Source organism: Bombina bombina, chromosome 2, assembly GCF_027579735.1.
Source record: "Bombina bombina isolate aBomBom1 chromosome 2, aBomBom1.pri, whole genome shotgun sequence".
NCBI lineage: Eukaryota > Metazoa > Chordata > Amphibia > Anura > Bombinatoridae > Bombina > Bombina bombina.
Genome location: NC_069500.1, coordinates 1,091,411,515 through 1,091,483,603, shown reverse-complemented (window position 1 = coordinate 1,091,483,603; position 72,089 = coordinate 1,091,411,515).

Genomic DNA, 72,089 nt, shown 5'->3' with positions numbered 1-72,089 from the left:
GTATGTTTAACATTAGTTACAGTGCCAACCCAGCTAATTATTCATTTGGAATATATACTAGATTGTGAACATCGTATACAGTATAACACATGGCAATATTTGCACAATCTCTATATGAAAATGTTCTTTACAAATTAAACTAACCTTGACATTTACTATTAAATTCTAATTAATTTCAAGGAATTAACATTCTGATATCTGATTTTTTTTTCTAGTAAAGATGCTTAGATATATTATGTTGAAAAAAACTAATGCTTAAACCCAAATAAATACACCTTGTTTTATCACGATTAGTTAAGTATGAAGTATAATTGTCATTTCTCTGACTATTAGTTTTGTGAACATAATCGAAATTATCACATGAACATATTTGTCTATGAGGTTAGACTTAGAAGCTAGGAGAAGTAATAGGAATTAGGGGATTTACCAGATCTTATATTTTGACAAAAAAAAAGAAAGTAAAAAGAGGTGCACCTGTAAACATCGAATACGTTATCAATGGTGCAAGCAGTCCTAAAATAGATATTTAAACATGCGGAGGTAGAACAGTTACCATGCCAAGTAAAACTGTTAAAGAAGGACCAAGGGACCAAGGCTGCACTCAAGAATTACTGCGCTTTATTACCAAATTGAAAAATAGGGAGCAAGAGTGGGGGTCTGTCCTCCACCCTAGATCCTAAAATACAAACACACAAAAAGGATAAAACATGTAATAAAAGTCCAGCACTGTGCTGAAATGCTGTCGTAATACCTCAATTCAATATAACCAACATCTAAGTAATAACATTCCAAGAGCTAGCTAAGTATTAAGTCGGCCGGCTAAAGCTACAAAGAACACTACAATTACTGAGTATGTACAGGTTGTTAAATGGGGCCCCAAAGATAACTCTGTAAGGATTCCAGTCCTGCTTTTGTTTTTTGCCTCAGCTCACCTTCCTCACCTGTACTTAAGGCATCACCCCGCCCCAAACAAGTGCTTAGTTGTTGAGTATTGTTTGCTGAAACCAGTGCTCTGTTTCTTATAAGCTATATAATTATCAAAAGAAGATTTACTTCTACTACTTTAACATTTGGGATTACAAATACCAGCTGCAGTTTGGTCTCATAAAGGGACTAATAACAACTAGTCTCATTCATCCTGAAGATTGCTATTCCAAGATGTATTAATTTATTTCAACTCCACATCTCTACAGGAATTGCTATTTAATTTCCAACAGGAGGATTCTACCTACTACCGCTACGGTATTTGTATCAAATCTATTTTACCTTGGATGCCTTAAGTAACGGCTAATTACAAATTTCATGTTTTCTCTTGAACTTATCTAAATTGACTTTGTCTCTCAGATATTACTATGTTTGCAACGTATGTTTCATTTAATTCTATGAACTTCCTTTGATACATTCTCATACCGGACAGTAACGGACTTTTCGTGACGTCACACAGCTTCATTCATCACAGCGTGCCATACTGCTCCTTACAACTCTGTGTGCTGTGTCTCGCAGCAGGTCACGCCCCTGTCAGCAGCTGCAGTCTGTGTGTCTCACATCTCTCATGCTTCAGTGCTTATTACAATGAACACTATCTCTCTCATTTAGGTTTGAGCACAACTAATGTCAAAAGTTGTTATTAATACTAATACTTATTTTCAGCCTCTAAATATTTATATGGTATAACAATAATATATAACCATATAAAGACTTACTGCCCTTACTTATAAAAATCACTCTGAATAAAACAGTCTATGCTGATATAATAGCCTGTACTTCAGTTGTGAAACAAATATAATTTATTTAGACTCTGCAGTTGTGATTGAAATATCCAAGGAACCTGATATAACAACTAAGCCATAAATAATGGATCCAGCAGAGCTTCCTCAAATTGTTTATAATTTAACACAAAGAGTTGACCAACTTAGTCAAGCCTTTAGAGAGTTACAATTAGAAAATGAAACTTTAAGAAAAGTAATAAAAGACACTGTCTCAACTAAACAGAGCCTTCCTGACAATCTGTCAGAACCATTTATTGCACCTCCAGATTTTTTCAAAGGAGATAGGAATGTATACCGTCAATTTAAAAATGCTTGTCTGCTTAATTTCACCCTTAAACCTAGAACATACCCAAATGATAGGGTTAAAGTCCTTACAATGATAAGCTATTTAAGAGGTGAACCTCGCATTTGGGCAGACACTCTCTTTGAGACAAATAATGCTGTTCTTTCATCTTTTTCATCTTTTTTGGATATCATGGATGAATTATACTATGATTCTAACCTACAGTATACTGCTGAGAAAAAGATGAGGAACTTAAAACAAGGTACCAAACCTGTTGAATGTTACATAACAGAATTCAAGCAATATTCTATTGACTCTCAATGGAACACCATTGCTTTAAAAAACCAGTTCAGGCTTGGACTCTCTGACGCAGTAAAAGATGAATTAGCCCGAACTGAGTTACCTGAAACATTGGAAGGCCTTATGAAGCTCAGCAGGCATTACGTGAAAGAAGATTTGAACGTCAATACCCTGAAATAGTTTACAAGAAGGATAAGGTTCTAAACCATCCCACTTCTAACAGTCCTCATACTGGTTCAACTGGTGCTGAAGCAATGGATATAAGTTTTATTAGAGGACCTCTAACTCCTGAAGAACGCATCAGAAGGAAGACTAGAGGCCTCTGCATGTATTGCGCATCCTCATCTCATACTTTAAAGGATTGCCCCTCTTTGCCACAGAACAAGAAGAGTAAGTACCATACAAATCTTTCTCTCCAGTCAAAGCATAACAACCCTCTTCATTGTTCTTTACTTCTTTCTCTACAGTGGGCAAATAAGCAATTGACCATTCCAGCCATCTTGGATACAGGAGCACAAGGAAACTACATTGACAGTTCTCTGGTTTCAAAAAATAAAATACCATTGATAAAAAAGTTGTCTCCTATTTTCCTTCGTGTGGTTGATGGCTCTGAGATATCATCAGGGCCAATTACACATCACACCATCCCGCTCTCTGTCACCACATTAAAAACACATCATGAACATCTCACTTTTGATGTAATCACTTCTCCATTATTCCCAATAGTACTTGGGCTAGCTTGGTTACAGCTACACGAACCTGATATTAATTGGAAATCCTTAAATGTTCAATTAAATTCTGATTTCTGTCAACAGACTTGCCATAGAACCTTTTTTCACAGTTTATCCTCCACATCAGAAACTCTGATACCAGAAATGTACAAGCAGTTCTCTGAAGTCTTCAGTAAGAAGGAAGCAGATACCCTTCCCCCACACAGAATCTATGACTGCCCTATTGAACTGAATCCTGGAACCACACCACCTATTGGACATTTATACCCACTTTGTCAACCAGAACTGGATCATCTAAAGACTTACCTAGATGAAAATCTAAAGAAAGGGTTTATCCGTCCTTCGGTTTCTCCTGCTGGTGCAGGAATGTTTTTTGTGCGGAACAAAGACCAATCTCTTCGGCCTATCATTGACTTCAGACAATTGAACAAAATAACCATAAAAAAACGATACCCTCTCCCCCTCATTCCTGAACTCATAGAAAGACTCAGGCATGCTCAGATTTTTACTAAATTAGATTTGAGAGGGGCGTACAATTTAGTGCGTATCCAAGAGGGGGATGAGTGGCTTACCGCTTTTAGAACTAGGTATGGGTTGTTTGAATATCTAGTTATGCCCTTCGGCTTAACTAACGCACCCGCAACTTTCCAGTTCTTTATTAATGACATTTTCCATGATCTCCTTGACACATGTGTTGTTGTCTACCTAGATGACATTCTAATCTATTCCACAAATCTAGAAGAACATATCAAACATGTTAGCTGGGTTTTAGCAAGACTCCAAGTCCATCGGCTATACGCCAAATTGGAAAAATGTATTTTCCACACCAACAAAATAGAGTTCCTGGGTTACTCCATCAGCCCAAATGGGATTCAAATGCAAGATAACAAAGTGGAAGCAGTAAAATCATGGCCCACACCTTCAACATGGAAAGAACTACAAAAGTTTCTTGGCTTCAGTAACTATTACAGAAAGTTCATTCGCAATTTCTCAAAAATTGCAAAACCTCTGACTAAATTAACTAGTGCTAATTGCTCTTTCCAGTGGACTAAAGAACAGGATGATGCGTTCAGCTTTCTGAAGATTTCCTTTTCATCTGCTCCCATTCTGAAATATCCTGATCCAAACCTTCAATATACCCTAGAGGTGGATTCTTCAGATTATGCTCTTGGCGCTGTCCTCTCCCAAAGACAGTCTCCTACAGAACCACTACACCCAGTTGGGTTCTATTAAAAAATTATGACTCCAGCAGAGATCAATTATTCCATTGGGGACAAGGAACTTCTAGCCATTAAAAGAGCCTTTGAATTCTGGAGACATCTTCTTGAAGGTACCTCCCTACCAATAGTGATTTACACGGATCACCGGAATTTGGAATATCTACAAAATAACAAAACTTTATCTGGACGTCAAGTGAGATGGAGTCTCTACTTTAGTCGTTTCAATTTTCAAATCATGTACAGGCCTGGATCAAAAAATGGGAAGGCAGATGCACTCTCTCGACGAGATTCAAGACCTATACAAGAAGACTCTCCTACTAGCATTCTTCCCCCTACTCGATTCCTTGCTATCCTATCTCAACAGGATAAGGAATACCAATCTGATCTATCTTCAGAAGACCAAACCCTACTAGATAGCCTAAGCCTCCAGAATGGTTTTTACTTTCATGGTTCTAAACTATATATTCCAGAACGTTTCAGACAAAAAATAATCAAACATCATCATGACCCTCCACTAACTGGTCATCCAGGTATCAAACGTACACATGAGCTCATCTCCAGAAGTTACTGGTGGCCATCGATGAAAACCACTATAAAGGAATATATACAACATTGTACAACCTGTACAGTATCAAAACCAGAAAGGAGACCTCCCTATGGCTATTTAATTCCTCTGGAAGTACCGGAATCTCCTTGGTCTCATTTGGGAATGGATTTTATAGTTGATTTACCACCTAGTTCTGGACAAACTACCATTTTAGTTGTTACAGATCATTTTACTAAAATGGCACATTTTATTCCTTATCACAAGCTACCCACTTCCATTGAAACAGCATACTTATTTCTAAACCACATTGTACGATACCACGGGTTACCCTCCATTTTAACTACTGATAGAGGAACCCAATTCACCTCACGCTTCTGGAAAGCACTCACTAAAGCACTCCAAATCGATCAAAGGTTAAGCACAGCCTTCCACCCTCAGACTAACGGCCAAACTGAGAGACTCAATCAGTGGCTTGAGCAATATCTACGTTGCTATTGCTCATATCATCAAAATAAATGGACTTCTTTTCTCTCTATGGCTGAATTTGCCTATAATAATACCATTAACAGCACTACAAATTACTCTCCCTTTTTCGCCAATTATGGTTTTAATCCAAGATTCACTATCCAAACGACCTCTACACATGACTCACCATCTGTTGATGTGTTAACACAAAACATAGCTGAAAATTTCCTACACTTACGTGATAACATCAAACAAGCTCAGGCTTCTCAGAAGAAATTTTATGATTTACGTCGTAGAGCTTCTCCGAAATATTCCATAGGGGACTATGTTTGGTTATCTTCCAAAAACATTAAAATGCACTTACCAAGTAAAAAATTGGCTGGGTTGTTCCTTGGCCCATTCAGAATTCTACACATCATCAATGAAAATGCCGTCCGGCTTGACCTACCTGATTCTTTACCCATCCACCCAACTTTCCATGTATCATTATTGAAACCCTACTTGGGAGATAAGCCTGATGTACCTCTTCTACCCCCTTCTCCTATTCAATTGGGCACTGATGTCTATGAAGTTTATGATCTTTTGGACTCAAGACATTATAATGGAGAATTACAGTATCTGGTCCGATGGAAAGGGTTCGCCCCAGAGGATGACACTTGGGAACCTCACCACCTGTACTTAAGGCATCACCCCGCCCCAAACAAGTGCTTAGTTGTTGAGTATTGTTTGCTGAAACCAGTGTTCTGTTTCTTATAAGCTATATAATTATCAAAAGAAGATTTACTTCTACTACTTTAACATTTGGGATTACAAATACCAGCTGCAGTTTGGTCTCATAAAGGGACTAATAACAACTAGTCTCATTCATCCTGAAGATTGCTATTCCAAGATGTATTAATTTATTTCAACTCCACATCTCTACAGGAATTGCTATTTAATTTCCAACAGGAGGATTCTACCTACTACCGCTACGGTATTTGTATCAAATCTATTTTACCTTGGATGCCTTAAGTAACGGCTAATTACAAATTTCATGTTTTCTCTTGAACTTATCTAAATTGACTTTGTCTCTCAGATATTACTATGTTTGCAACGTATGTTTAATTTAATTCTATGAACTTCCTTTGATACATTCTCATACCGGACAGTAACGGACTTTTCGTGACGTCACACAGCTTCATTCATCACAGCGTGCCATACTGCTCCTTACAACTCTGTGTGCTGTGTCTCGCAGCAGGTCACGCCCCTGTCAGCAGCTGCAGTCTGTGTGTCTCACATCTCTCATGCTTCAGTGCTTATTACAATGAACACTATCTCTCTCATTTAGGTTTGAGCACAACTAATGTCAAAAGTTGTTATTAATACTAATACTTATTTTCAGCCTCTAAATATTTATATGGTATAACAATATAATATAACCATATAAAGACTTACTGCTCTTACTTATAAAAATCACTCTGAATAAAACAGTCTATGCTGATATAATAGCCTGTACTTCATTTGTGAAACAAATATAATTTATTTAGACTCTGCAGTTGTGATTCAAATATCCAAGGAACCTGATAAACAGAGTCCATAAAGAACTATTGATGTATCAGAAAACACGCTCCGGTGTGTGCTCAGTCTCCTAAGATACAGGAGTACAAGTGACAGTCTTATATATCCGGGTTACGGGCAAAGAGGCTCCAAAGTAAAGCACAATCTTTGCATGGTTAATCAGGAAAGGTATGTTCGAGTGTGCAAGAAAACTGAGGCATAAATGGGGTGCAAGACTAATGTAAGCCATACCTGACCTCACATAGACATCGTCCGCTGTTAGGATGGATAAGCTGAAATCCTCTTCCTTAGTACGGTATTCAGATGGTGGGTAGGTCGGCGTCTTCACTTGCCATTTAAATTCCCCGCCTCATAAATGCAACTTAGCAGCTCCCAGCTATGTTAAACTTAGCGACTACGTCATTGGGTTCCAAAACATGACGTGTTTCGCCCCTCCCACAGAGGGTTGGATGTTGGGCAACTTTTGCTTACTGTAATATAATTGGATTTTACTAAAAATGATTTCATAGTAAACTTCCTTAAACCCTTCATGGCGGCTGCCGTACCTTGTTTGTCGACTTTGCAAGGGCTACAGCCCTGGAAGAGCTTGTGACAGCTGATGTACTGTGGCCATGATAAAGGGGTTAAATTGAGGAGGGAAATATAGTGATTGTTACTGAACCATCCAGGAGCATACTTCCTTTGCCAGGACGGCTAGCAGCCTGATTGGAGGATTAACGTTCCTTTACAGTGTTATGTTGCTACTGAGGAAGTTTGGAGGTAAATTATTTTTACATAGAGAGGTTCAGATTTTATTTCCTAGTCAGCTTTTTACAATTATGCTGCATCACTTTCAAGTCATTCTACACTTGGACATTGTGTACTATAAAATAAAACTGCAATGCTGCAATTCTGAGATCAGCCTTCTGATTTCACTAGAGAGCATCAAACAGAAAGATAATGCTGGTCATATTACTCATGGATTTATCACTTCCTGCTCCCACACTTGGAGAGTGAGCTTTTCCTTGTGTGAAACCATCTGGATATACAGTTCTGTATTATCTGTATTATCTGTTAAGACAAGAAACTCATGCTCTTGTTAATAGTCTAATTGCCTGTATATAATCAAGCACACCAAATATATGAGTTGCACACAATAAAAGATGGGAACAATACAAGTTGAAAGGGAACATGATAATGCAACTCCTGTGCTAAAAATTATGTACCTGACTTATTCAGTAACTGGAAAATTACTGAAATTCAGTGAGCAAATAAGTAAAAGTTAATTTTATGTGATCCAGCTTAACAAAATGCAGTGCCGTTATACAGAAACACAAACAGAAAAATCACATTATACATTATTCATTCCCTCATAGATTTGAAAATTAACTGACTAAACTAGTTTAAAAATATGTAAAAGCAACATTTAAATCTGCCAGCTATAAAATAGTAACACCTGGGGAAGACTGGGGCAGGGTAGCAATTCACTATGTATCTTAGCTGTGGGTTGTTGACAGTGCTGAAGTCCTGGTTACTAGAGGTGTAGGATTCCCTATATGCATGTTGAAGAACTGCCCACATGATAACCTAGGATTCATATACCTGGGCCACTGGGTAATACTTAGCCCTCTGGGCCAAAAGCTGTCAGTCTTCCCTTGAGTAACATCTTTGGGGTCTATTTCAATCCTATAGAAAATCTTATTAAATTATGTATCTATAAATTCCCTTTTGGGGGTAGATTTATATAGGGTCCAGCGGACAGGATTCGCTGTAGCCAGACCAGTGATTCTCCGCCCGCAGCTCCTCTGTACTTACCTCAGCAATGACAAAACCAGCTTCCTCCAATCATGGCTTGGACCTGGAGCGTCCATCTTGTGAGGCCACGCAACGATTGGAGGAAGCCGGTTTGTCATCGATATGCTAAGTACAGAGAAGCTGCAGGCGGAGGATCAGCGGTCTGGGTTTCCTAAAGAAAATGGTAAGAATTAAAAAAAAAAACTGCAATGTAAAGTTTAATGAATGAAAAAGCCCCTGTTTTTAATAGTATTTTTAAAAACTGGGCACTCATGTATTCAACTTTACATTCACTTTAAGATGAAAGGACAGGAAACAATATAGAGAGATATTTAGTGAGTGTTTTCTAGTAACAAGCTCAGATATAGTTGTTTGTCAGGCTCCTTGGAAAGTTGAAAACTGAAAAGACTGGCAATAATTGGAGGTATAAGATCCCTATACTGGCATATTTTATTGGAGCACAAAAATATTAGCTTTATTAAAGAAACCCCAACATTTTATTTCATGATCTGGATAGAATATTTAATTTTAAACAACTTTCCAATTTACTACTATTATTAAATTTGCTTCATTATTTTTTTATCCTCTGCTGAAGGAACAGCATTGCACTACTGGCAGCTAGCTGAACATATCTAGTTAGCCAATAAAAAAAACAAATGTGTGCAGCACCAATCAGCAACTAGCTTCCACTAGTGTAGGATATGTGCGTATTCTTTTTGAACAACGGATACCAAGAGAACGAAGCACATTTGAAAATAGAAGTGAATTTAGAAGTGTTTTAAAATGACCTGCTCTATCTGAATCATGCAAGTTTTTCTTTTACATTTCTATCCATTTAAGTGCTAACACCATTCAAGTTAAAACAGTAGTGCTCCTTTTCTTGCGCTCATATTACATGTTGAAAGTAAAATCATTTGGAATTCAGATAGCATGTGTCTCCCCCCTTCTATGGGGTGTGCTACAAAGCTCTGTTCTGGATTTCGCTCACATGCTAACCTAAAGGTGCACTAAGCCAAGTGTACTAAAGCAAAAGTATGTTAAGAAATAATGTATAGGGTCATGAAACACATTTTTTTCTCCCATGATTAAGATAGAACATACAATTTTAAATAACTTTCCATTTTACTTATATTATCTAATATGCTTCATTCTATTGGTATCCTTTGTTCAAAATTATACCTAGGTAGGCTCAGAAGCTGGGAGCTAACTTCTGATTTTTGGCTGAACATATATGGGTTTTGTCATTGGCTTGCTATTGTGTTCATCTTGCTCCCAGTAAGTAAATTGCTACTCCTTTAATAAAGGATACAAAGAGAATGAAGCAAAATTATTTGGAAAGCTGTTCAAACATCAATGAATCATGAAAGAAAAATGTGGAGTTTCGTGTCCCTTTAAATAGCATTGTTCTTCACTTGAAGGAAAATGTTGTTTAAAAAATAAATATACAGTATATATATATATATATACTACCCAAAAACGTCACTTAATAAATCACTGTGTGTGTGTCAAATCCAGAGAGTGCTGCTTTCTAACGTGGATACAGCTTTATTTTCAAAACTCTGGACTATGGATATTCTGTCTCTAACATCCACCAGCTCCTTGATGTCGTCATGGAGGAATGGAAGAGGACTCCAGTGGCAACCTGGGAAGCTCTGGTGAACTCCATGCCCAAGAGAAGGCAGTGCTGGAAAATAATAGTGACCACACAAAATATTGACACTTTGAGCCCAATTTGGACATTTCCACTTAGGGTTGTACTCACTTTTGTTGCCAACGGTTTAGACATTAATGGCTGTGTGTTGAGTTATTTTGAGGGGACAGCACATTTACACTGTTATACAGGCTGTACACTCAATGCTTTACATTGTAGCAAAGTGTCATTTCTTCAGTGTTGTCACATGAAAAGATATAATAAAATATTTACAAAGATGTGAGAGGTGTACTCATTTTTGTGAGATACTGTATATATAATATACATATATACAATGCTATTTCAAGTATATTTATTTTATAAACACACAAAAATATAATATATATGTACACACCTCTGAGCCCCTCCATGTCAAAAACCTTGTCATATACCATATCTCTTTAAAAAAATTTTACAAATTAATTTCAATAATAAACCAAAATTTTACATTTAATGTGTAAATATATGTACATATATGATTGTAATATTTTATTTTAATGTATTCCATATGTTCTGTGATACTTTTATTCTAGCCCTAATACTTTGCTTCAGGTCTCAAGTCACCCTAACTTTTTTAATGCTTTTATGTTGTGCTTGAGTGTAATACATAACTAACTCCAAACTTGTCATTTGAGTGATGTTTAGTGCAGCCGCAATATTCATTGAAAGTTTAGGGCGTGCTAAAGGGTGTCAGCCACTCTAAACATTCACTGGTAATTCTGTTTTACTATGGACTTGTAATACTAGTTTGCATGCTAATCTTGATAACATGCATAAACAGGGGCAACACATGGCCAAGTACAGTTGGATAGGACTTATAGATGATAAAATATCAATAAATGCACTTACAAGTTATATTGCACCAAAAGCAAAACAGGCAATCTGGATTCTCACAGTGATCCATCAGACTGGTCCCCCTCAAAACGCCAGTAGCCCTGTCAGCAATCCTACAGAAAACTTGTATGTGTGAAAAGGGGAAAGATGAGTATAGCAAGTTTTAAACTCAAAATTGCATTTAATAAAAACAATTAAAGTGATGGTCAATTTTACACTATTACTCATTACAATTCCAATCCACATGTATTTTTAAGGTAAATCGCATATATAAACTGTACCTAATGTTATTTCTAAATATATAAATACTTATTTTATGTTCTTACTCGGTACTATCATTGCTCCTCCCCATGAATAACTTCCTTGAATTTGCTTCCTCCCGGCGACAGATCTACCCGCCCCTCCCCACCTCACTGCCCTGGCATTACAGACTTCATTAAGCTGTACACGCATGCGTTAGAAATCTGTATTCAATAGCTTGAAAATGTTCAAGCGCAAAAATCGCGGTGAGACAGAGATTAGGATGCGATTACGGAGCTAGGGCATGCGCAGAAATGAATAAGGGTGTTTTTACTTAGAGATGATTCCCCGAGTGGCCTGTACTGTAATTGGATAATAAAAACACGTGACGGAAGTAAAAACAATGGCGGACGATCGACGGGAGGAGGATGGATATTAGGAAGGTATCAAAATAATATAAGATAGCGCACAAAATAGAATTTAAATGGCGAAATGATGAATGAAAGTCACATTATTTTGGTAGTTACATTCTGATCGCAAGATGTAGTTAGTCATACTTGACCATCACTTGAAATAATTAAAAACAAGCGATGCGTTTCTCAGCTCTGTCGGCTGTTTCATCAAGTGTTTATCTGTCACTATCTGGGTCCTTTGTTTTGGAGCATACAGTTATTGCGCTATTTGAGTTTTTAATTGTCTTTGCTTTTTCCATATTTCCACCTCAGGGGTATCCAGGGAGTCTTCTCCTATACCACCTGTAGGGTTTCAGCAGCATATACTGTATAATAGATACTCACTTTTGGGCAAATAGATTCCCTAAGTGCCATATTCCTCTTTTTTGCCATATTTCTTTGCTTTGCTTTTGTAAGGCTGCTATAGGTTTCTCTAATGCCTATACTTACACTTCCATAAAGTATTTCTGTATATGAATACGTAGATTATTTTGACACCAGTAAAAAGCCAAGAAATCTTTAAGTTAATATGGGCTACACTGCTACATTAGATCATTTTAACCTCACTAATCCCAAATTACTATTTGAAAATTGAAAGAAGACTTTTGACAAAGAAGCAAAAAGGGACTTTGATTTTATTCATACTCTTTTTTGCACCTTATTGGTACACTTTTTATCAATTGTATTTATACAGTAACATCTCACTTGGTAATAAGGTGATTTTAGTTGCATACTTCATTCTGTTGCTTACTTGAAATTTTGTATGAGAAGGAATCAATTTGGGATTCCTAAAAGATTGCTACCTCATATGTCATTCAGGTTTTTACATGTGAGCAGAATAATAACAGCGTGCGCTTTTACTTTTATTAAATAACAGTATTACACTATTTGGTATTCTATGTCTTTTACTCTATATTCGCTGGAGCTTGATTGCCTTCTACGATACTGAAAAAAGCAACGGAGCAACACTTAAGACTAAAGATACACAAAATTAGACACATTGTGTTGGATACCATTTGTGTCTGAGGAAAGCTCTCTCATACAGCATGTCACTTACCTCAAGCGATTGAGGTACATCATTGGAAGTAGGACACCCAAAATGTTTTTTTTACTCTCCACTCTTTGCCATTATAAGACCAGTATTTATTTTGTATCATTATTTGGATCTTATTATATATTGAACTGTTCATTGGGACTGAAACATTTTTGAATTTTTGTGTTCCTGCGTTTTGTATTTTTCCATATGATAATCCATGCCATTTTTATTTATCTATGTTTTCCCCTCATTTTGCTCCTACTCACATTCAACTAGATTATGAGTTTTGCGCTGCGGCTGTAACGCAACGTCAATCCCGCACTCAAAAAAATGATGTTTTTTCATGGGATTTCCATAGCGCCGGTATTACAGGTTGTGCTGTGAGGATAAAATGCTTGCGTTACAGCCTATATCGACACGATCCATACCGCCATCTGAAAGTAGTTATTATGGATTTTGTGTAACAAAAATGTTTCACAAAACTCTTAACTAAAGTGATACAAAGTACACTAACACCCATAAACTACCTATTAACCCCTAAACCGCCATCCTCCTGCAAACACTATATTAAACTTATTAACCCCTAATCTGCTGCCCACCCACATCGCCACCACTATTTAAAAATATTAACCCCTAAACCGCCGATCCCCGACATCGCCGCCACTATTATATAGTTATTAACCCATATTCCGCCTCTCCCCGACATTGCCGCCACTAAATTACAGTATAACTCTATTTAAATAAATAAATCTTAACTGTGAAATAAAAATAAACCTAACATTAATCTATAAATTAACCTAACATAACTAATCTAATAAAATAAAAAATACTACCAATTAAAATATCTAAATTACAAATTTAAAAAAACCTAACACTAAGAAAAAAAATTAAAATCTAAATTACAACTAAAAAAAAATCCTACGAAAAAATTAAAAAATCTAAGTTTACCAAATATAATTAACATTAAAATCAGGAAAAATAAAAAACACCCCCTAGCCTACAATAAACTACCAATAGCCTTTAAAAGGGCCTTTTGTAGGGCATTGCCCTAAAGAAATCAGCTCTTTTACTTGTAAAAAAAAAATACAAAGTCCCCCCAACAAGTAAAAAAAAAACACCCACAAAAAAACTAACCCCAGAAGATCTACTCACAGTTTCTGAAGTCCAGACATCCATCTCCATTCAGGCGGCGAGGTCTTCATCCAGGCAGCAAGGTCTTAATTCATCCCAGGGGCGTCTTCTATCTTCATCCTGGCGATGTGGAGCGGAGCCATCCTGGAAGCTGATCCCATCCTGCACGGAGTGTCCTCTTCATACGGTCGCCGTCTTGCACTGAAGTTGAATGCAAGGTAGCCGTTTCAAAATGGCGTACCTTGCATTTCTATTGGCTGATTTGATTCTTCAAATTCAAATCAGCCAATAAGATGAGAGCTTGTAAATATTTATATAGATATGTACAGTAGGTATAGATATATATATATATATATATTACAAAATAATATGTATTTATATATATATACAGGGAGTGCAGAATTATTAGGCAAATGAGTATTTTGACCACATCATCCTCTTTATGCATGTTGTCTTACTCCAAGCTGTATAGGCTCGAAAGCCTACTACCAATTAAGCATATTAGGTGATGTGCATCTCTGTAATGAGAAGGGGTGTGGTCTAATGACATCAACACCCTATATCAGGTGTGCATAATTATTAGGCAACTTCCTTTCCTTTGGCAAAATGGCTCAAAAGAAGGACTTGACAGGCTCAGAAAAGTCAAAAATAGTGAGATATCTTGCAGAGGGATGCAGCACTCTAAAAATTGCAAAGCTTCTGAAGCGTGATCATCGAACAATCAAGCGTTTCATTCAAAATAGTCAACAGGGTCGCAAGAAGCGTGTGGAAAAACCAAGGCACAAAATAACTGCCCATGAACTGAGAAAAGTCAAGCGTGCAGCTGCCAAGATGCCACTTGCCACCAGTTTGGCCATATTTCAGAGCTGCAACATCACTGGAGTGCCCAAAAGCACAAGGTGTGCAATACTCAGAGACATGGCCAAGGTAAGAAAGGCTGAAAGACGACCACCACTGAACAAGACACACAAGCTGAAATGTCAAGACTGGGCCAAGAAATATCTCAAGACTGATTTTTCTAAGGTTTTATGGACTGATGAAATGAGAGTGAGTTTTGATGGGCCAGATGGATGGGCCCGTGGCTGGATTGGTAAAGGGCAGAGAGATCCAGTCCAACTCAGAAGCCAGCAAGTTGGAGGTGGAGTACTGGTTTGTGCTGGTATCATCAAAGATGAGCTTGTGGGGCCTTTTCGGGTTGAGGATGGAGTCAAGCTCAACTCCCAGTCCTACTGCCAGTTTCTGGAAGACACCTTCTTCAAGCAGTGGTACAGGAAGAAGTCTGAACCCTTCAAGAAAAACATGATTTTCATGCAGGACAATGCTCCATCACACGCGTCCAAGTACTCCACAGCGTGGCTGGCAAGAAAGGGTATAAAAGAAGAAAATCTAATGACATGGCCTCCTTGTTCACCTGATCTGAACCCCATTGAGAACCTGTGGTCCATCATCAAATGTGAGATTTACAAGGAGGGAAAACAGTACACCTCTCTGAACAGTGTCTGGGAGGCTGTGGTTGCTGCTGCACACAATGTTGATGGTGAACAGATCAAAACACTGACAGAATCCATGGATGGCAGGCTTTTGAGTGTCCTTGCAAAGAAAGGTGGCTATATTGGTCACTGATTTGTTTTTCTTTTGTTTTTGAATGTCAGAAATGTATATTTGTGAATGTTGAGATGTTATATTGGTTTCACTGGTAAAAATAAATAATTGAAATGGGTATATATTTGTTTTTTGTTAAGTTGCCTAATAATTATGCACAGTAATAGTCACCTGCACACACAGATATCCCCCTAAAATAGCTATAACTAAAAACAAACTAAAAATTACTTCCAAAACTATTCAGCTTTGATATTAATGAGTTTTTTGGGTTCATTGAGAACATGGTTGTTGTTCAATAATAAAATTAATCCTCAAAAATGCAACTTGCTTAATAATTCTGCACTCCCTGTATATATATATATATATATATATATATATATATATATATATATATATATATATATATATATATATATATATATATATATATATATATATATATAATATATAAATATATATTTACATGTAAAATAACTTTTTCTTCTAAGTGAAGTACATAGGAATTTAAAGTATTTGTAACACAACTTTAGTGCAGTGGAGCTAGCATAGGCTTTCTTTAGCATGCCCCATAAAAGACCATGGGGAGGGGGAATTAGGGAGGGAATTAGTGAAGTCACAAATCCTGAAGTTAGCTCTCCTGGGTCTTTTACTTTCCTATGATGACGGTTACATCTGCTTTTTATGCTGTATACCAATAAATTTTGAATTTTATATAGCTACAAGTGGGAAAGTTTTTCAGATATCACAGTGGAGCCTGAACCATTTGTGTATTGTTACTTGGATAATTAATTCAATATTGATCATAACTGCTTGATATGTTTGAGGTCAGTTTTTTCACATAGCTTCAAATTCTTATGAATTCATACCTTTTGTGAAACTAATAATTTCATATAATTTGTATTACTTTTATAATCAACCTGGTTTTCAACCTCAAACAACATTATTTCAAACATTAACAAATATTGGAATAATGAGTTTTATTTGTGCGCAAGTTTAATAGTGCAAAAGTGTGATTTAAATAATATTTTAACAATTTATAAAGAGAAAAAAATGCTTGTGCAAGGACTATCACTGGGAAAATGGGTTGTCAAAGGTCTAAAAGGAAACATTTTTAAAAGGCCCCAAACTTTTCAAAAAGTAGCTGGAAATGTTTTTTTCTGACTGGTTGTAATTTCTGCTTCAGATTATACATAATCAAGATATAGGGGCATATCTAAGTATTTGAAAATTGCAAGATAATTAAATTATCAGAACTTATAGTGGAATTTTCAAACAATTTGGAACAGGTCTGAATTTTAAAATGCTACCATGGTTTACTCTTCAGCAAAAGATACTGAAAGTAAATCTGAGATATAGGGGCCGATTTACTAATGTATGGATGGACATGATAATCTGTAGTGGATCATGTCTGCCGCACATCAATAAATACTCTGTCAGCATTTATCATTGCACAAGCATTTCTAGTGAAATGCTTGTTCAATACCGCCCCCTGAACATTCGCAGCCAATCAGCCGCTAGCAGGGAGTGTCAATCAACCCAATCGTATCCGTTCAGGCTGATTGCTGTCCGCGACCTCAGAGGTGGCGGACGAGTTAAGGAGCAGTGGTCTCCTGATTCTAGAATCAACCCCATAGAAGTATATTGGAATTTTTTTTTTAAATGGAATGTTGTATCTGAACCATGAAAGTTTATTTTTAAATTAATTGTACCTTTAAGCTTGCAGCAATTTCACATTTAAATACCGTTCTAAATTTTCTGTACAGTTATTTTAAACAAAGCTCTTTATTTCATATACAATGTTATGCATACAGTTCCTTGTTCCCTATGCACTTGCTTCATTTGCATATATTAATAGTTGGTGCTTTTACCAACTCACTCCAGAATCCTTAAATCCTTACTCAGATTTAACAAAATGAGGGGTGGGCTTGCATTATCGAATGGTTTGAGTCTCATGAAGTGAGAAGATACCTAAATATAATAGAACTCTCTTAAATCATAAAAAATAACATTGAATTAAACGCATATGAAACCCAAAAATCTTCTTTTATGATTCAGACAGAGCATACAATTTTTAAAAAAGTTTCCAATTTACTTCTATTATACAATTTACCTCATTATCACAATATTCTCTGTTAAAGAAATACCTAGGTAAGCATCTGGAGCTATATAGTGCTGCCATCTAGTGTTTTTGCAAATGGATAACATTCTTGCAAAACAGCTGCCATATAGTGCTCCTGAGGTGGGCCAGCTTTTGGGTTTCATATCCCTTTTTAAAACATACATATATATATATAAATATACATATAAATCAATGTTAATATTTGCATAGGAAATTAGTACATCTAGGCAAGTATCCCCGCTTGCTTTCCCCCAGAAATTCTTAATATACAATGTTTCTAATGCACAAGAGAATTGTGGGTAAGATATGCAAATTAGATATGCAAATTCTCAGTTTTTTTGCTTCAAAAATACTGTTTTGACACAGCGATCCTTTTAAACAGGAATATGACAGCAAACCAGAAATCGCTCACTAGACAAGCCTGTTTCGTTCTTTTTGGAACTCATCAGTAGGAGATAGATTTCTGGTTGCTGCATTGGAAAAGCTATTTCTCTTACATTGGTGTGTCCGGTCCACGGCTTCATCCTTACTTGTGGGATATTCTCATTCCCTACAGGAAGTGGCAAAGAGAACACACAGCAGAGCTGTCCATATAGCTCCCCTCAGGCTCCGCCCCCCCGTCATTCTCTTTGCCGCTCTAAACAAGTAGCATCTCCACGGGGGTAGTAAAGAGTTTGTGGTGTTAGTTTGTAGTTTTTATTTCTTCTATCAAAAGTTTGTTATTTTAAAATAGTGCCGGCTTGTACTATTTACTCTGAAGCAGAAAGTGACGAAGATTTCTGCTGAGAGGACTATGATTTTAGCATCAGTAACTAAAATCTATTGCTGTTGCCACGCAGGACTGTTGAATACAGGAGAACTTCAGTTGGGGGGGAACAGTTTGCAGGCTTAACTGCTTCAGGTATGATCAGTCATTTTTCTAACAAAACCCAGTAATGCTAGAAGACTGTCTGTAATCCCCATAGGGGAAGGTAAGCCATGTTTCTTAGACTATGTATAAAATAATGGCTTAAATAAAGGGCTTAGTTGCTGGTTGACACTATTTTGGGCTTAATCGATTGCTTCTTAGCATAATTATTTATAGTTTAGGTGTTTTTGTGACTTATAAAAACGCTTATGGGGTTTTTTATTCTCCTGGCATTTGATTAGACTCCTAATCTCCTCAGAAAGGCCCCAGCACTGTGTAATGCAGAGGAGGAGGCCTCATTTTCGCGCCTCAGTTGCGCAGTTGTTTTTGACAAGACAGTTCATGCAGCCTCATGTGTGGTGTCCAGAGACTTCAGAGGGACTTCAGACAGGCTTATTTCTACTCCATATAATCCCTAAGGACGGTAAAAGCCTCAGCAGAAGCTGTGGCATAGTACAAATTCATGTTTTAGCTCCGGTTTGGGCATTAAGGGGTTAATTGAGCTGAAAATTTGTGTGCAATCTTTTCAAAGCATTAGGATAATGTGGTGAAAATTTCATTAAAATCGGATGTTTCCTTGATGGTTATTTGATGTTTTGGTAATAAAGTGTGCTCTTTTATTATTTAAAGACACAGTAACGTTTTTGTCAAAAGTATTTTTTATTGCATTTTAGTGCTGTCTAAGTCTGTCAAACATGTCTGAGCCTTCAGTGCTTGTTCTATATGTTTAAAAGCCATGGCGGTACCCCCATTGAATTTATGTTTGAAGTGTGCTATAGCGTCCAAGCAGTTTAAGGACCATACAATGACACTTAAAAATGTAGCCCAAGATGTATCTTTAGCTGAAGGTAACGAGGAGAGTATTTTATCTTCCCCTTCTGTGTCAACATCAGTTATGCCCGCGCAGGCGATGCCCAGCACATCTAACGCATCGATCCCTGTTACTTTGCAGCAATTAGCAACAATCATGGATAATTCTCTCGCAGCTTTTTTATCCAAACTGCCAGCATTTCCAAGAAAGCGCGATAGCTCAGTTTTAAATACAGAAAATGAGCAATCAGACGCAGCGGATAATTTATCTGTAGTGCCCTCACATCATTCTGACTTGGCGGTGAGGGAGGGCCTGTCTGAGGGAGAAATTTCTGACTCAGGAAAAGTTGCTCAGCAGGCAGAGCCAGATACTATAGCATTTAAATTTAAGCTAGAGCACCTCCGCGCACTGCTTAAGGAGGTTTTAGCTACACTAGATGATTGTGACCCCTTGGTGGTCCCAGTAAAATTGTGTAAAATGGACAAATTCTTAGAGGTCCCGGTACACACTGATGCATTTCCGATACCTAAGAGGGTGGCGGATATTGTGACCAGGGAGTGGGAGAGACCAGGTGTACCTTTTGTTCCCCCCCTATATTTAAAAAAATGTTCCCCATTGTTGACCCCAGAAGGGACACGTGGCAGACGGTCCCTAAGGTGGAGGGGGAAGTTTCAACACTTGCTAAGCGCACCACTATACTAATAGAAGACAGTTGCGCTTTCAAAGATCCTATGGATAAAAAATTGGAAGGTTTGCTTAAGAAAATATTTGTTCAACAAGGTTTTCTTCTTCAACCAATTTCTTGCATTATTCCTGTAACCACTGCAGCGGCTTTTTGGTTTGAGGAATTAGAGAACTCCCTACAGAGGGAGACCCCTTATGATGAGGTTATGGACAGAATTCACGCCCTGAAGTTGGCTAATTCTTTCATTACAGATGCCGCTCTTCAGTTAGCTAAATTAGCGGCGCAAAATTCTGGTTTTGCAATCGTGGCACGCAGGGAGCTTTTGCTAAAATCTTGGTCGGCGGATGTGTCGTCCAAAACAAAATTGCTTAATATTCCTTTCAAGGGTAAGACCCTTTTCGGGCCAGAGTTGAAAGAGATTATTTCCGATATTACTGGAGGAAAGGGCCATGCCCTTCCACAAGATAGACCTTTTAAGGCTAAAAATAAGTCTAATTTTCGTTCCTTTCGCAATTTCAGGAACGGACCCGCTTCTACTTCTATAGCCACTAAGGAAGAGGTTAACGCTTCCCAGCCCAAACCTGCATGGAAACCCATGCAAGGCTGGAACAAGTGCAAACAGGCCAAGAAGCCTGCTGCTGCTACCAAGACAGCATGAAAGGGTAGCCCCCGATCCGGGACCAGATCTAGTAGGGGGCAGACTTTCTCTCTTTGCTCAGGCCTGGGCAAGAGATGTTCTGGATCCCTGGGCGTTAGAAATTGTCTCTCAGGGGTACCTTCTGGAATTCAAGGAACTTCTTCCAAGAGGAAGGTTCCACATGTCTTGCTTGTCTTTAGACCAGACAAAGAGACAGGCATTCTTACTTTGCATAGAAGATCTTTTAAAGATGGGAGTAATACACCCAGTCCCAACTGCAGAATGAGGACGGGGTTTTTACTCAAACCTGTTTGTAGTTCCCAAAAAGGAGGGAACTTTCAGGCCAATTCTGGACTTAAAAATCCTAAACAAATTTCTCAGAGTTCCATCATTCAAGATGGAAACTATACGGACAATCTTACCGATGATCCAGGAGGGTCAATATATGACTACCATGGATTTAAAGGATACGTACCTGCATATTCCTATCCACAAGGATCACCATCAGTTCCTAAGGTTCGCCTTCATGGACAAGCATTATCAGTTTGTGGCTCTTCCCTTCGGGTTGGCCACCGCTCCAAGAATTTTCATGAAGGTGCTAGGGTCCCTTCTAGCGGTTCTAAGACCACGGGGCATTGCAGTAGCACCTTACCTAGACGATATCTTAATCCAAGCGTCGTCTTTTCACAGAGCAAAGGCGCAAACAGGCATTGTGTTGGCCTTTCTAAGATCTCATGGGTGGAAGGTGAACGTAGAAAGAAGTTCTCTGTCCCAGGTCACAAGGGTTCCCTTCCTGGGAACAATAATAGACTTGATAGAAATGAAAATCTTTCTGACGGAGGTCAGGAAGTCAAAACTTTCGAATTCCTGTCGAGTTCTTCATGCCAATCCTCAGCCTTCTGTGGCTCGGTGCATGGAGGTAATCGATATAATGGTTGCGGCAATGGACACAGTCCCCTTTGCCAGAATTCATTTGAGACCACTGCAACTGTGCATGTTCAAACAGTGGAATGGGGATTATGCAGATTTGTCTCCCCAGATACAAATGGACCAGATAACCGGAGAATCGCTCCTCCGGTGGTTGTCTCAGGATAACCTGTCTCAGGGAATGAGTTTCCGCAGACCGGAGTGGATCATTGTCACGACCAACGCCAGTCTCTTAGGCTGGAGTGCGGTCTGGAACTCCATGAAAGCTCAGGGTCTATGGTCTCGGGAGGAATCTCTTCTCCCGATAAACATTTTAGTATTGAGAGCGATATTCAATGCGCTCCAGGCCTGGCCTCAGCTGGCGGAGGTCAAATTAATCAGATTTCAGTTGGACTACATAGAACTGGACCTGATAGCGTCCCGCCAGAACTCAAAAGTTCCCCTTTACGGGTCCAGGTCCAGGGATCCCAAGGTGACATTGATAGATGCTCTAGTAACGCCTTGGTCATTCAATCTGGCTTATGTCTTTCCACCGTTTCCTCTTCTCCCTCGGCTAGTAGCCAGAATCAAACAGGAGAAGGCTTCGGTAATTCTGATAGCTCCTGCGTGACCTCGCAGGACTTGGTATGCAGACTTGGTGGATATGTCATCTGCTCCACCATGGAAGCTACCTTTGAGGCAGGACCTTCTAATCCAAGGTCCATTCAAACATCCAAACCTAGTTTCTCTGCAACTGACTGCTTGGAGATTGAACGTTTAATTCTAGCTAAGCGTGGGTTCTCTGAATCAGTTATAGATACTCTGATCCAGGCTAGAAAGCCTGTTACTAGGAAAATTTATCATAAGATATGGCGAAAATATCTCTGTTGGTGCGAATCCAAGGGTTACTCGTGGAGTAAGATTAGGATTCCAAGGTTGTTATCTTTCCTCCAAGAAGGATTGGAGAAAGGATTGTCAGCTAGTTCATTGAAAGGACAGATATCTGCTCTGTCTATTCTGTTACATAAGAGTCTGGCAGCTGTGCCAGATGTGCAGGCGTTTGTACAGGCCTTAGTTAGGATCAAACCTGTTTACAGACCTGTGGCTCCTCCATGGAGTCTAAATTTAGTTCTTTCAGTTCTTCAAGGGGTTCAGTTTGAACCTCTACATTCCATAGATATTAAGTTACTATCTTGGAAAGTTTTGTTTTTGGTTGCTATTTCTTCTGCTCGAAGAGTTTCTGAATTGTCTGCTTTGCAGTGTACCTCACCCTATCTGGTGTTCCATACAGATAAGGTTGTTTTGCGTACCAAGCCTGGTTTTCTTCCAAAGGTAGTTTCCAATAAGAATATTAACCAGGAAATAGTTGTTCCTTCTCTGTGTCCTAATCCAGTTTCTAAAAAGGAACGTCAGTTACACAATCTAGATGTGGTTCGTGCTTTAAAATTCTATTTAGAAGCAACAAAAGATTTCAGACAAACATCATCCTTGTTTGTCGTTTATTCTGATAAGAGGAGAGGTCAGAAAACAACTGCTACCTCTCTTTCCTTCTGGCTGAAAAGCATCATCCAATTGGCTTATGAGACTGCCGGATGGCAGCCTCCTGAATGAATTACCGCTCACTCCACTAGAGCTGTGGCTTCCACATGGGCTTTCAAGAATGAGGCTTCTGTTGAACAGATTTGTAAGGCAGCGACTTGGTCTTCACTGTATACATTTGCCAAATTTTACAAATTCGATACTTTCGCTTCTTCGGAGGCTATTTTTGGGAGAAAGGTTTTACAAGCAGTGGTGCCTTCCGTTTAGGTTACCTGACTGTTTCCCTCCCTTCATCCGTGTCCTAAAGCTTTGGTATTGGTTCCCACAAGTAAGGATGAAGCCGTGGACCGGACACACCAATGTAAGAGAAAACAGAATTTATGCTTACCTGATAAATTTCTTTCTCTTACGGTGTGTCCGGTCCACGGCCCACCCTGGCGATTTAGTCAGGTCTAAAATTATTTTTGTAAACTACGGTCACCACTGCACCCTATGGTTCTCCATTTTCTCCTAACCGTCGGTCGAATGACTGGGGGGGCGGAGCCTGAGGGGAGCTATATGGACAGCTCTGCTGTGTGTTCTCTTTGCCACTTCCTGTAGGGAATGAGAATATCCCACAAGTAAGGATGAAGCCGTGGACCGGACACACCGTAAGAGAAAGAAATTTATCAGGTAAGCATAAATTCTGTTTTTCATGGTTAAACCAAAATTCATTAAAATTATGGGGGGAGATAAAAAACTGCAAAAAAATAAACATAAAATGCTAGCAACCAGAAATCTATCTCCTACTGATGAGTTCCAAAAAGAACGAAACAGGCTTGTCTAGTGAGTGATTTCTGGTTTGCTGTCATATTCCTGTTTAAAAGGATCGCCGTGTCAAAACAGTATTTTTGAAGCAAAAAAACTGAGAATTTGCATATCTAATTTGCATATCTTACCCACAATTCTCGTGTGCATTGGAAACATTGTATATTAAGAATTTCTGGGGGAAAGCAAGCGGGGATACTTGCCTAGATGTACTAATTTCCTATGCAAATATTAACATTGATTTAATTTTGAGACATGGAGGATTTTAATTTCAGTTTTTTATCTCCTCCCATAATTTTAATGAATTTTGGTTTAACCATTAAAATAGCTTTTCCAATGCAGCAACCAGAAATCTATCTCCTACTGATGAGTTCCAAAAAGAACTAAACAGGCTTGTCTAGTGAGTGATTTCTGGTTTGCTGTCATATTCCTGTTTAAAAGGATCGCTGTGTCAAAACAGTATTTTTGAAGCAAAAAAACTGAGAATTTGCATATTTAATTTGCATATCTTACCCACAATTCTCTTGTGCATTGGAAACATTGTATATTAAGAATTTCTGGGGGAAAGCAAGCGGGGATACTTGCCTAGATGTACTAATTTCCTATGCAAATATTAACATTGATTTAATTTTGAGACATGGAGGATTTTAATTTCAGTTTTTTATCTCCCCCCATAATTTTAATGAATTTTGGTTTAACCATGAAAATAGCTTTTCCAATGCAGCAACCAGAAATCTATCTCCTACTGATGAGTTCCAAAAAGAACGAAACAGGCTTGTCTAGTGAGTGATTTCTGGTTTGCTGTCATATTCCTGTTTAAAAGGATCGCTGTGTCAAAACAGTATTTTTGAAGCAAAAAAACGGAGAATTTGCATATCTAATTTGCATATCTTACCCACAATTCTCTTGTGCATTGGAAACATTGTATATTAAGAATTTCTGGGGGAAAGCAAGCAGGGATACTTGCCTAGATGTACTAATTTCCTATGCAAATATTAACATTGATTTAATTTTGAGACATGGAGGATTTTAATTTCAGTTTTTTATCTCCCCCCATAATTTTAATGAATTTTGGTTTAACCATGAAAATAGCTTTTCCAATGCAGCAACCAGAAATCTATCTCCTACTGATGAGTTCCAAAAAGAACTAAACAGGCTTGTCTAGTGAGTGATTTCTGGTTTTACTAATTTCCTATGCAAATATTAACATTGATTTAATTTTGAGACATGGAGGATTTTAATTTCAGTTTTTATCTCCCCCCATAATTTTAATGAATTTAGATTCTGCTACAAAATGAATAACATTTAAAAGTATTCTTGAATCTGTTTTTACTGCTATTATTTAAGGATTATGAACAAGACCTCCGAGGGAGGAGAAGAAGAGTAGATGCTCGCAAGTGTGTATTCTAGAGATCTAGTAGACCAGCAAAAAATAACTAAAAATAACTTGACTATCTTTAAGATTCAGAGGTCTACAGAGATAGAAGGCCAATGAATGTGTTTATCCACAAATGCAATAGGGAAAGAAGAAGGGTTGGAAACTAGACTTTGGTGGATGGTTGAGCTTACACTTGAGTTGCAGACATGATAGTTGCTAACTGTCTTTGAGGGCTAGGGAAAATGGACTGGCTGGTCAGAAAGTCCCATCATTTCCCTAGAAACTCCAAAAGAACACCTACACCTATGTAATGTCTGCAATCTACCTGACTAATAGTATACAAAAAAACCCTGTTATAACTATAGGTTATGTTGCTACATTTATATCCAATGTTAAATTGATATGCATTGTCATGTATAAATCATATTATTTTAAGTATTGTATATCATTTTAAATGTAGTTATTTTGATTGCTAATTTTATTGTTTTAAACATAAAAATATAATTTAAATGATATATTTATGCTTAAAATAATAAAAATCACAAACAATAAAAAGTATATAAATTAAAAACTAAAGTAAACTATTAACCCTTAAGCGCCCTCATCCCCAGTGCATCCTACACTATTAATCCCTAATCTGCCATAATCTAAAGACCTAACCACCCACTAACCTATTAACCCCTACACTACCACAAGCCCCAATGCAGAGTGAGAAGGAAGAAGTTGTGAAGGAATACAGTCAAGTGGATAATTTGTGAGATGAGCATAGGTGTATAAAGATTTCTTCCTCTGTTACAGGAGAAAAGTAACAGAGAGTTTTGTTAATAGTAGGTGTGGCTAAGCGGGCCGTGTTTGAGGGGTTTGAGGGAGGGATGTCTTTTCTAATTGTGTAAAAAAAAAATGTTAAGTGATTAACAATAATCTGCGCAGTGAGTTTGGTAATGGAAGGAGGGGTAAGCAGAAATAGAATAGAGTGAAGGGTTGAAAACAGTTTTTTGGGGTTGGAGGGATGAGTTGCCATGATGGAGGAAAAATTGAGTTGTTTGGCCAGGATGAGGTAAGAGTTGTATGATTTGAGGATGAATTTAAATGCAGGTAATCAGAAAGGGTTTGTGATTTCATCCACAGACATTCAGCAGTCTGTGAACATCACTGAAGATAACAGGTCTGTTTGGTGTGACATTGTTGTCATTGACTGCATGATGCATGGCAAACAGCGGAGGGTGCAGCTTTGCCAAGTGTTTATTTTAGTGCTGAATTATACTGTAAGGCCACAAGGTCTGGGCAAGAAAGGATGACATGTTGGAGAACAGAGGTTTCAGTTTATTAGAAAGGTCTATGAGATAAAAGTCATTTAAATTCATGTAATGTAGCTATTTTTGGGGGCTTGTGAGGATTCTGAAATAGAGTAAGGGAGAAAGTCTCACCGCTGGCACATTTCCTGACACATTCAAGCATGCATCAATCATACCAATCCTAAAAAATCCCTCGCTTGACCCCTCCACGCCTTCTAACTATCAACCGGTCTCCTTACTTCCCTTTGCTTTAAAATTATTAGAATGACTAGTCTATAATCGGCTAACTCAATTTCTCACAACTAACTCCTTACTTGATCCACTACAATCTGGTTTCCGCCCTAAACACTCAACAGAAACCGCTCTTGCTAAAGTAACAAATGACCTGTTATCAGCTAAAGCAAAAGGCCATTACTCCTTACTAATTCTTCTTGACCTGTCCGCAGCTTTTGACACAGTTGACCATCCTCTCCTCCTAAAAATATTACATTTATTTGGCATCCGAGACACAGCCCTCTCCTGGTTTGCCTCATATCTCTCAAACCGCTGGTTTTCAGTTTCATTTAACACCATATCTTGTGATCCTATGCCTCTCTCAGTTGGAGTACCACAAGGCTCTGCCTTTGGCCCCTTGCTTTTCTCTCTCTATACATCCTGCCTAGGAAAACCTATAGCCTCCTTTGGATTCTAGTACCACTTATATGCTGATGATACCCAAATCTATCTTTCCTCTCCTGATATCTCTCCCTCTTTACTCAACCAGATTTCTGACTGCCTCTCTGCAATTTCCTCTTGGATGTCTTCACACTACCTCCAACTAAATTTGTCCAAAACGGAGCTGCTTCCTTTCCCCCCTCTTCGAGACATCCAACGCCTGACATTTCTCTGACGGTTGGAGACTCTTTTCTCAACACCTCACCCCAGGTCCGCTGTCTTGGGGTCACACTAGACTTAGAACTCACATTTAACCCACATATACAAGCGCTTATTAATTCCTGCCATTCACACCTATGCAACATTTCCAGAATTTGTCCCTTCCTTACTCAAAAAACTACAACATTTTTTAGTAATTCCCTCATTTTGTCATGCATTGATTATTGCAATCTACTCCTAAATGGCCTTCCAAAACACTGCCTCTCCTCCCTCCAATCTATTATGAATGCTTCTGCTAGACTCATCCACCTAAGTCACCGATCTACATCAGCTGCTCCACTCTGCCAGTCTCTACACTAGCTCCCCATACACTCCAGAATACAATTTAAAGTATTACCCTAACTTATAAATCACTCAACAGTCTAACTCCCAACTATATTTCCTCTCTCATCGTGAAATATTCCCCATCTCATCCTCTTCGATCAACCTCTGACCTATGTCTCTACACTCCTGTTATCTCTACGTCCCACTCCCGCCTCCAAGACTTCGCATGTGCTGCTCCTGTCCTCTGGAACTCTCTACCCCGCTCCATAAGACTGTCTCCAACCTTCTATAGCTTCAGACTCTCCTTGAAAACCCACCTATTCAGAGAGGCTTACCATCTCTCCTCCATCTCTCATCCTATCCAAACTAATAAATGAACTGCCAGACTCACTGCTGCAACTACAACCAATGTAACAAGCTACCCCAACCTTATGTCTCTGCACCCTAAACCTATAGACTGTGAGCTCTCCGAAACAGGGCTCACTTCCTCCTGTACTAGATTTGTTTAGTTTTGTTATGTTTTGTATTTTATCACAAATCTTTGTCATTGTATATCCCTATCATTGTACCCAGCGCTACGGAATTTAGCGGCGCTATACAAATAAATGATAATAATAATAATAGTATATGGTGGTCACAGAGAGGAAAGGGGAAGTTAGAGAATGTGGAAATGGCAAAGAGATTGGTGAAGACCAGGCCAATTGAGTTGCCTTCACAGTGGATTGTAAATGATGTGACAGGGAGGGCGGAGTCAACTGCAGAGGCGAGTGGTCACATCTACCCTGACCTCCAGCAATAATCAAGAGGTAAAGCGACTAAAATGCCATATTATCTCTTTTAAAAGACATCTACAATGTGCATGGATGTTAGAGGAACCAGTGGAGCCTTCAACCTTCCTTTCATGGCTTAAATCTCCCCAGAGATTACCGCATAATAACATTGCTTGCTGAGACCCACATGGCACTCCTAGATTTGAAACTGTGCAGCACACATGGAAAATCAATAAGCTCTATATTCTACAAACTAAATGCTTATATCCATAAAGTGAAGGGAGTATATTTTAACTAACCAGCATAACTCACACCAAACCCATAACGGAGATTACAGATCTTTTACTGTAGCTGGCAAACAAAATGGACGGGCACTTTCACTCTCTTATAAGGACACTAAAGGATGAGCGTAGTGGTGTTTCTGAAGAGGTAGCAGCCGGTACCTTAGCTCAAAGTTTTTCTAGCCCACATGAATTGAAGGTGCAGGTTGGACTCCCTGCTGCTGCTATTGAGAGGCACGCAGAGATGTGCAGTCAGCAGGGTAGCGGGTTGACCCCAGACATAGCGATGACATGCTCCGAAAACTCTGTGCTGGTGGGAGTACATACTGATCGCATGGTAAATTCAGAGGATCTGACTTTTGACTCCTAAATGATGCGACCGATGGCCGTGGGACATCAATTTCAGGCTGGCTCTGGGTTGTGCCTTTCAGCCATCGCACCAACAAATATAGCTTACAATGCATATTTCTCATGTTTAGACCTACTGAGGTACAGAAATTCCTATAGAGATGCCCGCCTATTTCTTCAACATGAGGACACCACACCGTTACTAGAAATCAACTACGATCCCACTTTGAAGTTTAATTGCAGCGCCCTAACATCTCAGCTTTCTGCATGGGGGATCTTGCTACTTGTAGATACGGAACCTAGCCAGACAGAACCTCATAAGGTCAATCTCCAATGGACTCTCCTTCAATGTTTGTTTAGACTTGAGCGGCTACAAAGGAGAGGTGTGGGTTAACTGCAAGGATCCTGGCATCTTCACAACTCGGAATCATCTGGCTGAGATCTCACTAAGGGACACATTGGACATATTTATGTCATACTATTTTATTACTTGCCCTGTAATTAGGAAGTTTTAGGCATCGGGTTGAGAACTGTTTGTTTTGCAGTCATCAGATTTTATGGTTTACTATTTCCTTATGTGTTATATAATATTGTATATTTTCTCATGCACCAACTTAACCTGAAAAGTGATAGGTTGCTACTTGGTTCTTACATGAGAGAGTGTTATTGTAACTTAAAGGGACATGAAAGCCAATTTTTTTTCTTTCGTGATTTAGAAAGAACATGTCATTTTAAACAACTTTCTAATTTACTTCTATTATATAATTTGCTTCATTCTCTTGATATCACTTGCTGAAAAGCATATCTAGATATGCTCAGTAGCTGCTGATTGGTTGCTGCACCTAGAGGCCTTGTGTGATTGGCTCACACATGTGCATTGCTATTTCTTCAACAAAGGACGTCTAAAGAATTGAGCAAGTTAGATAATAGAAGTAAATTGGAAAGTTGTTTAAAATTGCATGCCCTATTTGAATCATGAAAGTTTAATTTTGACTAGACTGTCCCTTTAAGCTTTTTTTACGGGAGTTCATCCCAATAGAATACTAAACCTAGCTCCTTACATATCTCTCTCAGATTACCCTAGTGTAGTGGAATTCTGGCATAAAGCCTTTTCTACATCTGTACGTAGTAGACCCATTATTGACCTTTCACTCTTCTGTTTATCCCTTTTCATAATTCACTGGTGCAAAATAGTCTTAAAACTGCAGCTGCAAAATACAGAAGGGTTTATAGCTAAGCATATATCCTGTAGATTATTATGATATGGACCGTAAGTTATTATTGTTTTTCCTATAAACTAACTACATAAGCTGGCTTGATGATATGTTATGGCTAGGGCACTGGCTTCTCATTTTGTTCGTACAGCTATGTGTGAATGAGCGCCGTGGTCCAGTTATCAGATCTAGTTTGCACTACCTACTTCCTACCTCCTGCAATATAGCTTTTATAGTTAGCTATACAGAGACAAATATAATGCCATACTGTCAGCGGCCGGGACAGTGTGGCTAAATTTTGTTATTCCATATGCAATAGATTCATCTACAGTACATCACTAAGCTAATACTACATTTTAATTATTAGGGGAAATATATTTGTATATAGTTCTATAAGTCAATTTCTACATCACTAATTCTATACTATTCTTCCCATTGGCTTGCTGGTCTTAGGCGCACTACCCCTATTTTATTAGTACGTGTTATAGATGTTGGATTGTATATATACAGTTTTCACGGTATCTCATACGCCCTCAACTTACTTTCACTTAAACCATGCTTTCTCATTTTTATAACATATGTTTTTCCACTATATATATATTTTCGTCCCGTTTGCTTTCAACACTTATGGTTAATTCCCAATTCTTACCTCTACATGGATCTAAACCTCATACTCAATTCTCCCACTGGACTACCGGTTTGTCCAGCTACTATGGTTTGGGTCATTCTCTTTACTTACTCAGGCAAGTGTTCAAGTGTGGTCTATATTTGCTCAAATATCTGCTATTGTGTATATTTTACTTTATTTTGTCGTATTACACAACACCTTCCTCCTGAAGTCTCTAGATATTCACAGTCACAAAATGTTGCAAAACTCTGTTAATCTTACACTCTGGAACATTCTGATATTCAAGAGAGTAAAACCACAAATGTTATCATCGTACAAAGACCTACCGGTACCGATGCTCTGCACTCATTTTGAATATTATACTTTGGGTATGTTTTCCTATTCTAACAGGTCTCAGATCATTTTATATGCAGTCGTAATTTGTTATAAATTTAGCTGTATTCTCTTGGTCATATGACCCCAATGTAGACGAAGCTAGGCAGTTTAATTAAGGGCATATTTCTTGTGCTAATACTATCATTGTATACTACATACCTAAGTCTTTGTAAGTTCTCAATGTTGATTTCCCTACTTATCTCTTACCAACTAATATTTTTTTTCACACAAACTGGGCAGTAGTCTGCTATAGCCTAAGTAAAAGTATGTCTTAAAAGAATTTTAGGGGCATAGCTATACTTATAATATACCCTGGCTTTAATAATATAACCTTAGTCACACTAGCTTAGGTATTGTTGTACTCTGGGTATTTTTCCCTTTTCTAACTAATGCAGACAGACTTTCCCTAGTTGTTATTAGGATTTGGGCTTCATTCTCTATCTGGAAGTCATTATTATTAAACTCTGACCTAAGCCTCCCTCCAATAGCTTAGAATATACCCCCCTAAGGAATATAAACTTATCTATTCTATATAATTTCTTTCTTAGTGAGTTTTTTTTGTTGCTATCTGCCCATAGATCTCATGATATCTAATCTCATTCAGGTTACGTCTGTTTGATGCCCTATATCTCCCTCTCTGATGGCATTTTAGAATGTCTAACCGCAAACCACATGTGTATAAGGCTCCGTCCCTCCATTTTTTCCCTCACTTTATAAGCGACGCTTGCCCGCTGAAATCCCCCCCCCATATATTATATATACTTATAAAGCCTATAATTGGCTGCCCATCTGACTATCATTTATTTTTCAATTGTCTTGCCCATATGGCCTTGAATTGGCCTTCTAATTAGTTAGTTTTTTATGCTATATTATTGTAAAATCGAGGTTCCCTTGGCATATCTGATGTTTATTTATTTTTTTCTGTTAAAGTATTTTGTTCAATGCTGCTTGTATCATTGAAGTTCTGCTATTTGGTATAGTAGTTACTAATATGCAATGGAAGGAGAGTATTAGTGCTTTTCGCATTACTTTGGAAGTAAATGTAATCCCATATTTGTATACGTAAGTAACTACAGTCTTATTTTTCTGTTCTTATTATTCTGTGCTGTTATTGTAACTAACAACCTCAATAAAAATTAAATTTTTTTTTTTTTTTTTTAAAATGATGTGACAGGCCAAAAAAGGTGGTAAGGTATAGAAATGTAGTAGCAGCAGGCAGGTTAGGATTGTCTATGGGTATGTTGAAGTCACCTAAGGTGAGGAAAAGTACATTACATGAGAGGACAAAATAGAAATAGAGTTCACGTGGGTTGCAAAAGGGAGAGGATAGAAGAGAAGGAGATACATAAAGAGTGCGGGGGGCGGAGCTAACATTGGAGTGGAACGGACGTGTTTCTTGGAGCTCCCGCTTATATAACTCATTTATTTAATGCCATTGCAACTTTTATTCTAAACTTTGATATCTTGAGCTCTTACAACTTGATCTATATAAGTTTGCGATCACAGAGATACCAAGTTTACACAGATGAGTTGAGCGGGACCCGTAATATAACACTACTGTCTGATGCGGCTCTGATTCTGGGATCTATTACACTGCTTTTACCGTGTTGCTTTGTCATTTTGGCTTAGAAGCAACATCCTGTCGTGGTAACAAGTCATAAGCAAATACAACACCTGATCGTTTAAGCTTCGTATATACTACTCTGAGGCGAGCCTGTTATACTCATGGAGTACTTGGATAGATGGGAGTCGAAAGTGACGCAGCTACTGGATCATCACTTTACCTCAATAAGCCGGAAACTTTCCACCTTGATTAATCTAGCAGGAGAGAGGTTGTATTGCGGGGAGAGTCTTCCGACGCCGTACATGGGAAGTCCAAGACTTAGGCGAGAAGATAACACCCAAGAGGAGACCGGGAATATCAGCCGGCCGACTGCGACCCCAAGACAGGTTGCCCACCATGCAACAGAATTGCGGCCCTTGACTGTATTAACCGCCTCCGACTTAGCGGCAGTCAGAGAAGAAGCTGCGACACTGACCAGCCCTCCCCAAACAGATCAGCCCAGTGAACCTAGCTGTCTACACACTTACAGAAGCTCTTTGAAACACCCACAGGGCATATCTGGATTTACCAGCCTCAACTACCTGAGAAGGGAGTCCTCCCACGCTGAAGATTCAATTGATAGATCACGGCTGCTTGTGAGAAGGCAGCTGCAGCTCAGAGATGCTCCTGTTCCCCATGAGGCAGCCATTAAACACCCATGCAAAGAACCGGGGCCCTTTAGAAAGGAAGATACAGTGAACCGGCACTTCCGAATTTGGGTGCAGAAAGAGGATTCCGAAAATGGCAGATACTTGAGATCCTTAGACATTCCTACTCATACCGCAGCCCCAATGGAATCCAAAAATGGCAGATACTTGAGATCCTTAGACATTCCTACTCATACCGCAGCCCCAATGGACCCCCACATCAATGGCTCCAAAGAGACGTTCTAAAGCCTCTAAAAGCAGGAGTTGGCTAGCTATGGATGATTCAACGCAAGTGGTAACAGAGATACATTTATGTAGCCCTCTTTATGTGTCTTAGCGCTGTTACCCTAGAGAACTTAACAAACAAGTTTATGCAGATATTTATTTTGTTGGACTCTATGTCAATTCTTAGTGACCCTAGCTCCTAGTGATTTTGCCACGATTGTCTGTATTGTCACTATGCAATGTGTATATAGATGTTTCATAGGTATGCCATTGTTTAAGAAAACCATCTTACAGTGTTTCGAGTGTTTATCCTAACCCAATTTAATTACATATTTTCTCTCTGTGGCTACAGTCGACCATCTCTATGTTAAATTATATATGATGTATAGGGATTAACCAGCAATGAGACCAGTGCCCCCCACCCTTTTTTTTTTAGCAGCTCTGGCCCGCTGAACATCCCCTCCCCCACTTAAAGCCACCATACTAACCCCCATGTTGCTTTAACTCATTTAGAATAAATAATTTATTCCCTTTTTACCGTAGTAATATGGGGACCATTTTCAACGCCCTCCAACGCAAGGGCGAAAAAAAGAGGTTTCATATTTACGTGTCCAAGTCACCCTTCTCTTTCACATATGAGCCCTTTCTATTGCTCCCAATCCTATACGCTATACATTTTTCGACCCACATCTATAGACATATTCTCCCAATCATCACTAGACACGATGCCTTTATTGTGAATTTTGTTATTTAGCTTGGTTAGTACTTTTATTTGCAATTATCTAATAGGGAGAATACTCATTATTGTAATATTGCTGTCTTAAGGCTTCTGACCTAGCTAATTTTCTATAAGAGAGTTATGAAGATGTATTCTTTATACCCGATCTTGATTTGGACATATTTTCTGTTTTCTGTTTTATTGTAATCGTTTATTACCTCAATGAAAAAAATATTTGGGAAAAAAAAAAGTCTGAGTGCTGTTTGTGAAAGTAAGAGCTGTGACTTTAAGAAGAAGGGAGGATAAGCTAAAGGCAGAAAGGAGAAAGTATAGTATGTTTAACTGCTAGAGGAAATTTAGGGAGATTAGAAATAAGACAGTGACTATTTAAATGTTGTCCACTGCTTTGTCTAACTTTATGTATAAGTTATACATGAAGTTGTGCATTTATCATTGCACAAGCATTTCACTAGAAATGCGTGTGCAATGCCACCCCCTGCACATCCGCGGCCAATTGCCTGCTAAAAGGGGGTCAATCAACCCGATCGTATACAATTGTGCGGATTGCTGTCCGCCGCTAACCATAATTTTTAGAGGTTAAACTGGGACCAAAGTAGGATGGCCGCTCCAAACTCTCCGTTGGGCGCTTCTCTCGGGCTCACAATGGTGACGTCAGATGCCACGGATTGAGGCAGAAGGGCGTATGCATATGGGCAAAGGTGCAATGCTGGAAAAAACAGCAACCAACTGCTTACCAACGAAAGAAAGTAAAAATTCAGCAGCACGGCAGCAATATTAAACTCACAGTAGCAATAACCAGCCACTTCTAATGTCTGGTTATTTATCATGCGCCCTCCACTTATAATCTAGCCCATAATATTTAAATGTTATCATTAATAGTAATTACCAGATAGTACAATTAGTGCTATTGCAGTATACTTTGGGGAATCTATTTCAGAGTGTTTCCTATGTGTATCCTAGTTTTTAACAACAAGCCCCTTGAATGTTCTGTCTTTCTTGAGTCTTCTTTTAACTTAACAAAGAACGTTAAATTAAAAAGTAACAAAACCTGTCAGTACTCCTAATCCTGTACAATGAATTTCAACCCAATCTGGTTAAGTTGATTGTTGTGAATTTTCAAATAATAAGGCAATACAAAATTAAGGGTATAATACCCTTCAGAACTTCATCCATATGAAAATAATCTAATAATTCTTTGTTTTTTATCTGAGTGGCATAATGATGATGACCAAAAACATATTCACTCGCTTCATTTTATGATGACAAGCTAATCTAACACAATAAACAACTCTATTTATAAAATAAAAATCTTAAAATTATAATTTGCATTTACTACTAGTACTGCACATTTTCAGAGCATTTATATTTCTGGAGGTTTTTTTTATCATTTTACTAGGTGATAAGCCTGCCCAGAGGGCAGTTTTTAAAAAGGAAAAAATACAAACCCCAAAGCTAATATTACAAAAAATACAAAATGTAAAATTACAGAAAAAAAATAAACAAAGCTATACAAAATAAAAAATGTAAACCTAAACTAATAGCCCTATAAAAATAAAAAATCCCCCCGCCAAAATAAAAACACCCCCAAATATAATACTAAACTACCAATAGCCTTTTAAAGGGGCTTTGCAGGGCATTGCCCAAAGTTAAACAGCTCTTTTACCTAAAAAATTACCAATTACCCCCTAACAGTAAAACCACCACCCAACCAAACCCCCCCAAAATAATAAAAACTAAGTCTAAAAAAACTAAGCTACCCATTGCCCCTAAAAGGGGATTTGTATGGGCATTGCCCTTAAAAGGGCATTCGCTCTTTTACTTCCCTTAAAAGGGCAATCAGCTCTTTTACATCCCAAAAAACCCTAATCTAAAAAAAAGCCACCCCAAAAAATAAAAATAAAGCCTAAGACTAAGCTCCAAATAGGTACTCACCGTTCCTGGAGTCCGGTGGTGAAGGTCATTCTCCCAGCGGCTCCATCATCTTCTATCTTCATCTGGGGCGAAGGCAGCATGGAGCGGAGGTACGGAGTGGTCTTCCCCGATGCGCGGATCCGGACTGGCGGTTCTCAGCAGCGGTCCTCACCAACGGTCTTCAGCAGCGTGGAGGCTCCACTTCATCCGATCTCCATCATACACTAAAAGTTTTAATGGAAGGTACCGCATTTAAATTGAGCTACCTTGCATTCCTATTGGCTAAAATTTTTAAATCAGTCAATGGGATTAAAACTACTGAAATCCTTTTGGCTGTTCAAATCAGCCAATAAGATTTCAGTAGCTCTCATTCTATTGACTGATTTCAAAATTTCAGCCAATAGGAATGCAAGGTACCCCAATAAAAATGGCATACCCTGCATTCAATCTTCAGTGTGCGGCGGATGATCACATGAAGAGGAGCCTACATGCCGCTTAGAACTGCCGCAGATGAAGACCGCCTCTGAGAACCGCCGCTGAGGATCAGCGCATCGGGGAAGCAAGCTCCGCACCTCTGCTCCGCGCCACCCTTGCTCCGGATGACGATAGAAGATGATGGAGCCAACTGGAAGAAGACCTTCTCCGCCGGACTTCAGGAACAGTGATTACCTATTTGGGACTTAGTCTTAGGCTTTTTTTTATGGGGGCGGCTTGTTTTTAGATTAGCATTTTTTGGGCTGTGAAAGACCTGATTGCCCTTTAAGGGCAGTAAAAGAGCTGAATGCCCTTATAAGGGCAATGCCCATACAAATTCCCTTTTAGGGGCAATGGGTAGGTAGTTTAGGTTTTTTTAGGGTTAGGTTTTTTATTTTAGGGGGTTTGGTGGGTGGGGGAGTTTTACTGTTATGGGGGACTTTTTTACATGTAAAGGAGCTGTTTAACTTAGGGCAATGCCCTACAAAAGGCCCTTTAAGGGCTATTGGTAGTTTAGTTTAGATTAGGGGGTGTTTTTATTTTGGGGGGGCTTTTTATTTTCATAGGGATTAGGTTTAAAAAAAATTATTTTTGATAATTGTTTATTTTTTCCTGTAATTTTAAACTTTTATTTTATAATAGTTTAATTAGGTTTATTGCAATGTGGGGGGTTGGCGGTTTAGGAGTTAATATTTCAATTATGTTATTTCCGTTGTTTAATTTGCGTATTAGAGGTTAATTACTTTATTATTTTTTGCGATGTGGGTGTTGGCAGTTTTGGTGTTTATAATACTTCATGCGGGCAGTTAGTTTTTTTTTTGTTATACTTTGTGTGGGTGGTTAGGTTTTTTTTTGTTATTTTATGCGGGCGGTTACGTGTTTTTTTGTTATGTCGTGCGGGCGGCTATGTTTTTTTCATTAATATTTCGTGCTGGTGGTAGCGTGTTTTTTTCCTTAATGCTTTGTTTGCCTACGCTGCATCCAGGTGGACTCTTTTGGCTGCGCGCGCAGCCAACATTCTTTTTTCTTCCTTGCGTAAGCCAACATTCCTTTGAGGATGCGTGCGCATCTGGCGACGGCAATGCGTTACAAATGTGATTATAGTATAGATAATTAAAGTAACCAGTAATGCAAGTAACTTCCATGTTCATGCACTAAATACTCAGGCATATGCTCTTGTCAGTCCATGAATAATTGTTTCTGCTGTGTGGGAGTGATGGAAACTTCAGGTTTAAAAGTTGTTTAAAAGTTGTTATTATTTTATGTAGCATCTCTACTTTTAATATATAATATTGTAAAAATAGTATATGCCCTTAAAGATCAATATTTATTCAAATAGTTGAAAAACATATTGCACTATTCTACTTTGAAAAAATTGATTTTAGGAAGCATTCATATATACAAAGATAAATGAAACATAAGATGCTCAGAGATAAAAGTATATTCCAAATATAACATTATGTTGCACTTATCAATTGAAGCATTCCATTCTCAAGGATCATGTTTGTTCTGACACTCTCTGCCATTATACTTGGAAGATAGACTTACTGAAAAGGTAAATATGGAAGTTCAGGTTGAACACGAATAAGCACTTCTTTTCAGAAAGGATGAGTAATGTGTGGAGTGGACTTCCAAAAGAGGTTATTGGCCACATACAGCAAGAGAATTGAAGAATGACCTGTAATGACGGCTTACATTACAGGTAGACTAGATTTGCCTGCTGCTTCTTATATATGGTTAAAACAACACATTCTATGGTTATCAATAAACAGCATTAGATTGCTGGTTTTTTTACATATTCTCTGAAAATTGGGATTATATATTTTAATGGCAGTTCATAGCAGAAATAAGTGCCAAATATTACAAAGCTTTCCTCTTAAAACAATACAAGGGATACGTTTTAATTTTGTTGTCCCATCAAGATTTTAAATTGTCAAACAGTACAAACTAGTTAGTTAGCATTGAGACTTAATGAAGCAAGTTAATTGATATTAAGATTATTTCAGTGCGCAAAAGAAAGCACAAATACCCAGTAATAATCAAGTAATGAGAACAACATATATGAGAAGCTAGAAAAATGCAAAAACAAAGTCATCAGCTCTCCCACCCAGGAAGTCCACTTGCAGATTCTAGGAGCTTGTGGTACATTTGGATGAATGCTGTAATGCAGAAAGGTAAGATGGAAGTAGCCTCCGTACTAATATTCCTCTTCTCATGACCTAGGTAGCACAAATAGTAGCACATACACATATGGTGGATATTTTCTTTCCTAGTTTGCACTTTCTCAATTTCCCTGTGATTTCTATCAAACTATGTTTCCTGGATGCATATGGGGCAAAGGACAACCTAGTTTCCTCTTAGATTTTGATAGGTGTCAGATGGGTCATTGCCTCTGGTTGAAAATCTACCCACTGGTGGAAAGTGGAGATTGTGTGACAGTCAATATAATGGCTGTTGGTAACTCATCCTTCTAAAAAAGCCACACTGCTATCATCAGCAGCTTCTGGGATTAAACTGAGGTATATGGGAAAAAAAAGACTGCAAATAGGTTTACTCTTGAATAATACTGTGAAATAAAATCTTTACCAAAGAGATCCCAAGACAAACAGGATTACTTTAGAGACCACCCTGGATTCATTTGATGAGCTTCAAACTACTTTATAAGTAATTTGCACATCATCAGACATCATCCGTCTTGTAAAGTCATCAGCTAAGGTAAACAATTCTGGCTGATGACTTCAGAATGATTAAAAAAATACCTTACTGATTACTTCATAAGCACGAACAGCCAGTGAATGACTCTAGAGTCATCACATTTAAATATTTCGGCCTGTGGGCGTATTTCTCAATGGCTTCTGATGACTAGTCTGGAGTCATTGATTACTTCAGAATGACTCCAGGTAGATCATTATTTTTGACTAGAGATGTGCCTCCTTAGGTTTTTTAATTATCCTTTGTTTTTTATATAACCTGTACAATGTTACTTCCTACCTCTCTATAAATTGTTAAATGCTGACTACACAATCTGACCACGTTATATCCTGAATGCTGGAATATATCAACTCATAATTAGATTGATAAGGAGAGTCCCATTATCACACAAAAATAACTATCAACAGTATTTTAAAAACATGTAAACATCTTCTAAAAAATGCAGTTCAAACAAATACTTTTCATATAAAATGCTAAGAAGTTAATCTATAATAATATATATATATATATTTTTTCTTTTATATTATTTCTCTCTCTCATTGTCATGCTACAGCTATTAAACTAGTAATTTTAAAGTTTTGAACAAGGTGCTTATATAATAGACTTTCAATCAGTTATTATGAATTGACATTTTAATTACCATAACTAACAATACAGAGCTATAAAAGCAATATTGCTATACGTCCATGACCCAATGGCCTCTAGTTATCAAGCTGTCTACTTACCTGCATTCGCCGGCACCAATACACTCGCCTAAGCTGAGCCTAACTTTGCCGCAGCGGACTTGAATACGTTCGCCAAATTTATCAAGAAAGCTGTCAGAAAAACCGCGCACCAAGTACGGTGCGATGAGCATTGGACTGTTGTTAACTGACAGTCATCGGCTTATTCGCAGCTTTCTTGCTATACTGTCACTAGCACCCACACTAAACTATACTGTTTTACCCCCTATACCGCCGCTCCCGGAGCCCCCCGCACCTATAATAAATATATTAACCCCTAAACCGCCGCTACTGGACCCCGCCGCAACTATAATAAATATATTAACCCCTAAACTGCCGCTCCTGGACCCCGCCGCAACTAAATTAATATATTAACCCCTAAACCGCCGCTCCCGGACCCCGCCGCAACTATAATAAATATATTAACCCCTAAACCGCCATTCCCAAACCCCGCCGCCACCTACATTATACCTATTAACCCCTAATCTGTTGCCCCCTATATCGCCACCACCTACATAAAGTTATTAACCCCTATCCTGCCGATCCCGGACCCCGCCACAAATAAATAAAATGTTTAACCCCTAAACCTAAGTCTAACCCTAACACCCCCCTAACTTAAATATTATTTAATTTAATCTAAATAAATATTCATATAATTAAATAAATTATTCCTATTTAAAACTAAATACTTACCTGTAAAATAAACCCTAAGATAGCTACAATATAACTAATAGTTACATTGTAGCTATTTTAGGGTTTATTTTTATTTTACAGGCAAGTTTGTATTTATTTTAACTAGGTACAATAGCTATTAAATAGTTATTAACTATTTAATAGCTACCTAGTTAAAATAACTACAAATTTACCTGTAAAATAAATCCTAACCTAAGTTACAATTACATCTAACACTATACTACAATTAAATAAATTAATTAAATACAATTACCTACAATTAAATAAAAATAACTAAAATTAACTAAAGTACAAAAAAACCTCTTAATTACAGTAAACAAATTACAAGAAGTTTAAACTAATTACACCTAATCTAAGCCCACTAAAAAAATAAAAAATCCCCCCAAAATAATAAAATTCCCTACCCTATACTAAATTACAAATAGCCCTTAAAAGGGCTTTTTGCGGGGCATTGCCCCAAAGTAATCAGCTCTTTTACCTGTAAAAAAAAAATACACCCCCCGAACATTAAAACCCACCACCCACACCCAACCTTACACTAAAACCCACCCAAACCCGACTTAAAAAAACCTAACACTAACCCCCTGAAGATTTCCCTACCTTGAGCCATCTACACCCAGCCGGGCCTAAGTCCTCAACGAATCCGGGCGAAGTGGTCCTCCAGATGGGCAGAAGTCTTCATCCAATCCGGCCAGAAGAGGTCCTCCAGATGGGCAGAAGTCTTCATCCAAGCGGCATCTTCTATCTTCTTCCATCCGACGAGGAGCGGCACCATCTTAAAGACATCCGATGTGGAGCATCCATTGATCCCGGCGACGAATGACGGTTCCTTTAAATGACATTATCCAAGATGGCGTCCCTTGAATTCTGATTGGCTGATAGGATTCTATCAGCCAATCGGAATTAAGGTAGGAACAGCCAATAGAATGCGAGCTCAATCCTATTGGCTGATCCAATCAGCCAATAGGATTTTTCCTACCTTAATTCCAATTGGCTGATATAATCCTATCAGCCAGTCGGAATTCAAGGGATGCCATCTTGGATGACGTCATTTAAAGGAACCTTCATTCTTCGTTAGGACGTTGTTTGAAGAGGATGGCTCCGTTTCGGCTGGATTGAAGATAGACCCGCTCCGCTCCGGATGGATGAAGTTAGAAGATGCCACTTGGATGAAGACTTCTGCCTCTTAGAGGACCTCCTCTGCCCGGATCGGATGAAGACTTCTGCCCCTCTGGAGGACCACTTGTGCCCGGCTGGGTGAAGACGGCTCAAGGTAGGGAGATCTTCAGGGGGGTAGTGTTAGGTTTTTTGGATTGGGTAGGTTTTAACTTAGGGTTGGGTGTGTGGGGGTGGGTTTTAATGTTGGGGGGGTATTGTTTTTTTTTACAGGTGAAAGAGCTGATTACTTTGGGGCAATGCCCCTCAAAAAGCCCTTTTATGGGCTATTTGTAATTTAGTATAGGGTAGGGAATTTTATTATTTTGGGGGAATTTTTTATTTTATTAGGGGGATTAGAGTAGGTGTAATTAGTTTAAAATTCTTTTAATTCTTTTTTTATTTTCTGTAATTTAATGTTTGTTTTTTTGGAATTTAGTTTATTTAATTTAAGTGTATTTAATTGTAGGTAGTTCAGGTAATTTATTTAATGATAGTGTAGTGTTAGGTGTAATTGTAACTTAGGTTAGGGTTTATTTTACAGGTAATTTTGTACTTTTTTTAGCTAGGTAGTTATTAAATAGTTAATAACTAATAACTATTGTACCTAGTTAAAATAAATACAAAGTTGCCTGTAAAATACATATAAATCCTAAGATAGCTACAATGTAACTATTAGTTATATTGTAACTATCTTAGGGTTTATTTTATAGGTAAGTATTTATTTTTAAATAGGATTAATTTATTTAATTATGTTAAATTTATTTTGTTTAATTTAAATTATATTTAAGTTAGGGGGATGTTAGGGTTGGGGTTAGACAGGTTTAGGGGTTAATACATTTAATATAGTAGCGGCGACGTTGGGGGCGGCAGACTAGGGGTTAATAAATGTAGATAGGTGTCGGCGATGTTAGGGACGGCAGATTAGGGGTTAATAAAATTTAACTAGTGTTTGCAAGGCGGGAGTGTGGTGGTTTAGGGGTTAATATATTTATTACAGTGGCGGCGATGTCCGGTCGGCAGATTAGGGGTTAATATATTTATTTAAGTGTTTCCAATGTGGGGGAGGGCCTCGGTTTAGGGGTTAATAGGTAGTTTATGGGTGTTAATGTACTTTGTAGCACTTTAGTTAAGAGTGTTATGTTCCGGCGTTAGCCCATAAAACTTTTAACTACTGACTTTTTAATGTGGTAGAAGTCTTGACAAGAGAGGGTCTACCGCTCAATTCTTCCAAGACTTTTTGCGGGGCATTGCCCCAAAGTAATCAGCTCTTTTACCTGTAAAAAAAAAATACACCCCCCGAACATTAAAACCCACCACCCACACCCAACCTTACACTAAAACCCACCCAAACCCGACTTAAAAAAACCTAACACTAACCCCCTGAAGATCTCCCTACCTTGAGCCATCTACACCCAGCCGGGCCTAAGTCCTCAACGAATCCGGGCGAAGTGGTCCTCCAGATGGGCAGAAGTCTTCATCCAATCCGGCCAGAAGAGGTCCTCCAGATGGGCAGAAGTCTTCATCCAAGCGGCATCTTCTATCTTCTTCCATCCGACGAGGAGCGGCACCATCTTGAAGACATCCGATGTGGAGCATCCATTGATCCCGGCGACGAATGACGGTTCCTTTAAATGACATTATCCAAGATGGCGTCCCTTGAATTCTGATTGGCTGATAGGATTCTATCAGCCAATCGGAATTAAGGTAGGAACAGCCAATAGAATGCGAGCTAAATCCTATTGGCTGATCCAATCAGCCAATAGGATTTTTCCTACCTTAATTCCAATTGGCTGATATAATCCTATCAGCCAGTCGGAATTCAAGGGATGCCATCTTGGATGACGTCATTTAAAGGAACCTTCATTCTTCGTTAGGACGTTGTTTGAAGAGGATGGCTCCGTGTCGGCTGGATTGAAGATAGACCCGCTCCGCTCCGGATGGATGAAGTTAGAAGATGCCACTTGGATGAAGACTTCTGCCTCTTAGAGGACCTCCTCTGCCCGGATCGGATGAAGACTTCTGCCCCTCTGGAGGACCACTTGTGCCCGGCTGGGTGAAGACGGCTCAAGGTAGGGAGATCTTCAGGGGGGTAGTGTTAGGTTTTTTGGATTGGGTAGGTTTTAACTTAGGGTTGGGTGTGTGGGGGTGGGTTTTAATGTTGGGGGGGTATTGTTTTTTTTACAGGTGAAAGAGCTGATTACTTTGGGGCAATGCCCCTCAAAAAGCCCTTTTATGGGCTATTTGTAATTTAGTATAGGGTAGGGAATTTTATTATTTTGGGGGAATTTTTTATTTTATTAGGGGGATTAGAGTAGGTGTAATTAGTTTAAAATTCTTTTAATTCTTTTTTTATTTTCTGTAATTTAATGTTTGTTTTTTTGGAATTTAGTTTATTTAATTTAAGTGTATTTAATTGTAGGTAGTTCAGGTAATTTATTTAATGATAGTGTAGTGTTAGGTGTAATTGTAACTTAGGTTAGGGTTTATTTTACAGGTAATTTTGTACTTTTTTTAGCTAGGTAGTTATTAAATAGTTAATAACTAATAACTATTGTACCTAGTTAAAATAAATACAAAGTTGCCTGTAAAATACATATAAATCCTAAGATAGCTACAATGTAACTATTAGTTATATTGTAACTATCTTAGGGTTTATTTTATAGGTAAGTATTTATTTTTAAATAGGATTAATTTATTTAATTATGTTAAATTTATTTTGTTTAATTTAAATTATATTTAAGTTAGGGGGATGTTAGGGTTGGGGTTAGACAGGTTTAGGGGTTAATACATTTAATATAGTAGCGGCGACGTTGGGGGCGGCAGACTAGGGGTTAATAAATGTAGATAGGTGTCGGCGATGTTAGGGACGGCAGATTAGGGGTTAATAAAATTTAACTAGTGTTTGCAAGGCGGGAGTGTGGTGGTTTAGGGGTTAATATATTTATTACAGTGGCGGCGATGTCCGGTCGGCAGATTAGGGGTTAATATATTTATTTAAGTGTTTCCAATGTGGGGGAGGGCCTCGGTTTAGGGGTTAATAGGTAGTTTATGGGTGTTAATGTACTTTGTAGCACTTTAGTTAAGAGTGTTATGTTCCGGCGTTAGCCCATAAAACTTTTAACTACTGACTTTTTAATGTGGTAGAAGTCTTGACAAGAGAGGGTCTACCGCTCAATTCTTCCAAGACTTTTTGCGGGGCATTGCCCCAAAGTAATCAGCTCTTTTACCTGTAAAAAAAAAATACACCCCCCGAACATTAAAACCCACCACCCACACCCAACCTTACACTAAAACCCACCCAAACCCGACTTAAAAAAACCTAACACTAACCCCCTGAAGATCTCCCTACCTTGAGCCATCTACACCCAGCCGGGCCTAAGTCCTCAACGAATCCGGGCGAAGTGGTCCTCCAGATGGGCAGAAGTCTTCATCCAATCCGGCCAGAAGAGGTCCTCCAGATGGGCAGAAGTCTTCATCCAAGCGGCATCTTCTATCTTCTTCCATCCGACGAGGAGCGGCACCATCTTGAAGACATCCGATGTGGAGCATCCATTGATCCCGGCGACGAATGACGGTTCCTTTAAATGACATTATCCAAGATGGCGTCCCTTGAATTCTGATTGGCTGATAGGATTCTATCAGCCAATCGGAATTAAGGTAGGAACAGCCAATAGAATGCGAGCTAAATCCTATTGGCTGATCCAATCAGCCAATAGGATTTTTCCTACCTTAATTCCAATTGGCTGATATAATCCTATCAGCCAGTCGGAATTCAAGGGATGCCATCTTGGATGACGTCATTTAAAGGAACCTTCATTCTTCGTTAGGACGTTGTTTGAAGAGGATGGCTCCGTGTCGGCTGGATTGAAGATAGACCCGCTCCGCTCCGGATGGATGAAGTTAGAAGATGCCACTTGGATGAAGACTTCTGCCTCTTAGAGGACCTCCTCTGCCCGGTTCGGATGAAGACTTCTGCCCCTCTGGAGGACCACTTGTGCCCGGCTGGGTGAAGACGGCTCAAGGTAGGGAGATCTTCAGGGGGGTAGTGTTAGGTTTTTTGGATTGGGTAGGTTTTAACTTAGGGTTGGGTGTGTGGGGGTGGGTTTTAATGTTGGGGGGGTATTGTTTTTTTTTACAGGTGAAAGAGCTGATTACTTTGGGGCAATGCCCCTCAAAAAGCCCTTTTATGGGCTATTTGTAATTTAGTATAGGGTAGGGAATTTTATTATTTTGGGGGAATTTTTTATTTTATTAGGGGGATTAGAGTAGGTGTAATTAGTTTAAAATTCTTTTAATTCTTTTTTTATTTTCTGTAATTTAATGTTTGTTTTTTTGGAATTTAGTTTATTTAATTTAAGTGTATTTAATTGTAGGTAGTTCAGGTAATTTATTTAATGATAGTGTAGTGTTAGGTGTAATTGTAACTTAGGTTAGGGTTTATTTTACAGGTAATTTTGTACTTTTTTTAGCTAGGTAGTTATTAAATAGTTAATAACTAATAACTATTGTACCTAGTTAAAATAAATACAAAGTTGCCTGTAAAATACATATAAATCCTAAGATAGCTACAATGTAACTATTAGTTATATTGTAACTATCTTAGGGTTTATTTTATAGGTAAGTATTTATTTTTAAATAGGATTAATTTATTTAATTATGTTAAATTTATTTTGTTTAATTTAAATTATATTTAAGTTAGGGGGATGTTAGGGTTGGGGTTAGACAGGTTTAGGGGTTAATACATTTAATATAGTAGCGGCGACGTTGGGGGCGGCAGACTAGGGGTTAATAAATGTAGATAGGTGTCGGCGATGTTAGGGACGGCAGATTAGGGGTTAATAAAATTTAACTAGTGTTTGCAAGGCGGGAGTGTGGTGGTTTAGGGGTTAATATATTTATTACAGTGGCGGCGATGTCCGGTCGGCAGATTAGGGGTTAATATATTTATTTAAGTGTTTCCAATGTGGGGGAGGGCCTCGGTTTAGGGGTTAATAGGTAGTTTATGGGTGTTAATGTACTTTGTAGCACTTTAGTTAAGAGTGTTATGTTCCGGCGTTAGCCCATAAAACTTTTAACTACTGACTTTTTAATGTGGTAGAAGTCTTGACAAGAGAGGGTCTACCGCTCAATTCTTCCAAGACTTTTTGCGGGGCATTGCCCCAAAGTAATCAGCTCTTTTACCTGTAAAAAAAAAATACACCCCCCGAACATTAAAACCCACCACCCACACCCAACCTTACACTAAAACCCACCCAAACCCGACTTAAAAAAACCTAACACTAACCCCCTGAAGATCTCCCTACCTTGAGCCATCTACACCCAGCCGGGCCTAAGTCCTCAACGAATCCGGGCGAAGTGGTCCTCCAGATGGGCAGAAGTCTTCATCCAATCCGGCCAGAAGAGGTCCTCCAGATGGGCAGAAGTCTTCATCCAAGCGGCATCTTCTATCTTCTTCCATCCGACGAGGAGCGGCACCATCTTGAAGACATCCGATGTGGAGCATCCATTGATCCCGGCGACGAATGACGGTTCCTTTAAATGACATTATCCAAGATGGCGTCCCTTGAATTCTGATTGGCTGATAGGATTCTATCAGCCAATCGGAATTAAGGTAGGAACAGCCAATAGAATGCGAGCTAAATCCTATTGGCTGATCCAATCAGCCAATAGGATTTTTCCTACCTTAATTCCAATTGGCTGATATAATCCTATCAGCCAGTCGGAATTCAAGGGATGCCATCTTGGATGACGTCATTTAAAGGAACCTTCATTCTTCGTTAGGACGTTGTTTGAAGAGGATGGCTCCGTGTCGGCTGGATTGAAGATAGACCCGCTCCGCTCCGGATGGATGAAGTTAGAAGATGCCACTTGGATGAAGACTTCTGCCTCTTAGAGGACCTCCTCTGCCCGGATCGGATGAAGACTTCTGCCCCTCTGGAGGACCACTTGTGCCCGGCTGGGTGAAGACGGCTCAAGGTAGGGAGATCTTCAGGGGGGTAGTGTTAGGTTTTTTGGATTGGGTAGGTTTTAACTTAGGGTTGGGTGTGTGGGGGTGGGTTTTAATGTTGGGGGGGTATTGTTTTTTTTTACAGGTGAAAGAGCTGATTACTTTGGGGCAATGCCCCTCAAAAAGCCCTTTTATGGGCTATTTGTAATTTAGTATAGGGTAGGGAATTTTATTATTTTGGGGGAATTTTTTATTTTATTAGGGGGATTAGAGTAGGTGTAATTAGTTTAAAATTCTTTTAATTCTTTTTTTATTTTCTGTAATTTAATGTTTGTTTTTTTGGAATTTAGTTTATTTAATTTAAGTGTATTTAATTGTAGGTAGTTCAGGTAATTTATTTAATGATAGTGTAGTGTTAGGTGTAATTGTAACTTAGGTTAGGGTTTATTTTACAGGTAATTTTGTACTTTTTTTAGCTAGGTAGTTATTAAATAGTTAATAACTAATAACTATTGTACCTAGTTAAAATAAATACAAAGTTGCCTGTAAAATACATATAAATCCTAAGATAGCTACAATGTAACTATTAGTTATATTGTAACTATCTTAGGGTTTATTTTATAGGTAAGTATTTATTTTTAAATAGGATTAATTTATTTAATTATGTTAAATTTATTTTGTTTAATTTAAATTATATTTAAGTTAGGGGGATGTTAGGGTTGGGGTTAGACAGGTTTAGGGGTTAATACATTTAATATAGTAGCGGCGACGTTGGGGGCGGCAGACTAGGGGTTAATAAATGTAGATAGGTGTCGGCGATGTTAGGGACGGCAGATTAGGGGTTAATAAAATTTAACTAGTGTTTGCAAGGCGGGAGTGTGGTGGTTTAGGGGTTAATATATTTATTACAGTGGCGGCGATGTCCGGTCGGCAGATTAGGGGTTAATATATTTATTTAAGTGTTTCCAATGTGGGGGAGGGCCTCGGTTTAGGGGTTAATAGGTAGTTTATGGGTGTTAATGTACTTTGTAGCACTTTAGTTAAGAGTGTTATGTTCCGGCGTTAGCCCATAAAACTTTTAACTACTGACTTTTTAATGTGGTAGAAGTCTTGACAAGAGAGGGTCTACCGCTCAATTCTTCCAAGACTTTTTGCGGGGCATTGCCCCAAAGTAATCAGCTCTTTTACCTGTAAAAAAAAAATACACCCCCCGAACATTAAAACCCACCACCCACACCCAACCTTACACTAAAACCCACCCAAACCCGACTTAAAAAAACCTAACACTAACCCCCTGAAGATCTCCCTACCTTGAGCCATCTACACCCAGCCGGGCCTAAGTCCTCAACGAATCCGGGCGAAGTGGTCCTCCAGATGGGCAGAAGTCTTCATCCAATCCGGCCAGAAGAGGTCCTCCAGATGGGCAGAAGTCTTCATCCAAGCGGCATCTTCTATCTTCTTCCATCCGACGAGGAGCGGCACCATCTTGAAGACATCCGATGTGGAGCATCCATTGATCCCGGCGACGAATGACGGTTCCTTTAAATGACATTATCCAAGATGGCGTCCCTTGAATTCTGATTGGCTGATAGGATTCTATCAGCCAATCGGAATTAAGGTAGGAACAGCCAATAGAATGCGAGCTAAATCCTATTGGCTGATCCAATCAGCCAATAGGATTTTTCCTACCTTAATTCCAATTGGCTGATATAATCCTATCAGCCAGTCGGAATTCAAGGGATGCCATCTTGGATGACGTCATTTAAAGGAACCTTCATTCTTCGTTAGGACGTTGTTTGAAGAGGATGGCTCCGTGTCGGCTGGATTGAAGATAGACCCGCTCCGCTCCGGATGGATGAAGTTAGAAGATGCCACTTGGATGAAGACTTCTGCCTCTTAGAGGACCTCCTCTGCCCGGTTCGGATGAAGACTTCTGCCCCTCTGGAGGACCACTTGTGCCCGGCTGGGTGAAGACGGCTCAAGGTAGGGAGATCTTCAGGGGGGTAGTGTTAGGTTTTTTGGATTGGGTAGGTTTTAACTTAGGGTTGGGTGTGTGGGGGTGGGTTTTAATGTTGGGGGGGTATTGTTTTTTTTTACAGGTGAAAGAGCTGATTACTTTGGGGCAATGCCCCTCAAAAAGCCCTTTTATGGGCTATTTGTAATTTAGTATAGGGTAGGGAATTTTATTATTTTGGGGGAATTTTTTATTTTATTAGGGGGATTAGAGTAGGTGTAATTAGTTTAAAATTCTTTTAATTCTTTTTTTATTTTCTGTAATTTAATGTTTGTTTTTTTGGAATTTAGTTTATTTAATTTAAGTGTATTTAATTGTAGGTAGTTCAGGTAATTTATTTAATGATAGTGTAGTGTTAGGTGTAATTGTAACTTAGGTTAGGGTTTATTTTACAGGTAATTTTGTACTTTTTTTAGCTAGGTAGTTATTAAATAGTTAATAACTAATAACTATTGTACCTAGTTAAAATAAATACAAAGTTGCCTGTAAAATACATATAAATCCTAAGATAGCTACAATGTAACTATTAGTTATATTGTAACTATCTTAGGGTTTATTTTATAGGTAAGTATTTATTTTTAAATAGGATTAATTTATTTAATTATGTTAAATTTATTTTGTTTAATTTAAATTATATTTAAGTTAGGGGGATGTTAGGGTTGGGGTTAGACAGGTTTAGGGGTTAATACATTTAATATAGTAGCGGCGACGTTGGGGGCGGCAGACTAGGGGTTAATAAATGTAGATAGGTGTCGGCGATGTTAGGGACGGCAGATTAGGGGTTAATAAAATTTAACTAGTGTTTGCAAGGCGGGAGTGTGGTGGTTTAGGGGTTAATATATTTATTACAGTGGCGGCGATGTCCGGTCGGCAGATTAGGGGTTAATATATTTATTTAAGTGTTTCCAATGTGGGGGAGGGCCTCGGTTTAGGGGTTAATAGGTAGTTTATGGGTGTTAATGTACTTTGTAGCACTTTAGTTAAGAGTGTTATGTTCCGGCGTTAGCCCATAAAACTTTTAACTACTGACTTTTTAATGTGGTAGAAGTCTTGACAAGAGAGGGTCTACCGCTCAATTCTTCCAAGACTTTTTGCGGGGCATTGCCCCAAAGTAATCAGCTCTTTTACCTGTAAAAAAAAAATACACCCCCCGAACATTAAAACCCACCACCCACACCCAACCTTACACTAAAACCCACCCAAACCCGACTTAAAAAAACCTAACACTAACCCCCTGAAGATCTCCCTACCTTGAGCCATCTACACCCAGCCGGGCCTAAGTCCTCAACGAATCCGGGCGAAGTGGTCCTCCAGATGGGCAGAAGTCTTCATCCAATCCGGCCAGAAGAGGTCCTCCAGATGGGCAGAAGTCTTCATCCAAGCGGCATCTTCTATCTTCTTCCATCCGACGAGGAGCGGCACCATCTTGAAGACATCCGATGTGGAGCATCCATTGATCCCGGCGACGAATGACGGTTCCTTTAAATGACATTATCCAAGATGGCGTCCCTTGAATTCTGATTGGCTGATAGGATTCTATCAGCCAATCGGAATTAAGGTAGGAACAGCCAATAGAATGCGAGCTAAATCCTATTGGCTGATTGGATCAGCCAATAGGATTTTTCCTACCTTAATTCCAATTGGCTGATATAATCCTATCAGCCAGTCGGAATTCAAGGGATGCCATCTTGGATGACGTCATTTAAAGGAACCTTCATTCTTCGTTAGGACGTTGTTTGAAGAGGATGGCTCCGTGTCGGCTGGATTGAAGATAGACCCGCTCCGCTCCGGATGGATGAAGTTAGAAGATGCCACTTGGATGAAGACTTCTGCCTCTTAGAGGACCTCCTCTGCCCGGTTCGGATGAAGACTTCTGCCCCTCTGGAGGACCACTTGTGCCCGGCTGGGTGAAGACGGCTCAAGGTAGGGAGATCTTCAGGGGGGTAGTGTTAGGTTTTTTGGATTGGGTAGGTTTTAACTTAGGGTTGGGTGTGTGGGGGTGGGTTTTAATGTTGGGGGGGTATTGTTTTTTTTTTACAGGTGAAAGAGCTGATTACTTTGGGGCAATGCCCCTCAAAAAGCCCTTTTATGGGCTATTTGTAATTTAGTATAGGGTAGGGAATTTTATTATTTTGGGGGAATTTTTTATTTTATTAGGGGGATTAGAGTAGGTGTAATTAGTTTAAAATTCTTTTAATTCTTTTTTTATTTTCTGTAATTTAATGTTTGTTTTTTTGGAATTTAGTTTATTTAATTTAAGTGTATTTAATTGTAGGTAGTTCAGGTAATTTATTTAATGATAGTGTAGTGTTAGGTGTAATTGTAACTTAGGTTAGGGTTTATTTTACAGGTAATTTTGTACTTATTTTAGCTAGGTAGTTATTAAATAGTTAATAACTAATAACTATTGTACCTAGTTAAAATAAATACAAAGTTGCCTGTAAAATACATATAAATCCTAAGATAGCTACAATGTAACTATTAGTTATATTGTAACTATCTTAGGGTTTATTTTATAGGTAAGTATTTATTTTTAAATAGGATTAATTTATTTAATTATGTTAAATTTATTTTGTTTAATTTAAATTATATTTAAGTTAGGGGGATGTTAGGGTTGGGGTTAGACAGGTTTAGGGGTTAATACATTTTATATAATAGCGGCGACGTTGGGGGCGGCAGACTAGGGGTTAATAAATGTAGATAGGTGTCGGCGATGTTAGGGACGGCAGATTAGGGGTTAATAAAATTTAACTAGTGTTTGCAAGGCGGGAGTGTGGTGGTTTAGGGGTTAATATATTTATTACAGTGGCGGCGATGTCCGGTCGGCAGATTAGGGGTTAATATATTTATTTAAGTGTTTCCGATGTGGGGGAGGGCCTCGGTTTAGGGGTTAATAGGTAGTTTATGGGTGTTAATGTACTTTGTAGCACTTTAGTTAAGAGTGTTATGTTCCGGCGTTAGCCCATAAAACTTTTAACTACTGACTTTTTAATGTGGTAGAAGTCTTGACAAGAGAGGGTCTACCGCTCAATTCTTCCAAGACTCGTAATACTGGGGTTAAACAAATCCCATTAAATAGATAGGATACGCAATTGACGTAAGGGAATTTGCGGTAGCCTCGAGTCGCTGAAGAAAAGTGAGCGGTGAGCCTGTACCTGTAAGACTCGTAATACCAGCGTTAGGAAAAAAGCAGCGTTTGGACCTCTCAACGCTGCTTTTTAAGGCTAACGCCAAACTCGTAATCTCGCACTTTAGTAAAAAAAAGATTCATTCTTTCTTTTGAGTGACTTCATTACTACTTTGGGTGATTCTGGGAGTGGGAGAAACTATGTCATGCACCTCATTTTCATTTTACAGAGGCCTGATTTGATAGAATTAAATTGTTGGCGGATGCGATATGCCATTTGCTGGTTCCACAGTGGCCGCAGAGAAATATGATTGCAGTTTATTATCTCCCACACATTAGCTATGCCTTCCATATTCTATTAGTCTCTCTTGAGATCAGGCCAAGCATCCTCTGTGTGAGGCATTTCTTTGACAAGATGTTACTTGTTTAAGATGGCATTCCTAAACATCCCGATTATGACAGTATAAGTGCCTCGAGTCATCTTTTATTACAAAGTATAAACAAATGATCGCCTAGATTACAAGTTTTGCGGTAACAGGGGTGCGGTGCTAACAAGCCTTTTTTTTCCACCACTCCCTTAAGAAAACGCTGGTATTACAGGTTTTTTTAAACCCGGCGTTAGCCACAAAAAGGTGAGCGTAGAGCAGAATTTAGCTCCACATCTCACCTCAATACCAGCGTTGCTTAAGTCAGCTGTAAGCTGGCTAAACGTGCTCATGCACGATTTCCCCATAGGAAACAATGGGACTGAGCTGGCTGAAAAAGAACCTAACACCTGCAAAAAAGCAGCGTTCAGCTCCTAACGCAACCCCATTGTTTCCTATGGGGAAATTAATTTTATGTCTGCACCTAACACCCTAACATGAACCCCGAGTCTAAACACCCCTAATATTACACTTATTAACCCCTAATCTGCTGCCCCCGCTATCACTGACACCTACATTATAATATTAACCCCTAATCTGCCGCTCCGGACACCGCCGCCACCTACATTATACTTATGAACTCCTAATCTACTGCCCCCAACATCGCCGAAACCTACATTATATTTATTAACCCCTAATCTGCCCCCCCACGTTGCCGCAACTATATTAAATTTATTAACCCCTAATCTGCCGCCGCCAACGTCGCTGCCACTATTATAAATTTATTGACCCCTAAACCTAAGTCTAACCCTAACCCTAACACCCCCCCTAACTTAAATTTAATTTAAATACATCTAAATAAATTTACTACAATTAAATAAATTATTCCTATTTAAAACTAAATACTTACCTGTAAAATAAACCCTAAGCGAGCTACAATATAACTAATAGTTACATTGTAGCTAGTTTAGGATTTATATTTATTTTACAGCCAACTTTGTATTAATTTTAACTAGGTACAATAGTTATTAAATAGTTATTAACTATTTAATAACTTCCTAGTTAAATTAAGTACAAAAGTACACCTAACACTACACTATCGTTAAACTAATTACCTAAACTATCTACAATTAATTACAATTAAATTAAATAAACTAAATTACGGAAAAAAAAAAACTAAATTACATTAAAAAAAAAGAATTACAAGAATTTTAAACTAATTACACCTAATCTAATCCCCCTAATAAAATAAAAAAGACCCCCAAAATAATAAAATTCCCTACCCTATACTAAATTACAAATAGCCCTTAAAAGGGCCTTTTGTGGGGCATTGCCCCAAAGTAATCAGCTCTTTCACCTGTAAAAAAAATGCAATACCCCCCCAACATTAAAACCCACCACCCACACACCCAACCCTACTCTAAACCCACCTAATCCCCCCTTAAAAAAACCTAACACTACCGCCCTGAAGATCTCCCTACCTTGAGCCGTCTTCACCCTGCCGGGCACAAGTGGACCTCCAGAGCGGCAGAAGTCTTCATCCGATCCGGGTAGAAGAGGTCCTCTAAGTGGCAGAAGTTGCCTGTAAAATAAATATAAACCCTAAGCTAGCTACAATGTAACTATTTAGTTATATTGTAGCTAGCTTAGGGTTTATTTTACAGGTAAGTATTTAATTTTAAATAGGATTAATTTATTTAATTTTAGTAATTTTATTTAGATTATTTAAAATTATATTTAAGTTAGGGAGATTAGATTTAGGATTAGATTTAGGTTTAGGGGTTAATACCTTTAATATAGTAGCGGCGATGTTGGGGGTGGCAGATTAGGGGTTAATAAATGTAGGTAGGTGTCGGCGATGTTTGGGACGGCAGATTAGGGGTTATAAAATTTAACTAGTGTTTAGAGGCGGGAGTGTGGCGTTTTAGGGGTTAATATATTTATTACAGTGGCGGCGATGTCTGGTCGGCAGATTAGGGGTTAAATAATTTTATTATAGTGTTTGCGATGTGGGGGGGGCTCGGTTTAGGGGTTAATAGGTAGTTTATGGGTGTTAGTGTACTTTTTAGCACTTTATCAGGTAAGCATAAATTTTCTTTTTTAGCACTTTAGTTAAGAGTTTTAAGCTACGGCGTTGTAGTGTAAAACTCTTAACTACTGACTTTTAAATGCGGTAAAAGTCTTGACAGGATAGGGTCTACCGCTCACTTCTGCCAATACTCGTAATACCAGTGTTAGGCAAATCCCATTGAAAATATAGGATACGCAATTGATGTAAGGGGATTTGTGGTATGCTTGAGTCACGGAAGAAAAGTGAGCGGTACACCTGTACCTGCCAGACTCGTAATACCAGCGGGCGTTAAAAAGCAGCGTTGGGACCTCTCAACGCTGCTTTTTAAGGCTAACGCCAAACTCGTAATCTAGCCGGATGTTCTTTGTATAGATGCTGTAAATGTCATAAACCTCGGCATCAGTGAGTGCACACATATGACACATATGATTGTACTGAGAGTTGTCCATGAGCAAGCAAGTTGACCATATGCAGATGAAACATTTTGAATACATAGAAGCCCAATTATTATTATTATAACCAATAGATAATACACCACTTGTAAACTAGCCCTAAGTTGTCTAAGTGAGATTTTACCAAGAGCTGGGACAATCTGCGAGAGTTGAATTTTGAATATGCTTTATCAGGACTTCCAAACATTTTTTAAAGGCCCAAAGCCTGGAAATTATGGCAGATGCCATAAGAACATCTGCCCCTGGTTCTCCTGCTAAGGATGTTTCTGAAAGGGCCTCAATACAGCTTGCAATTGCCCCAATTACCCAATACTCCAGCAGCATCTACAGATCTTTCTGAATCTATGCTATGATCTAGTGTTTATCTGGAGATATCTGATAATCTGACAAATTCAGGGATCCTTGTGCAATGTCTGGAGAGAAATCTGATGGATAGCAATAGTGAAGACATTGGTGCTGAGTCTTCCAGTGACTTCTAGATTGTGTGGAATCCTTCAACTGATGACTTTAATGTCTGAGACGCATAAACAGAAAATGGTGAGCCAGGTGGTGCTTTTTATGTATATCAGACACAAGTGAGGTTGGAGATACAAGATATGAATATTTCATTTCTGGTCTAATTTTGCACAAGAAAAAATGGTGGCTTTGCATTATGTGACACACAGTAATAGAAATGTGGCATTAGGTAAATAAGAGAGTTCTGAGGACATCAAATCAATTTTCATTATATGGGATGCTAGAGTTGTTGGTCATCACTGCTACATTTAGCCACCAATCAGCAAGCGCTACCCAGGTGCTTAAACAAAAATTGTCCGGCTTTTCAAATAAAGATAGCAAAAGAACAAAGAAAAATTAATAATAGGAGTAAATAAGAAAGTTGCTTATCTGAATCATGCAAGAAAAAATTGTGTTTAGTATCCCTTTAAAAGTTTAAAGGTCCTAATCCCTGATATATAATCTAGGCAGTATAGTTCTTAATTAATTAATGTTTTTTTGCCAAAATGTACTTCCTGCTAATGATTTTGAGCCTAATTACATGGACTCCTATATGTATTTGCTTCACAAAATCCCTATTAGGTGACATATGTTACAAGAGACTTATACAATAATATCTCAATAAAACTTTATTGATGGTGGTAATTGTCAGTGAGTGGCCTCTATATTAGATTAAAAGATTTGGTCTCACAGTCTAGTGATTTATGTGCCAACATAAACAATAAGTTTGATATTTATTGAGGTTATATATCATAAAAGCCTTCTCTTTTCTTCTATGTGGTTAAAGTATGTGGGGCAAACATGGAGTACATTTGTCTACTATATAGACAATGTATGCACACAGTTATTTAATCTTCATTATGTGAGTATCTGGATGTAACACCAGCCTGACATATTTTTATTTGTTCTTTTTTTAGGTGTTCTTTTTTTTTTTGAGTACTAATAAAAATTTTATTAAAAAAGAAAGAAAAGAAAATGCTTTTTTGCAGCTAGTTTTCTGAAGAGTATTTTTATAGATTGTTTTAAAGTGCCTCTTTTATTTCAGTTGATGCTGACAGTTCGTCCATGTTACTTTGATGTACATTGTCTAAGAATGCGTTTTTTCTGGTATTGTAGAATGCAATATCTCAGTTTGAGAAGTCTTTCAAAGTACTATGACAGAGAAGACAAATGTGCTATATGAAAGATTGATTCACTCCAGGATTATAGTACATATAGCTGATGATAGTTCTTGTTCAAATTAATAGTAGTGTAGTTTGTTTATTATGATGAAAGATGATGCATTTCTTATTAATCTTCAAGCAATTAATAAGTAAATGATTCTGCTATCAAAATTCCCATACCTATGTTGTTTTTTAATTATTTTATTGTTGGCTATTTGATGCAATTCAGTGTAGATTAATTCATATGTTTATGTAGTCTTGAAATTAAAATAAGCAGCAAAAAATGATTAAACAATCAAACAGAACTGACTTATAGTACAAAATATATTTTCTATTTAGTGATAACTAAAATAACAGCCTGTTAAGAAAACAATTCCACTTTTAAAATGTGCCTAGAGCATTGGGACAAATATTTTTAAATTATTAAACACATAGCGGGAGCCCAAAATTATATATATTAAATGCTGAAGAGATATTAGAGCTCATTTGAGGGAATATACTGTAATCTACAAACAGAACATTTTCCTATATGAAGTGCTCACTCAAACAAAACAAATATCTTGCATAAAGATGTTTAACAAATGGTAAGAGTATCATTACAAATAATGAATAGTGGAATACTAACTAAGACATATCTTAGCACCTTTAACATGTTACTTTCCGGAAAGTAAATATCCTTTCCTTCGCCAACATGTATATAGAATGATAGCAAGAATCACTTTGGTAAAAGTAAAGGGTCTTCTTAGTGATTTATTTTTTATATGAGACTTACTGACTTTGTAAAGAGCTATACACAATATAAATGCTCTTTTGTTTTAATGGATTTTAATAAACTGTGTTTTTAAATTTTAAACACTGTTTCACTCTCACATCGTTAATCCTGATTGAGAACCAGTAGATCAACAGGGAGCAGCTGACACCGCACCTGTGATCAGTGAGATGGGACACTGAGAGATCCCAGCAGGATCCAATAAGCACATTGGGTGCTGCTCTGTTTGTGAGTATAATTGTATCATTGACACACTGCATTCACACTGTGAAAACATATTGCACTAGGAGTTGCCTTCTTTATTTTCATTTATCTTCAGATGTTCATTGGTCGTTTGGAGAAGAGCAGCCACTGTATTCAGAATCTTATCGTTATCACTTTGGGTTGTGACCCCTACTTGGAGTAGGCAGAATTTTTTCATTTGGACTGTTTGTGCGCCCCCTACGGAACCTTGGTGGTAACACTTTTGGAACTTTTTTCCAACTATTGAAAACATGTAAAAGCCTATTTATGCAATATTCATATTTAATAAAGTGTTTAACTATGTATTTACTGTAAATATTTAACATTCCAATGTTCTTCACTTAGAGGAATATGCTCTTAGTAGTTTTAAATACAAAAACCCACAGCACCATCAGCTTTTCAGCATTTTATGAAGCTTAATAAAATGCTGAAAAGCTGATGGTGCTGTGGGTTTTTGTATACTGGAGTCTGTGAGGGGTTAACAGTCAGTGACGTGCAGTGACGTCAGAGGCTGGTGAGGCAGTGGCAGGATACGCCTTCATTCTTTAGATATCCTTTGTTGAAGAAATAGCAATGCACATGGGTGAGCCAATCACATGAGGTATCTATGTGCAGCCACCAATCAGCAGCTACTGAGCATATTTAGATATGATTTTCAACAAAGGACATCAAAAGAATGAAGAAAATAAGATATTAGATGTAAATTGGAAACTTATTTAAATTTGCATATGGGTTTCATATGGGTTTCATATCCCTTTAAATGGTGTCTTGGAAAACTGGTCAACTTAGTAAACATCTGATTTTAGTCTAAAAGGATTGTAACAGAAACTCTTGCCAGATAACACAATGCTTGCTCTGATTATGAGATCTAGAAATCCATGCCCATTAAAACATACTTTTTACTTTGATGCTGCAAATTATGCTTATAGATTCTTTCATTACATAAGGGATGAGATTCAGAGGGGGAGGAAGAGAGACAGAGAGAGAAAGAGACCATGGGGGAGAACAACACATAAGGAGAGAGATGGCTAGATATATATAGAGAGAGAGACACACACACACACACAAGGGGGGGGGGGACCACAGCATTTTAAAGTAATAAAACAGCAGAGCTACAGAGAGTTCAGAAATTTAGTCTATAATTTAGTGTGAAGTACAGAGGCAAGCTGCTAAGTTAGTGGGTGTAAAGTTTGAGTAAACAAAATACAAAAACGATCCTTTGCTGTAAAAGAGTAAAAAAAAACACTAAACCACATTCATTAAATTATCATTTTCACTAACAGAATCCCTTTCCGTAAAATCTTACTTAATAAGATGTGGCTGAAAAGATGTGGCTGAAACTCACTGCTCTCTGTGCCTCTTTTCCTGCTCTGTAAGGATTCAGGAAGTGACAGTGGAACATTCCACTGCACTTAGAGGGGAAGAACAGAACTCTCTTTTTCACTTTAGCAAAGCTGGCAGCTTCACAGGACAGCAACAAAATATATGAAAGTTGTTTTTTTCCGTTTTTGTTTTGTTTTATATGATTTAACATCCAGCCCCAACCCTATGTTCCACTTACTAATGCCTCTCGCTGGATTGGTTCAGCCCAAATAGGACTGCCTCAAATAAGCAGTTAATGGGCCATGCAATGATCTTAACCACTTGCATCCAGTAGATGGCGCAGCATGTTGTGTAATGGTGGGCAGACCTGCTTGTGCCTCTTCATTGCACAACATATAGCTGTGAGAAAAAAAAATGATGGGAAAAAAAAAATATTTTTTTTTTTTTAAAGCCAATAAAAAAATATATTTTTGCCCATATGAGAGGTGAAGCACTGCCTCACCTGCCTCTAGTGACTGCACATCACTGTTAACAGTCCCCCTTTTCCCCACGAGCATCAGATATCTCATACCGGTGGTGCTGTACACTTCTGTGTTTTTAAATAGAGATTTCTATATTAATCTGTATATATCTAAAACTATATGTAATCATCTATATGTATAGGTATAGATATATATTTTACCAAAAAGCCTTCATATATATATATATATATATATATATATATATATATATATATAATATATACTGTATATAAATATGTAAATATGAATAAATAGGACATATTCTTTGATGTAAAGAACATTGGAATGTAAAATATTAAGATTTTATGTTGGGTTACCGCACTTGAATAAATGCGATGAGGTTTGCGCTACTTGATATATTTTTTCATGTTTCGCTCTATTGAAGTCTATGGGGGAATACATAAACACGGTGATGACATTTGAAGTTCGACTTTTTGTACACCTTGGGATACTGTGTGAACAAAAATCTTTTTTACTTTCAACTTGTTTTACATGCACAAAAAGCCAAAGTCTAGCAGGGTAATGATTGAGTGGGGGCACAAACTACGGCTCCACTCATAATCTAGCCCTGAGTTTTCAAATACTTAGAGACATTAAACTTTCATGATTCATTTAGGCCATGTCTTTTTTTAATTAAATTTTTCTTCTTTGCTTCTATCACATTTTGCTAAATTTCCTTGCTATCCGTTTAGGAGCATAATATCTGAATCGTAGAAATTTAATTTTGACTTATTCTCTTTAAATATTTACAAATCTCAGGTAATATTTTTACAAGAAATTATATATATTTTTTAAACACATCTTAGCATCTGAAAAGTAATTTTTGTTATTTTCAGTCAAAGTATCCAGGATTTTCACCAACTTTTTTTATCTTCCGATCTTAAATTTGACCAAACACTCTACTTCATAGTTTTATACAAAGAACAAAATACCTTAAAAAAACCAACACATTTTTAAACTATGAAATATGAAGAAAAATAAAAAATATTATCTGACTACTCATTATTATAAGAAAGCTTTTTAATCTAAAAAATGTATTATAAACATATATTAACTTATAAACATTAAGTGATAACAATATTGTTTATTGAGAGCTTAAAAAACTCTCTGGTTGTTTGTATTTGTTGTTGATAGGCAACAGGGTGGATGAGGTCACAAAGGGTGAAGTTTTTAGTCAAGAAAAGACTAGGTACCAGCCAGGAAGTGAGGTGATGACAAGGGTGGCATCTAAAACAACAAGTCCATTTAAAGGGACAGTCTAGGTCAAAATAAACTTTCATGATTCAGATAGGGCATGTCATTTTAAACAATTTTCCAATTGTCTTGGCATTCTTAGTTGAAAACTTAACCTAGGAGGTTCATATGCTAATTTCTTAGACTTTGAAGGCCACCTCTTTTCAGAATGCATTTTAACAGTTTTTCACCACTAGAGGGTGTTAGTTCATGTGTTCATATAGATAACACTGCGCTCGTGCACGTGAAGTTATCTGGGAGCAGGCACTGATTGACTAAACTGCAAGTCTGTCAAAAAATGAAATAAAGGGGCAGTTTGCAAAGGCGTAGATACAAGATAATCACAGAGGTTAAAAGTATATTAATATAACTGTGTTGGTTATGCAAAACAGGAGAATGGGTAATAAAGGGATTATCTATCTTTTAAAATAATAAAAATTCTGGTGTAGACTGTCCCTTTAAGTTAGAATGGTTATCAGAAGATGTTAAGTCAAAATTAGTTTCTAGGAAATATAAACTGGGTCATAAGTGGTGGGGATGGAGTAGATGAATGAAGATTCATGAGGACATAGACAGCTACATTTTGCCCTAAGCTGTATATATCTATGATCTAGAGTTCATAGGATTTTAAGATTTTAGGGTAACCTTTGTAACTTTCATGTAAGTGTTTTTAGATGGATGAGAGGTTTCATTTTGGTTTCCAATAGAGTGTAAGAAAGACAAGCTACAGGGGCCACTCTGGTACCTAATATTGATATAAAAATTGTAAATTGTAGCAGAGCAGCAGAGGTGGGCACAATACTATAAGTTGGAGGCTTAGGTGAAGTATGGTTGTCTTTAAACATATTTACAGCAACATATAATGATTTTGTAAGTTTTTATTTAAAAACATTTTATATAATTGGGTATTCAGTGGTATTTCATAGACAGTATTTAAAAATATGGCTTCAGGATATTTTTAGGTTTGAAAGAGACACCAAAAGCCTTTTTGGGTCCATATTGAGGATTCAGCTTCAGGGTTTTTTACCACAGGTAGTTAAAAAGTGGTTGGATTACTATAGTTTCAGCCAATAGCAGGATAATGAAACCATAAAAAAGACACAACACCATTAAAACAATGGACTGAAATCTAGGCAACTGTTTCTTGTATAAAATGAAAAAATATCATAGGTATCTCAGATGACATCTAGTGGCTAGAAAGCAAACAGCGACATCAAGAAAATACCGGCTAGATTACGAGTTGTGCATTAGGAGTGGTGCATTAGTTACGTGTACTTTATTTCCATTGGGCACTTTTCTTAACGTTGGTATTACGAGTCTCAAAACATTCTGGTAACGTGCCGCGGTAACATGACTACCACGTTTATTTTTTACGCGTAATCACGGCAGCGTTAAACATTCTCCCATAGAGATCAATGATAAATGAAAGAAGCATGGATTTTTCAGCTAACACTCGATCTCTCGAGAAATACACACTGCTCTGTCATATTACGTATACCACATAATGCACAACAAAAACACACATCAAATGTACAAACAACAATCACGCAACATAGCACATACGCATTACACATTCACAATCGGAAAAGAAAATGAATGCACAACATTTACATTAAAAGAGGAATACATAAATACCTTACGATCTTGCAACACAGAACAAAACAACACGAAAAAAGAATTGCACACTCATACACAAACAAAACATTTGCATTCAAGATTACGGAACATTAGTACAAAGAAACATTTACAACACTTCACAAATGCGACACCATCACAAACCAACATTTACATTTACAGATAATATTTTTGGACAATGCTATGCAAAACAATCACTATGACATCATCACATTACACACATTCCACAAATAATAACTCAATATGAGCATGTGCAAATTCACACAACTAATACACATTGCACACATACTAATTACTAACAAAGCACATCTGAACATCCTTTACTTTGCAAACCGGTACATCATTAAACATTTACATAGGGTATATAAGCACGCTACAAGAATGGCTTCTTTGACTGTGTTGCTGGAGAATTTTGTGAGATTAGAGAGATTTAGCGAGTTACTGGTATTGTGAGATTTAGTGATAGTGAGTTAGTTAGTGGTAGTGTGTGAGAGTGAGTTAGTTATTGGTAGTGTGAGATAGTGAGTTAGTTAGTGGTAGTGTGAGACAGTGAGTTAGTGGTAGTGTGAGATAGTGAGTTAGTGGTAGTGTGAGATAGTGAGTTAGTGGTAGTGTGAGATAGTGAGTTAGTGGTAGTGTGAGAGAGTGGTAGTGAGCAAGAGTTTGTTTGGGTGAGTGTGTGAGTGGTTTTTCTGAATACTTAACACATTTACACGCAAACACATTCAATTCATACATACACTTATCAATAACACTAAATACACTCCATACCCCATCCTCTCTCATACTACACTCCATACCCCATTCCCTTTCCTTCCATACCCATTCCCTGTAAGCCCATACCCCATTCCCTGTAAGCCCATACCCCATTCCCTGTAAGCCCATACCCATTCCATAGTTAGATTTTGTTTACATATCCTCATTTTAGTCTTTCTACATTTTTGTCTGTTTAATACCCCTTACCCTCTTTTATTTATATCCCTTTCACACTTTGAGCACTTTTTAATTTTTGTTATTTATTTTTACCCCCTCATTTGGGCACATTCACTTTTTGTTTGAGTTTGTTGGGAGGGAGGGGATAGGGGGCAGATTAGCCCGCAGCTATTAGAGCTCATCAGGCCGGAGGTTAGTGTGGAGCTTGTAGAGGAGGTTAGGCAGGAGGTTAGGCCGGAGAGGGGGAGGGGGAGAGGTAGAGGAACAGGACAGGAAGGGGGACAGGAAGGGGGAGATAAGGGGGGGAGGAAGCGGTGGGTGGACCCGGCAACTTTGTTCAAGATGAACAAGTGGCTGGGCCCAGTGTCGTGCAGTGTAGAGCTTCACAGTCCGGGAAACAGAGGCTGACATCACAGGGGAAAGCCAAGCTGACTAGCGAGGCGAAATATAATATGGATGAGGAGGCCCTCATAGAGTCTTATATGGAGAGGGCTAGGAGGCTGCAGGCTCAGAAGACCACCCCTAAGGAGAAGAGGAAGCTATGGCTGGAGATCAGGGATGCCGTTAATGCAGTGGGGGTCCATAACAGGGATGTCAAGTCCATACAGCATCGCTACCGGGACTGCAAAATGGAACTCAAAAGAAAGCTCTTAAGGGAGAACCAATATAAACAGGGACCGGTGGCGGTCCTGAAATGATCGTGGAATATTCCCAATGGGAGGAAATGTTGCATCCCAGCATCTCCGAGGTGGCCATAGTCGGTATTAGAGGAGTCGATACCGGGAACCTGCCACTCTCATCTTCCGGTAAGCTCATTTAATAATCTCTTTACATCAAAAATAAAGAATGTATTTAAGGATATGATTAACGCAATTACACATTTTTAGACATTATTACGTAAACGCATTCACAATTACCTTGCAAAAGTTGCATTTCACGAAAAGCCATCACATTAGGATCTAGTCTACAGATTAGGTGTGCATTTAAACAGACTGAAAACAAACGCAAAAACACATTCAGATTGACCATATAGATATCAGAAACACAGTTTAGAAAATGTGGAAATGGTATTGATTGTTGTATTTGAAAGTGTATTAATGAGGCTGCCTTCGTAATTCTATTGTAAGCAAAAGCATTTACATCTTTATTTGGAACTGTGCTAATATATCAATTTCTTTCTTTTTACAATATACAGAGTCTGAGCCCAGGGAGGAGGCAGCACAGCACCCACAGGCTCCTCCTTCACCCAGGTATGAGAGTGGTGCAGATGACTCGCCACCTCAGGGAGACGTGGAAGACATCACTCTTTCCTCATCCTCTGAAGAAGCCCCCACTGCAGAAGAGATCCCTGCAGCAACCCCTCCTGCACCAGCAGCCCCTCCTGCACCAGCAGCCTGCTGTGCACTAGCAGCCCGCCATGCACCAGCTACTACAATAAGATATAAGTGAAATTGGAATAGATGTGCTGTCAACATTCAAATAATAGTCTGTTTTAAAAATGTTATATGTCTATGTTGATGTAAAAAGGACAAAAATACATTAGAAATGAATATCCATTCCTTAAGAATTGTGGTCTGCATCACTTAAAGGTACATGAAATACAAACAATTAAGTTCAGGATCACAGAGAGGATACTATTTCCATCAAATTCATAATTTACATCGATTATCTCAGTTTAATAATCTTGGGATCATTTGTTAAAGATGCATCAATTCACGAATAGTTCAGAAATTAACACATGGATGAACCAACAACAACCATATATATATATATATATATATATATACAAACAACAATCAACATCTAGAACCTCAGTTCTCTGCTACTCGTGATCTTGCAAAGATAAACCTTTCTGCAAAGTATATCAAGAAAATTAAGCAAATTAAATAAGAAATGTAAATATTACATTTATTGACAATTGTATTATATATTTGAATCATGAAAGAACATTTTTTGGTTTCATGTCCCTTTAAGGATTAACCACATAAAATATAGATTTTAATAAACGCCATGAATAAAGAGGACAAATAATATATTAATGAAATTTTTTTATTATTATGTCATAAAACATAAAGAAATAAGATAACGTTACAAAAAGTCATATTGATAAATCAGCCCCATTGGAGCCATCTGACAAGTTGAAAGAGTGCATCACAGTCCTTGGAGGGAGTTAACAAGGGCCAACAAAGGCCAACACAGCCCCATTGGAGCCATCTGACAAGGTGAAAGAGGGCATCACAGTCCATGGAGGGAGCTGACAAGGGCCAACACAGCCCCATTGGAGTCATCTGACAACTTGAAAGAGTGCATCACAGTCCTTGGAGGGAGTTGACAAAGGCTAACAAAGGCCAACACGGCCCCATTGGAGCCATCTGACAGGTTGAAAGAGTGCATCACAGTCCTTGGAGGGAGTTGACAAGGGCCAACAAAGGCCAACACAGCCCCATTGGAGCCATCTGACAAGTTGAAAGAGTGCATCACAGTCCTTGGAGGGAGTTGACAAGGGCCAACACAGCCCCATTGGAGCCATCTGACAAGTTGAAAGAGTGCATCACGAGTCATTGGAGGGAGTTGACAAGGGCTAACAAAGGCCAACACTGCCCCATTGGAGCCATCTGACAGGTTGAAAGAGTGCATCGCAGTCCTTGGAGGGAGTTGACAAGGGCCACACAGCCCCATTGGAGCCATCTGACAAGTTGAAAGAGTGCATCACAGTCCTTGGAGGGAGTTGACAAGGGCCAACACAGCCCCATTGGAGCCATCTGACAAGTTGAAAGAGTGCATCACAGTACTTGGAGGGAGTTGACAAGGGCCAACACATCCCTATTGGAGCCATCTGACAAGGTGAAATAAAAAAACAAAAAAGGCCAAATGGCAACAATAAATACAAACAAAGTAACATGTGGACGGAAGATTTGTATCTGCACCCTCGGATGATCTCCGGATCCTCCTCTTAAGGGGCATCAGCATCACCCTCATCGTCCTGTGCATTACCATCTGCGGATTCATGCATTGACTCTAAATGCAGAATGCGCTCTAGAGTCAAGCGCTGCATCCACAGCTGTGTATGCATGGTGTTGTGCATCCTTCCCAGAAACACACTGTTCCTCAGCATGGTCTGCTCTATACGTGCCAGAGCCTCCAGCGTTAACCATGCTGAGTTACAACCTAAACAAAAATAAAGTATGAAAATTATTGTTAATTCCAGCACATAATAAAAAGAGAGCAAACAGACATTGTAATAATAGAAAGATAATTCATTATTATAATTAAATATTCTATATAGAAGATTTACACATTAAATATGTTCTTCATAGATAAACCATTAAAGGGACATTTTACTCAAAAATGTTATCCCCTTTAATTGGTTCATAATGATCCACTTTACCTGCTGGAGTGTATTAAATTGTTTATAAGTATTTCCATTGTCCTTACAGTGGCATCTGAACTAGTTTATTTAGCCTGTGGTATCCACACCTATCCTTAAACCTTTTGGCCTCGAGGCCAAGCTGTGTAAACACAGCAAGCAGAAGAAATTACACTCCCAGTGAGTTATAGAAGAGATAAGGTAATAAAACGTTATTTTTCAATTCTTCTATCCAAGTATTGGTGATTGGTATATGGAGTTATATGAGATAAAGATGCATGTATATTTCCAAAATGGGATAAAGTAATGAGATCTGATAATACCTCCAAGTTCAAACCATTTTATTAGGTTGTGGCTTGAAAACAACAAAAAAATCAGCTAATTCATATACACAAAGAAGCCTTAAAAAGCAAATCACATACATTTTATACTCTGCAGCTGGTACAAAAACTAATGGTAAACACATTAAGGGAAAAACTATTTTATAGTATACTGTCCCTTAAAGATATTAACACAAATCAAAACCCTATCAATCTTAAAAAATATATTTCTTTGGTTTATGACACACTGTGAAAAGGGCAGTGATAACAAATACAAAATATTGTCATATATACAGAATAGATATACAACATCTAGGCAATATCATTTAGATATTCGAAAATGTGGATGTTGATTTCACTAAACTGAATATCTTAAACATTTTAGATTAATAAAATAAAGAAAAGGTTTATCAAAACATTTTAGAATTTAAAAATACATTTATGTCTAATTATATCACTATAATGTCCCTTTAAGAAAGTATGTTATTATGTGGATTTGTAATGATACTTACATCTGTGGCTGGGAAGGACAATCTGACACCCAGGAGAATGAAGGTGGGGACTGGGTTAAAAGTATAGATGGAGAGGGGAGGGGTGATGGATGGGATTGGGCTGCCACTCTGGGGTAGCCCGTACAGCTGGTTAGTCAGGGGCCTGGTGAGTTGGGGGCTGGGCAGGTGGGGTAGCTGTATGGGCGGCAATACAGGGAGAGCGGCGAGGGGGGGCAAAGGGGCATTTTTTGGGAGGGACAGGATAGGAGGAATGGGAAGGACCGGGAGTGGTTTTGGGCTGGGGAGGGGAGGGGCTTCTGACTAGGGAGTGGCTTGTGGCTGGGGAGGGGCTTCTGACTGGGGAGGGACTTCTGACTGGGGAGGGGCAGGAGGCTGATGCCCAGAAGTGGAAGGTCCATCTGAAATATATAATAATTTGACATATGATATCAATAAGTATTATTATCTTGAAAGAAATAAATATTATACATTAGTTAAAGTCTTGATTCTTGTTTTCATAAAATATTGATACAATGTCACAATAATGACTATGTTTTAAGTTATTGATTGATTGGAATCAAATATAATTACTTAGAAGATTTAATAGATCATTTAAACTCTAGCGGCTAGATTTAGAGTTCTGCAGCCAAAGGGGTGCGTTAGCTACGCATGCTTTTTTCCCCCGCACCTTTTAAATACCGCTGGTATTTAGAGTTCACAGAATGGCTGCGTTAGGCTCAAAAAAAGGGAGCGTAGAGCATATTTACCGCCACTGCAACTCTAAATACCAGCGTTGCTTACGGACGCGGCCAGCTTCAAAAACGTGCTCGCGCACGATTCCCCCATAGGAAACAATGGGACAGTTTGAGCTGAAAAAAAACCTAACACCTGCAAAAAAGCAGCGTTCAGCTCCTAACGCAGCCTCATTGTTTCCTAAGGGGAAACACTTCCTAAGTCTGCACCTAAAACCCTAACATGTACCCCAAGTAGAATACAGATTTTAGGTGTGTGTAAAACACACACCAAAGCAGCGCAATGATCTGGAAATAACCGATAGAATACTCTATATTATAAATAAATAGCAATATCTGGCAAATATATGTATATATAGTTGTGCAAAATTAAAAAGCAACAACACAAAGTCCAAAAAATTGTTTTAGATATAAGGACAGTTCTTGATACTTATTCCAAAAATATATTGATAAATGAAGTGAAGCAAAGGATCCAGCAGCTCCTCTGGAACAGGTGATTCCACAGACCTTGGTTGCAAACACGTTTTTCTCTAAAAATAGAGAAGAGAAGAGCGCGGACTCAAATGCAGAGTAACATCAATTTAATAATACACACGACAAATGGCCACTTACAAAATAAAAATGTAAAATCAGCATATATATGAAATAAAACCATAGACTTATCGTCTTATGCCAGCATTCATCTGTGTTGATGAGATGTCAGAGTAAGCTTGTCCCTTTGTATCCTCCTTAGTATTGCCAGATTCAGGTATGTCAGAGTGGGTCCTTGAGGAATTACCTCCAAGCAAAGTTCATAAATTCATGCCAATTGTGGACCAAAGTTCTGAATCAATATTAAAACAGGTGACAAGTGAAATGGCAAGCTAAGTGTGCGTTATAGCTGAGAGTGCAAAAAGTTCCTCGGCTCTTTTAACCTCCAAGCTCGTAGCTGCAGACTTAGAGCTGGGGCGGCTTCACAGGAACGATTAGCTCAGAGGGTGGGCGGGCAGTGGGCGGTTCTCTACGCGTTTCGTCACGTCTCGGCGTGACTTTCTCAAGAGTGCCTCAAGATTCAAGTTCAAATCTGATTGGCTGATTGGATCAGCCAATCAGATTGAGCTTGCATTCTATTGGCTGTTCCGATCAGCCAATAGAATGCGAGCTCAATCTGATTGGCTGAGCCAATCAGCCAATCGGATTGAACTTGAATCTGATTGGCTGATTCCATCAGCCAATCAGAATTTTCCTACCTTAATTCCGATTGGCTGATAGAATCCTATCAGCCAATCGGAATTCGAGGGACGCCATCTTGGATGACGTCCCTTAAAGGAACCTTCATTCTTCAGTTGGACATCGGAAGAAGAGGATAGATCCGCGCTGGAGGTCTTCAAGATGGAGCCGTTCGTCATCGGATGAAGATAGAAGATGCCGCTTGGATCAAGATGGTTGCCGGTCCGGATCTCCTCTTCTTCCCGGATAGGATGAAGACTTTGGAGCCTCTTCTGGACCTCTTCAGCCACCGCTTGATAGAAGACTTCAGCCAGATTATGGATCGCCAGCCCCCGCTTGGGCTTGGATGAAGACTTCGGAGGCTTGGATCAAGACTTCGGAGGACGGATCGGTGAACCTGGCATGGTGAAGATAAGGTAGGAAGATCTTCAGGGGCTTAGTGTTAGGTTTATTTAAGGGGGGTTTGGGTTAGATTAGGGGTATGTGGGTGGTGGGTTGAAATGTTGGGGGGGGTATTGTATGGTTTTTTTTACAGGCAAAAGAGTTGAATTATTTGGGGCATGCCCCGCAAATGGCCCTTTTTCAGGGCTGGTAAGGTAAAAGAGCTTTGAACTTTTTAAATTTAGAATAGGGTAGGGCATTTTTTTATTTTGGGGGTCTTTGTTATTTTATTAGGGGGCTTAGACTAGGTGTAATTAGTTTAAAATTGTTGTAATATTTTTCTGATGTTTGTAAATATTTTTTTATTTTTTGTAACAGTTCTTTTTTATTTTTTGTACTTTAGTTAGTTTATTTAATTGTAGTTATTTGTAGCTAATTTATTTAATTAATTTATTAATAGTGTAGTGTTAGGTTTAATTGTAACTTAGGTTAGGATTTATTTTACAGGTAATTTTGTAATTATTTTAACTATTTTAGCTATTAAATAGTTCTTAACTATTTAATAGCTATTGTACCTGGTTAAAATAAATACAAAGTTGCCTGTAAAATAAATATTAATCCTAAAATAGCAGCAATATAATTATTATTTATATTGTAGCTATATTAGGGTTTATTTTACAGGTAAGTATTTAGCTTTAAATAGGAATAATTTATTTAATAAGAGTTAATTTATTTCGTTAGATTTAAATTATATTTAATTTAGGGGGGTGTTAGTGTTAGGGTTAGACTTAGCTTTAGGGGTCAATCCATTTATTAGAGTAGCAGTGAGATCCGGTCAGCAGATTAGGAGTTAATAATTGAAGTTAG